The sequence below is a fragment of the Hippopotamus amphibius genome, chromosome X (genome assembly GCF_030028045.1).
Source record: "Hippopotamus amphibius kiboko isolate mHipAmp2 chromosome X, mHipAmp2.hap2, whole genome shotgun sequence".
NCBI lineage: Eukaryota > Metazoa > Chordata > Mammalia > Artiodactyla > Hippopotamidae > Hippopotamus > Hippopotamus amphibius.
The window spans coordinates 7,783,775-7,844,722 of NC_080203.1; the positions used below are offsets into that span (position 1 = coordinate 7,783,775).

At 38.3% G+C, this 60,948-nt stretch overlaps 1 protein-coding gene across 1 annotated transcript; it reads right to left on the minus strand.

The window, feature by feature from the left end:
• Nucleotides 1-25,920: 25,920 nt before the first annotated feature.
• Nucleotides 25,921-56,478, minus strand: FMR1NB (FMR1 neighbor). The gene is made up of 6 exons (XM_057717550.1): nt 56,277-56,478; nt 43,142-43,261; nt 39,840-39,980; nt 38,371-38,467; nt 27,458-27,606; nt 25,921-25,937 (listed from the first exon to the last, which is right to left on the minus strand). The coding sequence occupies exons 1-6, from the start codon at nt 56,476-56,478 to the stop codon at nt 25,921-25,923; spliced, it is 726 nt and encodes a 241-aa protein (XP_057573533.1).
• Nucleotides 56,479-60,948: the final 4,470 nt, after the last annotated feature.

Here is a 60,948-nt window from a genome sequence, read left to right on the forward strand (position 1 = left end):
CCCCATCAATCCCCTTCAACTCATCTCCTTGTTTCTCTTAAGCAAGCACAGCCTCACTTGAAGCCAGTTTTTGCATTGAACCACATTTCAAGAAGGAAAACCAAAAGAAAGAAGAGGTGCCAGGAGCTTAAGAGCCTAACTAACTTTGCCACTTTTTGACCATAAGTATAAGACTGGATGGATTTGAGTTTTCTGTAGAGTAACACAGGTTGTCAGGGAAGTGAGAAAGATGCTTGCTCTACTGCCTGGGAGTTTTGCTTTTCAGCTAAATAATCAGAGAAGAGGATACAGGAGCAGGATGAAGGATAGGGATGGACACTCCAAGGGGTTTGGCTCTGCGTGCTGTTTGTCTTTCATCCAGGGCTCTTGAAAGCGGTCCCCAAACCCATTTCAGGCACAAGTCACCAACACAGGACACCATATGAAAACTGACATTGGCCAGGAGAGAGCTAGCAGGCCTCTGACAGACTGCTCCAAATCCCTGCCTGAAAACATCTTCCTTGAAATGCAACTTTGTTAACAGACCGACTTTAGCAGGGAGGTTGTATTTGTTTGCTAGAGCTGCCATCAAAAAAGTACCACAAAACAGCTTTTTTTTTTTGGCACACGGGCTTAGTTGCTCCGTGGCATGTGGGATCTTCCTGGAGCAGGGATCGAACCCGTGTCCTCTGCATTGGCAGGCGGATTCTTAACCACTGCGCCACCTAGGAAGCCCCACAAAACAGCTTAAATGAGAAATTTATTGTCTCACAGGTCTGGAGGCTAGAAGTCTGAAAGTGAGGTGTCAGCAGGACACTTTCTCTTAGCTTCTAGTGTTGCTGGCAGTCCTTGTGTTCACTCCAACCTCTGCATCCATCTTCACATGGCCTTCTCCTTCTGTGGGTCCCTGTCTTCACATGGCCATCTTTTTATAGGGACATCAGTCATGGATTAGGGCTCACCATACACCAGTATGACCTCATCTTAACTAATTACATCTGCAGCAACCTTATTTCCAAGTAAAGTCACATACTGAGGTACTAAGGGTTAGGATTTCAACATCTTTTGGGGAAGACTCGATTCGACTCATAACAGAGGTGAATTAGGCCACATTTGGTACACAAAAATCCAAAATGCAGCCTTCTAAAAAGACCTGCATGTGCCACACCAGTGGTTCTCACCCAGGGGTGATTCTGATCCCCGCGAGACACTTGGCAGTGTCTGGAGACAGTTATGTTGTCCCATTTGGTGGAGCAAGAGGGAAGGTACTACTAGCATCTAATGGGGAAGGGCCAGGGATACTGCTCAATATCCTACCATGCACAGGACAGCCCCCCACAACAAGGAAGTCTCTGACCCATAGTACCCAAGTTGAGAGCCCTTGGACTACAGTATCAAAATTTCCTCTGCCTCCCACACTCTCCCTATCGGAACACCGTCCCTCTCTACCCAACCTGCTCCCCAAGACCTCTCTTTCCCTCCCTCTCTCTCTCTTTCAGAAGCCATTGCTGGTCCTTTGACTTCAAGTCCTGTTTACTCCCCTCCCCTCCAGACTTGCCAATTTGAGGCAGAGTCTTCAAATGGATGATTTCAAAGGTTTTTCCCTCTGCCATGCTGCTTGGCTCCTGCTTGCCTGCCGAGCCAACAGATGAAGTTGTGAGGGCTGCTGGCCTCCCTGCATCTAATCCTGAGCCTCGGCAGCAGCAGGGAAGGTGGCAAATGTTCAATAGCAGTTGTTGGCAAAGAAGCACAGCAGTGGCCAGACCCAATGATGCCACTGCATGTGCAAAAGCCGCTTTAGCAAATTTCTCCTACGTGGTCAGATTTGCAACCAGGACAAAGGCCTCTGCTGTGTGTGGGTTCTGGGGACAGGGAAACACAGGGCTCCTTTTTAATTCTTTGCTGGTTAATTAGTTTGGATGACTGGCTGAGATCTCTTTTTTAATTTCACCTCTGTTATTAATATTGGTAGATTAATCTGATCTGTGAAACGCAATGGGGGTGAATTTATGTAGCAGTAAAATATAAAGCAGAAAATTTCCACATAAGCGTGGTTTTATCTAAAGTAAAATGGCTTCTGCATTGATTAGGCTCTGGTCAGCAAACCATAATAAACTACTTGCCGGTTTGCCGGATTACATTAATTAATTAATGACTGGGTAATACTTGCAAACTATGAAGTGCTGATTAATACTAAATAATCTTATGATTAGGCACAAATGTGATTTTTGTTACCTCCTTATAGAGTTTTGCGGTTTCTATTCTTGTCTTTTAACATTATGATGTTTGTTAATAAAATAACTATGTATCAGAATTCAGTAATTCATCCTTTCAAATCCTAGCCAGTAACATCAAATAGTGACATAGCCTTGTATTTAATTAGCGAGGGAAATGACTTCTCAGAATTTAGCATTTGGGCCCTAGCTACCTGTTGTTTTGAATTGGTTTGGATGTGGGATTGAGGAGTTGGCAGAGATTCCCATTGCACTTCTATTTGCAGATCTGCTGTGCGATTGCGAGCAAGCAAGTGGCCTTAGAAAGGTAGTTAGGGCTATCAGCCAGTGCTCATTTCTGTTTCCAGGGTGAAATATCCTTCCACAGCACCCTCTTCTAGTTCCCTTTGCCCATAGCTCCCTCATGTGATTTGTCACTGTAACTGTCAAGAAACTAACAATGAAAAACATCTAGCTCTTTTAGCTTTAGAAATGCCATGCCTCCATTTTAAACTACTCATCTCATCAGATCTTTGACTGGATCCTCATCTCCATCAGAGAGCATGAAATATGATAGAATAGGGATTTGTTTAGGAAGCATCTGCATATTTTTTTCTTTTTTTGGTATATTTTCCTTTGCTTTGAACAAGCATGTCCCCTGTTTCTTAGGAGTCTGGCACTTGAGCAAGTGACTCTGAGCTGGACTAAAGAGAAGATGAATTCTGTATTTTTCAACTTTTATCTGAGTGTGAACTAGGGGTCAACACAGGGGCTGGTGACTTGAATTCCTTCATTCATCTTCTTAGTTCTATAACTTAATATTTTTCATTATCTTTATGAAATATTTCTATCACACAGAAAGTAACATCGCCCATGTACTCACTACCCAGATTTAACAGAAGTTAACATTTTGCCTTATATGCTTCTGAACTGTCTCCGTTTTTTAAGAAATAAGATGCTATGGCTCAAGTTCCAAACCCCTCCCATTTCTACCTTCCTTTTCCCTCCCCAGAGTAACAACTCTCCTGCAGTTGGTGTGTATATTTCCCATGAATGTCCTTATCCTGGTCTCTGTATTATGTACAGAGCAATACATAATATTGTTCTGAGTGATTTTTAATTTGCATGGCTAGCATCAAACTGACCACTTTTAGGTTTCTATCCTAGGAAAACTTTCCTGCATGTGCACAAGGATACATGTACATTAAAGTATATTCATTGTAGTACTGTTTGCAATAGCAGAAAAGAAAGTGAATACAACCTAATCATCCACCACTAGGGGAAGGGATAAATAAAACTGTGCTTTATTCATACAATGGAATACTATACTGCAGTTAAAATAAATGGATTAGATCTATATGTATCAACACAAATAAATCTCAAAAACAGTATTGAGTGAATAAAACAAGCTGCAAAAAGATAAGCGTACAGGATGCTACCATCTACTTATCCATTTCAATCATCTGTAACTCTAATTTTTCTGGTGTCTGTTTCTTCACATTTAAAACACAGATGACAAAATAGTATTTCATGGTTATTTTATTTAAATATCTTTTCCAGTTTGCAGAACACTTTCATATATGCAGTCTCATTAATAAAGGCAAAAGGGAACATAAAGTTATTAATGTTAAAAAGTGTTTCTTCAGCTTTTGGAGTCCTGAGAATCTTTAGTTAAGACTTGGTTAGCTTGAGAAAGCTACTTGGGTGAGCTGTATTCTTATCCACAGGACCACCCTGCCCAATATGTGAAACCCATTCATTAACAGAAGCCTCTGACCTTGGTTGAGCCTCCTAATCAGCCACCCCTTGAACCAAATAAGAAGATCAGGAAGTCAGCCCCAGGAAGGGCTTCTCATGGTGCTGCCTCTGCAGATATCTCACTCTATAAAATAGCCTGAATGTTTCAACAAGACTCCTCAGAGGAAAGCACAACATAAGTTGTTTGTGTAAACTTCCAAAATTCCTCTAGAATATAAAGCGATTCAGTTTTCATCACGTAGTAGGCCGTTAAGAAGATAGTCCTAATACACAGTTCTTCCTAACTCTCTTTTCTCATCACGGAGAAGCCAAATAATTTGAAGGCAGGAATTGTAACTCTATCTTTGCATCCTGCATGGCATGGTTTTTGTACTTGAAAGCTGCTCAACAAATGTTGAAGGCAGTACAGAGCAGCAGAATTCGTGCAATCTGAAGTCACACTAAACAGGCCTGCATCAAGTCACACATCTACCACTCATTCAATCATGGATCTGCCAACTGACCTGGGGCTCGTGTTACTTGATTATTTGTCAGATTCAGCAAATAAAAATCCAGGATACCTAGTTACATTTCGGGGGGGGCATATTTATATAAAAAATTATTCATTGTTTATCTGAAATTAACATTTAACTGGACATCCTGTATTTTATCTGGTGATCCTACTTGGAGCAAATTACTTCTCTGTGTTCCAGGCAGTTTTCCCTGGAGAAATGGCCCACAGGGAAGCAGTATTCCCTATTCAGAGTCACACCTTGGATGAGACCAGAGCCCTGGCTTCTCCAGGGGATGGGCTCAGAGCTACTTGACACTTAGTGCCCTAAAGTCTACTTAGAACAGCCTTTCCCACTGAAGAACAGTCCCTCCTAAAGTACTAATGGTGCCTTATTCGAGAAACCATACTACACATCGGTGGGAGAAGGGCAGCTGCACTTATTTTAGTGTTGAGTTGGGTATTTTATAGTGGATGGAAATTGTTCTTTTCCCCCTCACTTTGACCATGTATGGTCCTGTGTCACACATGAGACTGGAATGGTGAAATTATGAGATAACAAGTTAAAGAATGAGTAGAAATCACTTCAATTCTGTTGACATCACTCCAATGGCAACAAATTCCCATCAGTCAATCCTCACGGTTTTCTGAGACAAACTACCTTTTTAACTAGGAATTTGTTTAGATAAGACAGTGGACAAATGCAGGTTACTTCTCTTCCTTCTTATTTTTTTCCAATATATTTCCCTATCTAGACTCTGAGCATTATAGGAATACACAGAATGTACTATAGCCTCACCCTACAATGAAGGAAAATGAGGGGTATCTTGTCTTATGTCTGCTCTGAAACAGCTGATTATTCAATAATCAGAACAATAACCAGAAAGACTTTTGGTCTGCTTGCACCCTTGGGTGCGTATCTCAGCTTATACCAAAAATGCTACCTTCCCCTCCTAAACGTGCTATTACTGTCAATATTGCCATTCGTGCGTCTGGACATACATTTGGCCAAAATAGAGGAACTAAAGGGATAATAAGAGTAAAACAGAAAAGAGGTCTCAGTTCCACAAGTAATTTTCTGAGGTTCTCTTCAATGTCATGTAAGGTAGTGGAAGCTTTAGCATCAGATAAATGATTTGAATTTTGGCTCTAGCATTTACTAGCTCTGTCCCTTAGAAAGTTATTTAGTCTTTTTGTGCCTGTTTCCTTATCTGTAAAATAGGAGTAGTAACACATACCTCAAAGTGTTATCATAAGTATTAGAAAAATAAATATATGTAAAGCACTTAGTCCAATGTTAGGCAGAGAACAAGCACTCAATAAACAGCTATTATTACTGTGATGCTTTCAGAGAAGCATCACCTCTGACTCCAAGCGAATACAACCACAGGCAGGCTGAAGTTGGCCGTGAATAACACGTGTCTGGACAACCAGGGGAATGGCCAGCCTATCTGCTAGCTCAGAAGAGCCTTCTAGGAAGCGTGCTCACGTGCATGCACACGCACGTGCACACACTCTCGCACACCAAGCAAAATGATGGGATAGCAGTTCACATAACTCAGAATCAGGCACATACAGACTTAAAGAAAAGATTCTTCATAAGCAACTTATTATTTGTGAAAAATGTGATTCACAAATTCTCAGTTGAAGGCATCTGGCTCAGATGCCAGCGCCAATAACAAATGCCATTTTGGGAACAGAGCCAGCTATAGAATGTCTTCTGTAAACGGGAAAAATTATTTCCATTTTAGCCTGTGTCTGGAAAGAGTATCTCACTCAGAGTTACAAGCGGATGGCAATACCTCCATGTTTTGTGAATCTTAGGGCTTTCCCTAGCCCTTAGATCCAGCCGCTTAGCGTTTTTGGTTCATGATTATACTTGACAGCATCCTTTAACACTCAATATCCATTCCTATCCTCTTCCATGTACCTGCCTACATACCACAGGGATGGAAAAACTAAAAACTCTATTTCCCTGGTTCTCTTGCAGCTAGGATCCTGGATGTGAATTCCATTTTACCAATGAGATGCTCTTGCATAAGATTTGGAAGGCAGGAGTGAGGCAAAGTTCATTTTCCTGCTGATATTGTCATTGTTGGTCAAGTGTCACTGGTCAGCCCTGAACTCTGTGTGTCTGAGAGGTAGTGGAGGCAGCAGCAGCAGTGACAGGGGCTAGAGCAGCAGCTTCCTAGCCTCTGGGTCCCAGTTACAGAGCTGCCTCCTGATCTCCAATCTTCTAATCCTTCCAAGGATTTTATAAGCACTGAACCCTGACACAATTCCCTTGGTGCTTTAAAAACCTTTTCATCAAAATACTTAAACAGTAGTGAGGCATGAACTCTACCTCCTTGGGGTCTGGGAAATAGCCCCAAATGAGCCCTTGCATGTATTAAATGTCTAAGGCTCATTTTATTTCAAAAATTAATGCAAAATTTGAATTCTGTTTCACAATTCATCTGTTTTAATAGGAAAAAAGTTACTTATCTTCGAATAAAACATATGCTAGAAGAAAATGTGCTATGCTTATTTTGTACTATAGATCAGTGGTTCTCAAACTAGGATTTGCATCAGAAAATGCACAGAGCACCAATAATTACAGGTTCTCAAGCTCAGTGCCAGATCTTCAGAATAAGAATCTCTAAAGATACACGGTGGACCATGGAACCTGAACTTCTAAGAGCCTCCCCCCAGCTGATTCTGATGTGCAGCCAGATTTGAAAATCATTTGTTTGGATCATCAGGAAAATATGTATCTGAACTATATTACCTCAGTTTCCCCAAAGAGATTTTTTCAGTGATTGAGCTATGATCTGACATTTCGGCTGCACTTTTTTTTCTTACATCTTCCTGAGCATTTAATCTGTTGGGTTGTAGCATGTCATGTGGACTCTGGAAAACTCCACTGTATACTCATGGGAATTTTTCTTTTTCTGTTTGTACTACCTGGCTTTTTTTTCTTTTCAGATCTTTATTGGAGTATAATTGCTTTACAATGTTGTGTTAGTTTCCACTGTACAATAAAGTGAATCAGCTATATTTATACATATATCACCATATCCCCTCCCTCTTGAGGCTCCCTCCCACCCTCCCTATCCCACCCCTCTAGGTCATCACCAAGCATCAAGTTGATCTCCCTGTGCTATGCACTGACTGCACTTTTAAGAGGACGTGTGAAGAAAATAATCAGTCAGAAGTTTCTGTGTCTTTGGTAAACATATAATAAAAAACATTGTCCAATATGTTACTCAATGTTGCTTATATGACACCATACAATAAATTTCTTTTAATATTCTTCCTTCAGTATAAACACAAACAATAGAGCCAACCTAGTTACCTTTTTGCTTGGGAACCAGAAACCTCAGAGTTAAAGTCTGTGTTTTATTTAATAGAAAAGCCATTCCATATTCCTGGTACAGTTATCTCATTCCTTCTAAATGGTTATCTCATTTCTTCTAAACAATTTGTCTTTTTTAGCTTATACATTTATTTTTATTGTTCCACTTCAGGTCTTTTAATAGTGTAAACAGCTTCAAATGTAGAAAGGATATAATTTATAAGTTAACTAATTGGTTTTCTTTGGCTTTGGTCTATTCAAGATGAATGACAACTGATTATACTGAGCAACAATTATATTCAGCATTAGGAAAGTCTCAGAGGATTGTGCCAACATACGCTCCCTTTATATCATTACTTATTCAGATTACATTCTCATAAAAAATCCAGACAATAGAAAAATATATAAAGTAGAAAATATAAGTCCCCTTGCACTGCAATACTACTCTCTCCCTCACAACATAAATAAACCCCTTTAAGCAAATTAGCGAATGATCTCCTAGATCTTATTTTCTGGACATATAAAAGCAAATATGTATTTCAAACTGGGATCATACTTTACATATTGTTCTCAACTTGTTCTGCTTCTCTTACAATTCTCTTTGGATACCTTTCCATGTCAATATTTATGAATCTATGTCATAATTTTGAACAGCTACATATAGTCCACCATATAGATGTGTCATGATTTATTTCACCGGTTCTTTACCTAACATAAGCTCTTGTACCCAACAACATGGCACAAAACAGTGTTTCCACTGGGAATACAAGAAGAGAGAAGTTAAAAGTTCCTTTCTAAAGACATGACCATTTTGCTATTTTGTCTCTCACTTGCAGTCATATTGCTAACTACTAATAACTCATAGTCCCTCAATAAGGAATTCTCCAATACTAAGTAAGTTGAGAGAGCGAAAAATGGCAAAAACTCAGTAAATGATACTTTAAACCAGCTACACACTGCCAATGCATCTTAAATGAGCATTTTATTTTCCCTTGGTAGATTCTAACACATGATCCTTTTTTAAAAATCTGTACCATCCAGATAGCCAGATCAAGGTGCTTAGAAGGGATTTTCTTTTATAATCAGGTCAATATACAAGTTTTAGACACCTATCTTCCAGGTTGTTTGCAATTCCACAGAAAACAAAGCCTGCTCTTTGGCTTAGTGAATCAAAAAGAGAAGAGTGTTGTATGGTTTGGCTCTCACATTGCAAGCTGCTGACATTGAAGTTTGTAGAAACCTAGTCCTGATCCAAACCAGGAACTCTTGGAGGAAAACAAGAGGCACAGGTGACACTCACAAGAGACTAGAAGCTTTCTGTAATCACAAGAAGCTTGGCTTGTATTACCCTAAAAGATGAACTCTTTTGATATATGTTTGTAGAGAAAATTTTATATGGTTAGCATCTCCATTGACCAATAATCTATTTTTCTTTGGGGAGTAAAAAAATAAGCAGAGGCAAATGGCTGATTCTGTTTGGTAAAGAACTGCTTTCTGTGACCACAAATATTTTGCTAAATACTTTTTATCTTGGTATTTGGGTTTACAGAGTGGTGTAGAGAGGTGGGACACATAAGTGTTACATTTACACCTAGGTCTTCTGACTCCCATCCATACACACCCATTCATGCCTACATCAATCCATTTAAGAAATACCCATTGTCAGGATACTTCAGTAAACTCAAACACTTTCAGAGAACTTATTAAAGGAAAATGACTTAAGCTACCATCAACTCTGATGTGGTTAAGGCATTGACCTAGTGCCAACTTTCTTGAGCCCCTCAAGCTTGTCAGTTTTGGGACTTGTAACTGACTACTCTGAGACGTGGTGAAAGTTGTAGATATGCTCAGAAAAATGCTTATTTACACAACATTTTAGATATACTTCAGAAGTTTTATGGATCAAATTTAACAAAATAGTATTTATTTCAACAAAAGCAGTCCATAGAATGATACAGCCAAATGACATTTTGCGTTCATACTTTTGTATAACTTTTCATATAAATGTCTTTACAGAGCAAAAGCAATCCTTTGTTGGATCTCACATCCTGCTTTTCAGGTCAGAAAATAAGGTCACCTTATAAAAGGCTGCAAAGAAGCACATTCTAAGAGTGTTCCTCTACTGCCATCTTGTGGGTTTTTGCTGAAAAACAGTAAAAGGCTACAAGGGTTGTCAGGTTTTTTTCCCCTTCTAATTTTCAACACCCATATACCCCTCACCTATGTCCGCCAACTGTTAATATCTTGCTACACCCACTCCATCTCTTTACACACCCACATATCCATTTTCTCAAGTCATAGAAAAGTAGGCTATTTTCATCATGTCACTTTACCATGAAATATTTCAGTATACATTTCCCAAGGGTAAGATCTCCCTTTTTAACCACAATATCAGCACACCTAAAAAAATTCACCATAAATTCAATATCAAGCATCCAGCCCATACTAAAATTTCTTCTATTGCCCCTCAAATTTTCTTTATGGATTCCATTTTTCCAATCCAGGATCCAGTCAAGATTCACTCAGAGAAAAGGGAAGCCTGTTGGTGGGAATGTAGGTTGATACAACCACTATGGAAAACAGTATGGAGGTTCCTTAAAAAACCAAAAATAAAAACTACCATATGATCCAGCAATCCCATGACTGCGAATATACCCTGAGAAAACCATAATTCAAAAAGACACATCCATCACAATGTTCATTGCAGCACTATTTACAATAGCCAGGACATGGAAGCAACCTAAATGCCCATCGACAGATGAATGGATAAAGAAGATGTGGCACATATATACAATGGAATATTCCTCAGCCGTAAAAAGGAATGAAACTGAGTTACTTGTAGTGAGGTGGATGGACCTGGAGTCTGTCATACAGAGTGAAGTAAATCAGAAAGAGAAAAACAAATACCGTATGCTTGTGCATATATATGGAATCTAGAAAAACGGTACTGATGAACCCAGTGGCAGGGCAAGAATAAAGATGCAGACGCAGAGAACAGACTTGAGGACACTGGGCGGGGAGAGGGGAAGCTGGGACGAAGTGAGAGAGTAGCACTGACATATACACTACCAAATGTAAAATAGAGAGCTAGTGAGAAGCTGCTGCAGAGCACAGGGAGATCAGCTCGATGACTGGTTACGACCTAGAGGGGTGGGATAGCGAGGGTGGGAGGGAGGCTCCAGAGGGACGGGATATGGGGACATATGTACACATGTAGCTGATTTGCTTTGTTGTACAGCAGAAACTAACATTAAAGCAATTACACTCCAATAAAAAAAAAAAAAGATTCACTCAGAGCATTTGGCTGTTGTGTCTCCTGCAATCCCGAACAATCACCCTGACTCCCTCTATTCTTCATGACATCAAATCCTTTAAAGAATCCGGGTCAGTTGTCCTTTATCATGCTGTACATTGCAGAATTGTCTATTTCCTTGTAATGAGATTCAGGTCAAACATTTCCAGTAAGAACATCACATAAATGACATTGTGTACCTACCACTGGGCCATACTGAAAGCACACAATGTCAGGCCAAACCACTACTGGCATTGCCAAACTCGACCCCTTGGTTAATGTGGTGACCATCAGATTTTTCCGCTGTAAGAGCACATTTTTCCCTTTATTAAAAGCAATCTATGGAGTGATAATTTCCCACTTGTTCCCAATAACATTTTACCTAACCATATTTGCATCAACTGATCATCCTTACCCAAACCATTTATTACTCTGGGGGTTATAAAACAGCAGTTTTCTAATTATATTATTCTTTCTACATTTAGTAGCTGGCATTCTTCTGTAAAAATAAAAAAAACAGAGTTTTTCTTTTTTCTCCTTTCCTCTCCTTTTCTTTTCAATATCACCATAGATTATGAATTTTTCTTAACTCAATGTATTATAAACCATTACCATTATTATTATTTTTGCTGTTCAAATTATTCCAGACTTAGCCATTGGGTGTACCTTCAAGTTGGCTCCTGTGCCCTTATGACATGTTTCCATCATTCTTTGGTCATTTTCTTACTTTCTGGTATAGCAAGATAGCCAGGCTTATCTTGTACTTGTACTTTACTTGAAATCAGCCATTTCTTCAAGGAAATCTGATTCATCTTAGTGGAAAATGATGTATAGAAACAAAGATCTGAGTGCTAGATGTGCTCACTGCTATTGAAGAGTTAGACTTCCAACTATGATGGAGTAGCTTTGTAGCAGACCAATAATCTAACAAGAAAAACTACTAAATTCATGTTTTCAAAAATATCTTTTGTGAAGGAAAGGACTACTGAGGCAGCCAGGACTTGAGAGACGAGATCCAGAAAGAAGGGATGCTCATTAAGGTGAGCCTTACTTTCTGCACACTACTTGTTCCTCAGGGTATTTTTGGCATGGAGCATGAGACAAAGAAGCCAGCAGATTAGCTTTACGTCACCTCATGGGGTGGGGAGACTAAAAATGAAGTTTGGAGCTGCCAAGGCAGCTGAATGTTGACAGACCAAGATCCTAGAGAGCTAGGAGGACACAGAATACAATTCAACACTTGGAACCAGGTTTCTTTTAGAGGCATAAAGCTTAAGTTATAGAGAGAATGAGGCTAAGATGTCAGGTAGAAAGGGTAGTCCTCTCTGGAGGAAGATAACATGATCAGGAAGGAGCCTCTACAATTTTTCATACATAATGTTGAGCATTCAATCAAAAGTTACTGGCATACAAATACACAAGACAAGAGAAAAAGAGAGAGGATAGAAACAGAAACATAGGTGATATTGGAGTTACCACACAGATTTTGAAATAATTGTGATGAACAGGTTCAAGAAAATAGATGGCAACAGAGAGATTTTCAACATAATACCAGAAAATACAATCAAAAGTCAAATGTAAAGTCTGGAAGTCTGGAACCGAAAATGAAATGGTTAAAATTAAGAACTCAACATATGGGTTTAACAGCAGATTGGGCAAAACTGAAAACAGGATTAGTGCACTAAAAGATAGGTCAGTAGATAATAGCTAGAAAAAAGAATGGAGGGCAAAAAGAATGGGAATTCCTGAAAAGAATGTAAGAGACATATGAGATATGGTAGGAAAGTCTAACGCAAGCATAGTTGGCAGACCCAGAAAGAAAAAAGTAAGAGAATGGGTCAGGAGCAGCTTTAGAGGAAGTGGACAAATTCCTTGAGAAACACAACTCAATAAACCTGACAGAAGAAGGAAGAGTCCTATACCCATGAAAGACATAAAACCTGTTATTAAAAACCTCCCAACAAAGCAAAACTCTAGGCCTAAATGGCTTCACTGATAAATTCTTTCAAACACCTGAAGAAGAAATAACATTGATCTTACACAAATACTTCCAGAGATCAGGAAAAAAAAGAGAATACTTGCTATCTTATTTTATGAAGCCAGCATAACCAAAACTTGAAAAGAACATTCTAAGAAATTAAAATCACATAACATAGTAAAAGGGGCAGGAAGAAACTCTGGAAGGTGATGGATATATCCATGGTATTGATGGTGGTGATGGTTTCCAGGTACATATTTATCCCCACATTCATCAAGTTGTATACATTAAATATGTACAGCTTTTTACACGTCAATTATAACTCAATAAAATGGTTTTAAAAACGAAATAAAAACTGTGTATGTAAATGAAACGTGTGTGTGTAAATTGAATCCAGTGATATTTAAGAATGATAATACATCTCAACCAAGTGGAGTTTATGAGAAAATCAGTTAGTGAAATCTACCATATTAGTAAGAAGAAAAGGTAGAAAATTATATGATCACTTCAGCAGATGCAGAAAAGGCATTTGATAAGACTGAACTCCTACTTGTATTTTTTTAAAAAATTCTCAGCAAACTTGGAAGAAAAGGGAACTTCCCTAATCTGAATAAACAGTAACTACCAAAAATATCACACTGTTAAATTATCTTTAAAATTTCCCCTGAGATCAGGAATAAGACAAGGATGTGCCACCAACACTTCCATTTAACACTGTACTGGAGGTCCTAGCCAGTGTAATAAAGCAAGAAAAAGACATAAAAGGTATAAGGATTAGAAATGAAGAAATTAAAACTATCATTTGCAGATGACATGACTGCATATACAAGAAATCAAAAAGAATCTACAAACAATGTGAATTAATAAGTGTATTTAACAATGTTGATATAAGATCAAAATATAAAAGTCAATTTAATTTTTATAGATCAGGACAAATAAGTAGAAAATAGATATTTTAAAAATTTACATTACCAACTAAAAGCCATAAAATACCTAGAAATAAATTGAACAAAAGATGTGTAGGATCTTTAAACTGAAAACTAGAAAACATTGTTGAGAGAAATTAAAGAAAACCTAAGTATGCAAATATAGGAATATACTAGATCACAGGTTTCAGCCTCAATATTGTTAATATGTCAATTGATTTATGGAGTCAATGAAATCCCAATAAAAACTGCAGCAGTTTTGTGATGAAAACTGAGAAGCTGATATAGAAATTTATATGGAAATGCAAAAGGCCAAGAATAGCCAAAGCAACCTGAAAGAACAAAGCTGGAGAACCTACACAATCAGATATCAAGACCTACTGTATAGTTATAAGAAAGACTGTGTGGTATTAGGGGAAGGATAAATTGATCAATGGAACAAAACAAAAAGTATAGGAACAAACCACCATTATAGGATCACCTGATTTTTACATCCTTAGGATATATCCTTCTGAGATTTTTCAGAGTAAAATTTACTTGAATTAAGTCTTTCCTCTGTGATTATGTTATCACTCTAAATCATTTGTTTTTGTATATATTCAACTTAAGGTTTGTTTTTCTTAAATCCCTTTCGACTTTACCTTTTGGATATGTAAAAGTATTTACATGGTTCAAAAGTCAAAACAATATTAAAAGAGTGGAAATAAAACAGCACATTCCTTAATAACCATAGGATCAAAGAAGAACTCACAAACAAAAGTATAAAATACTTTGAGATGAATGAAAATGTAAACACAACAAAACTCACAGGATGTAGCTAAAACCCAATGTTTAGATGGAAATGTATAGTTGTGAAGACCTATATTAAAAGAAAAAAGGTTTCAAATCAATAACTTAATCTTCCACCTTAAGAAAAAAGAAAAGGAAGAGCAAACTAAACCCAAAGCAGTCAAATGGAAGGAAATAATATAGATTAGAGCAGACATGAATAAAATAGAAAGTTGAAAAATAGAGATCAATGACACCATAAGTTGATTCTTTGAACAGATCAACAAAATTGACAAATTTTTAACTACACTGACAAGCAAAAAAGAGAGGACTCAAATGATTAAAATAAGAAATGAAAGACAGAACATTACTACCAATCTTACAGAAATAAAAAAAGGATACAGAAATAAAAAGAATACTATAAACAATTACATGCCAATAACTTAGACAACGTAGATGAAAGGGATAAATTCCAAAAGAGGTACAAATTAGCAAAACTCAAGAAGAAATAGAAAAATCTAAATAGACCTTTCAAAAATAGACATTTGATCAATAATTTAAAAACTATTCCTAAAGAAAAGCCCAGGTCCAGATGGCTTCGCTGGGTTTTACAATCTCTTTCAAGCAATATAAGAAGAGGGAACACTTTCCAACTCATTCTGAGACCATTATTACTCTGTTACCAAAATCAGACATAGACATTACAATAAAGAAAACTAAACCAATATCCATTATGAATATAGACACAAAAATCTTCAACAAAATACCAAATCCAGCAACATATAAAAAGGATTATATACCATCACCAAGTGGGACTTACCTCAAGAATGCAAGGTTGGTTCAGCATATGAAAATCAATGTAATACACCTACCAGTCAAGGAAAAAACCACATGATCATTTCAAGAAACACAAAAAAGGCATTTGACAAAATCTAGCACCCTGTCAACAACAACAAACTAGGAATGAAAGGAATCTTCCTCAACCTGATAAAGGGTATCTAGGAAAACTACACAGCCAATGTCATACTTGATGAAAGACTGGATATTTAGCCTAAAGATCAGGAACATATGTTTTCATATCTCTCACATATATACCTAGTATATACCTGGAATTGCTGGGTCATATGGTGCTATTATGTTTAACATGTTGAAGGACAGTCAAACTAGCTATGTATTAAGGTTCCAATTTCTCCAAATCCTCACCAACATTTGCTTTTTTTTTTCTTTTTGACAGTAGCCATTCTAATGGTTGTGAAGCAATATTACATCCTGGATTTTTTTTTTCAATTTCATTTTTATTGGCTGCATTGTGTCTTCATTGCTGTGCACGGGCTTTCTCTAGTTGTGGTGAATGGGGGCTACTCTTCGTTGCAGTGTGCAGGCTTCTCATTGTGGTGGCTTCTCTTGTGAAGCATGGGCTCTAGGCGTGTGGGTTTCAGTAGTTGTTGCACACAGACTCTAGAGCACAGGCTCAGTAGTTGTGGCACACAGGCTTAGCTGCTCCACGGCATGTGGGATCTTCCTGGACCAGGGCTCGAACCCATGTCCCCTGCATTGGCCAGTGGGTTCTTAACCACTGCACCAGCAGGGAAGTCCCTACATGCTGGTTTTGATTTGCATTACCCTAATGGTTGTTGAGGTTGACCACCTTCTTATGTGTTTAGTTCAATTCTATATCCATTTGACACATTACATCTTAATTCAACATAATTTGCATTAATTGTGCATTTGTCAATAAAATTCAAATGGGGAAAATGATCTTTTTTTCCAAGTATTAAATATGTTACCTTAAAAAATACTTTTCTTGATCTCACTACTTCCCCACCTACCAACTACTTCTTGATTTCTCTGTTCTTCTTTGAAGCAAAACCTCTCAAAAGAGCTGCCTATATCTGCTGTCTCTAATTCCTCTACAGTGTACTTAGTCTTTTTAGACTCATTCCAAGTAGGCCTTCACTCCTTCCACTCCATCACACCGATCTCATCAAGGTCTACAATGACCTCAATACAAATAAGCCTTCAAGTCTAAGCTCTCATCTTACTGACCTATCAGCAGAATTTGACCATGGATCACACTTGTTGCTTTCCTCCCTTGACTTCCAGAACACCAAACACTGTGGGTTTCCCTCCAACCTCACTTGACACTCCCAGTCTTCTTTGCTGGTTTTCCTCTTTTTCCCTACATCAGTTTTGGCATGGCCCAGGGATTGGTCTTTGGTCCTCTTCTTTATCTTATTCATTCTATCCATGGTTTTAAATACAATTCCCAAATTTTTATCTTTAGCCCTGAATTCCTGACATATACCCAGCAACCTACTCGACATCTCCACTTGAATATCTAATAATCATCTCAAATTCAACATGGCTAATTCCTGACTGTCCCCTCTAATTTACTCCTCCTACAGCCGTCCATATATCAGTACTGATAGCAACTCCATCCTTCCAGTTTTTCCTGGATTACTGTCTTTCTCTTACACCTCATATCCAATCTGTCAGGAAATCCTATCAACATTTCCTTCAAAGTATCCCCAGAACCAGACCTTTTTAACACCACTCTTCACCTTGCTTCCACATTGGTTTGAGCTACCTACATTGCTGCAACAGGCTAGTAACTGGTGTCCCTGCTTCTCCTCTTGCCACCTTACGGTCTGTTTCCAGCACAGCAGCCAGAGAGATTGTATGAAAATGGAAGCCAGATCCCTTCCCTCCTCTGCTCAAAACCCTGCACCAGCTCCCATGTCACACAGAACGAGAGCCCAAGTCCTCACCATGGCCTACTAGGCCCTAACCGTCTTCTGGCCCCGACCTCCACTCTCACCTCCTCGCCTTATACCCTTCCCCTTGCTCTCTGAATCAGTCACACAGGCTTCCTTGCTGTTTCACAAACATGCCAGGCACATTCCTGCCTTGGGGTCTTTGCTCTGGCTGTCCCCTCTACCAGAATGCACTTCCCTTAGATATTAGCTCAGCCAACTCCTTTACATCCTTCAAATCTTTCCTCAAATCTTCTCTGCTCAATGAATTCTACCCTGACTATTCAATAGCGCAACCTGTGCCTCCCTTCAATGCCACTCTGAACTCCTCTCCTTCTGCTCTTTTACTTTTTTTCCACAGTATTTATGACATTCTAACATACCACATAATTTATTTATTATGCCTATTGTTTCTTCTCTGTTTCACCCCTCTCCTCACCAGAATGTAAGCTTCTTGTAAGCTTCTTGATGGCAGGGCTCTTTATTGTGTCCTATAATGTATCCCAAGCACCCAGAACAGTGCCTGGAATATAGGAGGTGCTCAATAAATATGTACTGAGCAAATGAACAAATCTGCTCTAGTTCTTCCAGAAAGTCACTGCCACTGCTACTCTTGTCCATGAGAAAATTCTATGGAATTTTCCATGCAGTCCTCATTGCACTTAATGCTGTGTTCCAAGAAGAAATAAAAATGCTCTTCTCTCCATAGGACTCCAGCCTAGTCTATGGGGCCAGTCAGAGGAACAGGCACTCACTTCACCCATTCATCACCAAGATTCTGCCTCCAGGGGTCAGACGTAAACCAAAGTCCCCCAGGAACTAGACACAAACCAAACTAGGCCCCATGCCCTAGGTAATAAACCTATGAAAATGGATGACCAGATATGTCAGAATCTTAGTTTTTACTCAGATATAAACTTCTGCTGCATATAAAATGAGGTGATTGGAGAGAATTTTTGGTCTTTTCTACTTCTCAATGTTCTTAATATATTTAAACTTAGCTTAAACAGTCAAGGTCAATTTTCCAATGTGCTAATTATTTTAACGCTCAAGTATGATCCTCTACCAAAAAAAAAAAAAAAACTGTAAGTCAAATTGCCTAAAAACTATTCTCTGAGCTATTTTATCATGAACATGCATCCCATGTCTATCTATACTAGGTGAAGGACTTGACATTCTGACTGGTTCAATTCATTAGGCAATTTTTTCACCCTCCAGTGAATCAACTGGTCATTTGACTGAACTGTCTAAATGAAACAGTTGTAGAATGTTTTAAAAGGCCATTTCTCTAACTGCAGCAAGACACTGTGGCCTATATAAAAGTGAAAATGAATAAGGCTCTTAAGGTTACATTTAGCTTTCTATTGTCTAATGCATAATTTGTCAAGGCACACAGGTGTCAGTCAGCCCAAACCTTTTCTCCCAGCCTTGGTACTCAACTAAGACAGAGTAGACAGGATATTTGGGAGTTATGTTGGCTCTTCCTGGAAGATGCTAGTCCATATGACCTATTTTTTGTTGCTGCTGTTTCTCTATTTAAAGAAAAAAAAAACTTTTATTTTGAAATCATTATGAATTCCTGGGGAGTTGCAAAGAGAACAGAGGGGGTCCTTACATATCCTTCACCCAGTTTTCCCCAATGGTTACATCTCACATAGCTACAGTACAATACCTGAAACTAACATAATACATAAATCAACTATATTTAAATAAAAACGAACCCAGAAAATTGACATTGGTACAATGTGTGTGTATAGTGCAGTGTCATTTTATTACACATGTAGGTTCATTGTTCCCATAACTGCAATTCAGATATGGAACTATTCCATCAACACAAAGATCTCCCTAGTGCTATTCCTTTACAGTTACACTCACCCTCCTCCTCTCTACATAACCCATTTTTAACTATTTAATGAATATACTTCCTCAGGCAGGATTCCCCTATTTTGACACACTTATACCTAAAAGTTCCAAGAACGGACCTCCATCATTTTCATGACCAAGAAATCCCTGACAATTCATCATAGCTCTGTTTTGGGCCTGGGCTCACAGATATCAGTTTGCTTAATTAACATAAAAAATCTGAGATATATCAGAGCCTTTCTAGGGACATTTAACATGCAAATATATTTTAGTTAACTTATTCTATTCTTGCCCTGGTTAAAGCATGGATTTTTAAAAATCCCCTTAGTAAGTGACTTTAAAATGCCTGCTCCAATGACCTAGTTACATGTTCAATAAGACAAAGTAATATGGACCCAGGGCTCTGAGGAATAACATTTGATCACTTTCTCCCTCCAATATGAGAGGAGTCACACAATGTGAAAGAAGAGAAAGAGCTATGGGTTGTAAGTGTATAAAATACAAACCATGTCACTACAACAGAAGCATTCCCCCTGTGTTACCTCTCCCAATCTTTACCATTTTTCTTCTCCTACCCTAACATTCTTCCCTCTTTCCAGCTGCTCATCCTATAAGATTTCTTTTCCCTCTATCCACAGTAATCTCCTCTGAAAGAGACTGAAGTCAAGTCTATCTGCAGTTCTGCTAGCTATCTCAAAAATTTTCAGATATGAATACATGACATTTTTACAATATAAATAGTATCCAACTATACATAGAGTTGTGTAGTCTGCTTTTTTCACTCTACACATGAACATTTTCTCAATGTCGTTAAACATTTCATTATTCCTAAAGGCTTAATAAGGAAAATTCTGGCAAAAGTACAAATTGAGCTGATATGGATCCATACCTTATGCTAGATATCTAGAAATGCTAGATAAACTGTAATAGCCAAACAAATTTAAATACAAAGCCTAGCTTGAAAGGAAAGTAAATTTCCAGGGGTCATGAGGGAAGAAAGAAATCAGAGCCAGAACTACGGTGACTGTCTCAGGTTTAGCATGGAAAGTCCCGCATCCAGGGAAATCCCTCAGTCCTGGGCAACCTGGACAGTGGCCATCCTTTCCCAGAGCAATAAGTAAGAGGAAGCTGGGACTTCCCTGGTGGCTCAGTGGTTAAGAATCTGCCTGCCAATGCAGGGGACACAGGTTCGATCCCTGGGCCGGGAAGATCCCACATGCCACAGAGCAACTAAGCCCGTGCGCCACAATTACTGAAGCCCACGTGCCTAGAGCCCATGCTTTGCAACAAGAGAAGCCAGCACAGTGAGAAGCCCACGCACCACAACCAAGAGTAGCCCCCGCTCGCCACAACTAGAGAAAGCCTGCACGCAGCAACGAAGACCCAATGCAGGATATTAATTAACTAAAAAAGAGGATGCTGACATACTAAGGATTTGTAGGCATATGGGGCCTGATTAGGGCTCTAAGGGCTAGATTCAGCACTCTTAAGACTGTCTTATTAGTCCAAATTATTCGTAGATTTTCTTGGATTGTCTATGTAAATGATAATATTTGTATGCAAATAACAGTGGTTGCCTTTTAGTCATTATAAGTCATTTGTTTTTATTATATGATTCTTTGGCTAGACCCTCTAGTATTATGTTAAATAGCAGCTGTGGTATCAAGCATGATTGCCTTGTTCTTGACCTCAAAGGGAATACTTCTAAACTTTCTCCGTTAAGTATGTTTATTTTAGTTTACTTTTATAAGGTTAGGGTAGTTCCTTTCTATTCCTAGTTGCTAAGATTTTTTAAAATCATAAATGGGTGTTAATATTTATCAATTTTCTTCTTTACCTTTTCAGAAAATCATATTTTTCTCCTTCAACCCATTAATGTAATTCTATTCCTCTGCATTCCAGCACTGAAACATCCTTGCACTCCTGGAACAAAGCCTACTTAATACATTGTTGGATTCAGTACACACATATACACTCGTGGGATTTTTGTATCCATGTCCTTAAGTTAAATTGGCCTCTAATATATATTCTTTTCTTGTACTATCTTCTTCTGGCTGTGTTATCTACAACACACTAGCTTCATAAAAGTGATGAACAGCTTTTTCTGTTACTCTACTTTCTGAAACAATTTGTTTATAAGATTGGAGGTATCTGTTCTTGAAATTTTAGTAATATTCACCTAAAAAATTGGGGTATGACCTGGGGGGACAATGAAGGAAAAGTTAACAATGCAACTAGCCTAACCACTCTGGCACCTGTAGGCTCATGGCCATCTCCCACATTTCCCTTCATATACTGACTCTGCCCAAAGGCCTTTGATAGATTTTTAGTTGTTAAGTTTGAGACTTGAGTTCCATTAACTTCCCTATCACTTCTTTGGCACTGACAGTGGTGAAGGTGGGAGAAGGATCCATAGAGGATAACTTGGTTTGCCATATGTCACAACTATTCCCCAAGATGTGCATGGGTGGGCAACCTGTGCAGTCACACGGGTCCCAGCTTCTAGAACAGCCTTGTGCTTGGTTTAATGTTCTGTTACCTTGAAATTCTTAATAATTTTGAACATGGAGCCCTGCACTTTCATTTTGCACTAGGCATCACACATTCTACAGCCAGTCCTGCTATTCCTGGATACCTTTCCATTTGAGTTTAACCTTCCTCTGCTCTGTCTTCTACCCTAAAGTTATAATCCATGTACAGCTACATTTTCTTAGCAAGTCTCTGAGATCTGGGGCAGGCAGCAGCTAACTTGGATGGTCCACATATTTCAGCTTGGTCTAAGGCTCTAAATACAGGCTGGCAATTCCATAGTAGCTATGTTTCCTAGTCTTCCTAAGGGAAAGTTGTGCACCATTTAGACCATATATAGACAAGAAATAGTCACAAAATGCCATAATGAATAAAATGTGCCTTTATTACACTAAAGAGAAGCCCTTATTTTATGGAGAGTTTCCACTGTCTGTGATGGTGACATTCGAGAGAGATCTTGTACTCATTTTCCAAGTGACTTAACATCTATATAGATTCTTTTTTAAAAATTTATTTATATTTTGGCTGCACTGCACAGCATGTGAGATCTTAGTTCTGCAACCAGGGATCGAACCTGTGCCCCCTGCAGCAGAAGTGTGGAGTCTTAACTGCTGCACCACCAGGGAAGTTCCTCTATCCAGATCCTTTACCAACGTATGGTTGGCCAGGGATTCAGGTGTAAGACCTTTGACCTTTTGGTGAGTTTTGGTTTAAAATCTCAATGCCCATGGAGTTTGGAAGAATGCCTATCGCTTCTGGTTTTAAAGCAGTCACCCTAATCAGTTTAAGTTCAGGCTCTGCATCAGAGGTACTTCTTGATTAACTAGCATCTTTTCATTTGGAACAGATATGGTAATGGCTTGAAGGAAATGACTCTGTGACTGTTAAGGTTTGCATATTAGTGACACACTTATGATCTACCCATCTATCTCTTGCAGGGCTTGATCATCTCTGTCAAACACGACTTAGTAGTGCATTAGGCACTGGTGTTGGAGACAGCACTCTGAACAACCTCATTTCCTTCCCACTCTTGTGAGGGTCCCTTTGGCTTTTAATCTTTAATAATAACAACCCTCAATTGCTTCAACTTTTCATCTCTGGTCCAGCAGTTATCTTTAATTGTTCGGCTGCCACTCTATGCTCACATTCTTTCCCCTCACACGCAGGGTACACATCTGTCAGTGTACCCTGCAACTCAGCTTCTAATCTGTTAAACAGAGAACAGTTGCAGATGTTCCTCTCTATTGCTTTCAGAGTACTATTTGCTTCAGACTATGCATATCTTCTACATAGATTGCCGTAGCTTTAGCTAAAATCTCAATCTTACATTCTAAAGTATTTGTTTCCTTATGAAGTTGTCTTATTACTTATTTCTACCCAGAGAATTTTTTTGGTTTTTCTTTTTCACTTCATTTTCCCTGAATGCAGTTCTTAAAATTTAGAGAAGCAGTATTAGATTCTTGGGGAATAGCTTTAAAATCAACCACTTGTTTTACTGAACTCTGGTGATCATTTGTTGTATGGTTTGACTTTTCTAAGATTTCAGTTCACTTTGGAAGTACCTGCTCATCACAGCAAAAATGATGAACACCACAAAAACATCTTTGTCTCTAATCCAATCATCCAATAGGTATTTTATTTGTTGACCACTGACTATGTGCCAGACACTGTCCTAGGCACTTGGGATGTATCACTGAACAAAACACATAAAAATCCCTGCCCTCAGAGAGCTTATATTCTGGCAGGGGAAGGCAAATAATAAACAATAAGCATAATAAATGACTAAATTATATAGTATATTCACAAGTGGTAAATGCTATGGAAAACAACAGAGCAGGGCAAGGTGGCGATCAGGAGGGCAGGTTGAAACTTCCCTACATTCCCAGCCTTTATACTCAATGTTCCATCTACTCTCCTATCTCGAAAAAAATTATTCTCCCCATTCTGTAATACCAATCACTGTACCATTATTTCTCTGATTCCTTTCACAGTTAAATTTCTTCGACAAGCTGTCTACACTCTCTGCTTTTACTTTCTCACTTCCCAGTTACTCTGCAACTCAAAGTTATCTAGTTTCTGCTCCTACCTCTTTACTGAAACTGCTATTGCCAAAGTCACCAATGACTTCCATGTTACCAAATCCTGTGGAAATGAATCCTAATTTTGATAGTCTTGAGCATTCCTTCCTCCTTGAAACATGCCATCCCCTTGGATTTCATTATATTGTTCTCTCCTGCTTCTCCTCTTACTTCTCAGTCTCCACTGACAGCTACACTACTTCTGACCATCCTTTAAATGCTTGTGATGCTTGTGTTCCTCTGGATTCTATTCCAGTCTCTTCTTTTTTTTTTCTTATTCTCTCTGGTTGGAATCAATCATTCATGGTCATTTCAATTATCATCTCTATATTGATGACTCTAAACTTTTATATCCAGCCAGACATTTCTCCTGAGCTCCAGAACCATGTATCTAACTGCCTACTAGTCATATCTACCTGGATGGCCCATAGGCACTTAAAACAGCCCATCCCAAAATGACTCATCTTCCCCTGCCAAACTTGCCCTTCTTCTCATCGTTCCAGCTCAGCACCACTATCTTCCCAGTTGGCCCATCATCTAGAAACCTGAAATTCATACTCTCCTTTCAGCACCCTAATTTCTTCCCCCCCACCACATTGATCACCAAGTCCTACTGATGTTGCATGCTAAACAGCTCTGAAATCTATCTACTTCTATCCACAACTGCCACTACCCTAGCCCAGGATACCATATTTTCTCATCCACATTAATACAACAGTCTATAACTGGTTCCCTTGACCCCAATGTTGCTCACTCCCAATTCTCCACACAATAGTCAGAGTAACCTCTAAGGATTAGATCTAACCATACCATTCCTTTGCTTGAAACCCTTCATTGGTTCCCTTCTGTCCACAGGATAAAACCCAACCCTTTGATATGGGTTATAAGTTCCGTTTTAACATCTAAGTCAAAGTTACTGCCATCCTAAACTATTTGCAGTGCTCCAAATACTCCATGCATTTGGGCCTTCATACCTGAAACACTCCTTCCACCACACAGTGAATGCATGGCGAATGCTTGTTTATCCCTCTTACCTTTCATTTTATGTCTCTTCCTGAAGTCTGGGCTAGTGCCCCTGCCATCTGCTCCCAAAGAACTTGGTACTCCTCCTATCACAGCCCTGTCATTACTTCTTTACCTGACTTCTTCCCCAGCTGGATGGTGAGCTCCATGAAGGAAAGTCTACCTTGCTTATGACTATATCCCCAGTACATAGCCTAGCAGGGGCTAAATCAATGTTTGTTGAATGAAAGGGCAACAAGCTCAGGTAAACTTGAGCCCTACACACTTCAAAGAGGAAAGTAAATCATAAAAAAAGATATAAATTTTTATAAAAGCAATTTTATGTCTGTCACAGAACACAGCTGTTTTCTTCAAAAAGTAAAGGCAATATAAGATAATAACAGTTCAGCTCTGAATAGTGGATTTTGGTTGATTTTTTCCTTTCTCCTACATAACCTTTTTACCAAATTCTCTATAATGAGTGTGTCTTACTTTTATGGTGGAAAAAATGTTATAAATTATAAACAATAAAGAACCTTAATACAAAATACTTTTACCTCTTTTCCTTAAAACAATGAGTGCCATAAGCAGTGAAATATGATCACTGGGTTTTTTCTGCCACTTTGCTTGAAGGTGTGTAACAACATGAAATCTCTGCCTTATTTAACACCAACAGTGGTATATAAATGTTGATAACATAATCCAAGTTGCAAAAATCACATCACTACTTAGGACCTGAAATGTAAGCAGTGCTTTTCATGTTTTTTTTTAATTCTGTAGAAGCTATTTTTAATAAGAATTCGGATTCTGGTTTGATGCACAAAAACTGAACTATAACTTTATTTTATATTTGAAAATAAACAACAAAAACAAGAACTAATTTTTATCCTTCTAAAATGCTCCATCAGGTTTAGATGACTGGGACAGTTTCCTCCCTCTGAAAGATTTGTGTTCTTCTCAATGGGAAAATAACGCTACAGGAGAAAAGTAAAGTAGAGTTAAACAACTTCAAAACTAGTATATATACATCAAACTTTTTAAAAAGAACTGACTGCAACAAGGTTCTCAAACTATATATTGAATGCTATGATAAACTTAGCTATTTTCAGTTTGCCAATGTATCATCTTATTACCATGAGCCATACAGACAAAATACACTATAGCAAATAGCATTACAAGGACAATTTCTGAATAACAAAGTTAACTTTCATGCCTCAGAGAATGGCCCACAGAAATCAAGTTTTGTTAGTCTAGTTATAATGTCATATGTGTGTGCATACATGCATGTGTGTGCATATATCAATATATGTGCATGCATGTACTGCATTAAAGTTATACAAAGTAATATATAGGTATATGTAATAATATATATGTGTTATGATTATATATACTTATGTATTACCTTATATAAATAATACATCAATTGCATACACATATAATACCTTGTATAAGGATTTTCTTTTGTTTCTTCTGAGATAAGTCACTTTTCCTATTCATCTAGTCCAAATCTCTACTTTGCAGCTTTGTGAACTGAGCCCAGGAAAGTTAAGGGACTTGCCCAAACTCCCACTGTAAATAACAGGAGAACTGGGACTAAAGCCAGAGTCTCCTGATGCTCAGTTTAATGGTCTGTTATTCCACTCCTCTCCTTCTCTGGCTAGAAATTAACACCTTAAATTTGAGTAATGCACTTCAATTTTTAAAGCATTTTCACATATGTTATACTGCTTAAGCTACACACACACACACACACACACACACACACACATCTCAGCTGATAGTATCAAGGAACTAAAGGTTAAGTTACTTGCCCATGGAAATGCTACTACCTAATGGCCTGAGTCTCTTGACTCCCAATCCAGTACTCTATTCCTTGAAGTATACTTCTTTTCTCACAAATCATTTTACTCTTACTTGGCCCTTCGCAATTACTTTGGGAGGAGGACACCCAGGCCAACGCTAGGGGATCTCGGTAAACTTGCGCAAGTGAAGTGAAGCCCAGGTAGTCCCTGGTGTGTGATTCTGGGATCCCCTCTCCGTACCTCTTCTAATACTGCATTGTGTATGTTTGGGGAGCAGGTAGCTGAAACTACAGCTAGGATCCAGGATTTGATCTCAGATTTGTCAGGCTCCTGAGGCTATGCTCCTTCCCCCAGATATGCCATGCGGTCAACACACATGGAAGACCATGGCCATTATTATTTAGTAAGGGTGTCTATCATGGAGCTTCAGAGTCAGGGCAGGCAGATTCCATTTCTTTGTTTCCCTGAAAGGTTGAACTATGTATATACCAAATAATATGGCACCCAAACAATCTAGCACATTTCTTGTCCACCTTCCCCCCATCCAAATATCCTTAGTGATAATATTGTTTCAGAAGCTGATACTCCTGTGGTCCACACATTAGTGGGATAAAAAAAAATAAGCATCAATAGAACCAAAATGATGAAAACAAGAATCTAATATTAAATACTTTATATCCTGCTGTCATTACCTCTGGTTTCCTGCTCCTTTTCATCATCTAATACTGCCTCATCCACTGCTGTCTCTAACATTTCAGTATTTCTCTTTACTCTCTTTCTTTGTTTCTTCTTAGCCTTTAAAAATCTGTTGACTTTCCTTCGTAAAGTATTGGCCCATCTGCTGTAATATTAATAGTTCAAATTGAAACTTTATTTCTCAACAGTTATGGAACAATAACAATGGTGGGTTATAAGGAAAGGCTATTTGCTCACATAACTCTTTATACATTCTCACCTGATTAATTCACCAAATTTAATAACTCTTATAGAAAGTATTATACTTGGCTCACTCATATTTATCACCGTAACCATAATTTTTATTTTGTATAGCGTCTTTTGATCACTGGATCCTCTGCAACAGGAATGCCGTCCTACTTCCCTCTGCTGACATCAATGTCACCCACCCTTCAAGACCCAGCTTACATATTATTTGTCTAGATAGCCTTCTCTTTCAGCCTATAGGGATCCCTTTCTCCTATGAACTTCAAAACTAAATAGTAATAGTTCACATTACATGATCATCTACAATTTTACGACTGTGCACTTACACTCACTATTGCTATCATTGGGTATTCAATCCTGTACTTCCTTGCATTTGTGTAGACAATGGATGGAGGTGGGCACTTGAGAGCCTCTCATAGGCCAAGAACTTGGCCAGGTGCTTTACATATTTTATCTTATTTAATCCTCACAACAACCCTATAAGGTGCAAATGATCAAACTGAGGCTTAAAGAGGTAAAATAACTCACCCAAGGTCATACATAGCTAGTAAATGGAGATGCTACTAGTATTTGAACCTAGGTCTGTCTGACTCAAATACAGACTCTTTCTATTAGACAACACTGCAGCATTAGCGAATAATGGCTAATAATGACAAGTATAACAGACTTCCTGCATGCCAAGGCCTGTATATAAGCACTTCATGTGCATGGTCTTATTTAGTTGATGAGGCAGGTACTATTTCTATCATTTCCATTTTTCATACATGGAAATTGAGGTGCTGAGAAGGAAAGTAATTTGCCTGAGGTCACCAGACTACTCAGTACTAGAGGCAGGATTCAAATCCAGAACCGCCTAAATCTAAAGCACAATCTCAGCCACTATGCTAACCTGTCTATTTTTCCCCTCGGAGTTTGGAAATAACTTCAGGCTAGAGCTTTACCTTGTAACTTCATATACCCCACAGAGCCTGATAACCCAGTGAGGACTCAGGCAATGTTAGTTGATATTTATTTTTACAGAGCTTTCACTTTCTAAAGACCTAAAAACAATCCAAGGGAAAGAAATAGGAATGCTCAAAGCAGAGGTAATGATGGAAACCCAAAAGAGAAAGAAAGATTTGCATATAAGATTATGAAGAGGTAATGACAGACACATATTCCTATCCTCAGCTCAATGCAAGGTAGCATACAGAAGAGGATACCTGGCCCCTGATAGTGCTACTTAGCTATACAGGGCAATAGGTTCTGTGCATGTGGGGCTCAAAGATAGATTATCCTGCCTTTGACATGATGACTTTGAAGGTAATACTCACTTTTCTCCCCTAAAACTACATCACTGGGTTGTCACTGAGCTCCACTAGCTAAGAAAGAGATGGAGCAAATAAACACCTTTTTCTCAATTAACCATAAAAAGTCTCCAGGCGTAAATGAAACAGTGGGTGAAGGCCAAAAATAACATTTATAAGACTTACCTATGGCCTCTTTACATTGCAGAGATGTTAACTGCAGTTTCAAAAAAAAAAAAATAACTGAAACAACTACATAGTTCTCAGTCCCTTGGGGCTACATGTATTTCAGAATGCAGACTATTTTGGATTTTAGAAAGGTAATATGACATGATATACTGCATATTACATGACATTCTCACAGGGTCTGAGGGGCAGCATCTCATGATCAAACAGTAATATTTCTATAACAAAATATATGAATATTCACTCTAAGAATTAAATAATGACTAGCAAGTATCTCAGGTCAGGTTTTGCTACCAAATGAGTTAGGAAAAAAGCTTTAGTTTTGTAGAACTTTTTGAATTTCAGAATTTTAAATAAGAAATTGGGGACTTACACTTTTTTCTAATGCTGTGACTTCAATATATCTTAATTCACATAATTAAAATGACTGTTTTCTTTACCCACAGACTTTATTTTAAATTTAATGGTGTATATTCCCCTTTAATTAACAAAGAAAAATGCAACACAGCCTTATTATTTTAAAACTCACTGCACTGGTTTAGGTTGCAGAGGACGTGGTATTAGGTTCAGCCTTCTAACATTCATTACTGAGATCCGAAGTAACATTTTCTACCCAGTATCTATTGAGAATGTCCAAGAGGGAAAGTAGGAGTGAGATTATCTGTTCAGTGTCCTAGAGGTGATTTTCTTCTTTTCATATAAAATGTCATATATTGTGGACAGCATACTCACACTTGAAATACACAGATCAACTTATCCAATACTCACTCACTCACTGACACATTTGCTCGTTTATGAAATAAACACTATTATAGTGAGACATAAAGATGAGTAAGACATGGGACCTGCCTTCAAAGGAGCTTAAAATTTAGAAGGGAAGGCAGATATATAGGCTGATAATTATATTACATTGAGATAACCTGAGCAGAGGTAACCAGAGCTTGGTAGGAGACAAACAGGAAGAAGCCTGACCCAATCTGGGCAGTAGGTTTGGGGTAAGCTTCCTAGAGGAGGTGACATCTAATCTGAGGCCTGCATTCCGAGTGGAGTGAGCTAGATAAAGAAGAGTGGAGATGGGGAGATATTTAAGAGCATTTCAATCAGTGGGTACGTACACTGTGTGAAAAGTTGAGAGTGGCAAGACAGTATGTTGTTCGTAAACATCAAGTAGAGTAGTGTGGCTGGAAACACTAAGTAGGCCCACTGGGAATTTCTAGTGATACATATCTATACAGTTGTGAGACTTTTTTTTCCTCTAGGAATTCCCAGAAGCCTAGATCCAGGAGCAGAGAAGCAGTATGGATTCAATTTCAATGAAACAAAGGAGCTGGAAAGACTCTATTAACGTAACAGGCAATAGGATCCAGGTCTGGATAAAGAAATCAGATGATATTAAAAAGACAGAAGACCAGGGGAGAAAAAAGAGAGTTAAAAAGTCTGGATGTCTCAATGAAAACAGGGTAAAGAAGAGTAAAGAAAGGAAAAACCTAGAGAACAAGGCACCCAGGGTCAAAGAATAGGATTTTGAAGTTTAACATTTCAGAGACTCATAGGTCCAATTTTTGATGAATGACAAGGTTCAGGATATGGGCACAAAAATGCATGGCCAATGCAGAGTGCAGGCGAGAGTCCTCAGAATTGAGTACATCAGGGAACTCTAAGGCTTAGATGGTTTATAACACGGACTTAGATTGCTCATAACACGGACAGTGAGGCTATCCAGGAAGATGATCAGATGGAGAAGAACACAACACCTAGCAAGTGCCTAGACCAAGCAGGAGCTCAATAAAGATATGCAGAGAGAAGGAATAAACGGTTGAACTGGAGAGTCTAGTGCAGTTCAACATGGGCTGTGTACCAGATTCATTTGGGGTGCTTTAAAAATACAAATTTCAGGATCAAACCTCACACTTACAAAATTGGAATCTCTTGGGTAAAGCCTGGCAATCTGTATTATTAAATATTCCTAAGGTTACTTCCATAGAAGCCAACTACAGACCATAGTCTGAGAAACACTGTTCTAGTGGGTTGATTTTTCCATGTTTCTTAATAAACTATAGTTCATTAATATAAATATAAATTGTTTAAGATAGTTTAAGTATATAACATCAATTTTATAGCTAGGAAAGTTTGTAAGTTTAACTTATCATTTGCAACAGCACAAAGACAGTCATAAAATCCACAGGAATGACTAACTAGATTATTCCAATCATTATTTACTGAGTTGCATACCACATGATCTAGAGATCAGTGGTTCTCAAACCTGAGTGTACGTAAGAATCACTTGTTGGGCTTGTTAAAACACAAATTGCTAGACTTTAAACCCAGAGTTTCTGACTCAGTAGGTCTGGGGTGAGGCCTGAGAACATGTGTTTCTTATATGCTCCAAAGGGATGATGATGATACCTGTGCAGAAACCCCATTTTGGTACCCCCAGTTCTAGACTCAAAGAAGTACGAAGCTTGGACCCATGTCCTCACAGAAGTTACAATTTAGCCAGAGAAAGAAAACTAACAACAGGAAACAAAGGATAATTACATGTTAGATTATGTGGATAAGAATACCAGCCCAGAAAGAGGTTTTAAGACAAGAGAAAACACTGGGATCTGGAGCAGTTGCAGAACACTTCACGGAAGAGTTGGGGCAGCTGCAATTTGAATGTAAGAAAGAATTCAAACAAATGAAGAAGATGGAGAAGAACAACCCCAAGATCTAGTAGCAACACTGGCAAAAGAAGAGAGGCGAGAATAAAGCCTGGGGTATGCCAAGAAAAGTAAAGATAGCTCCCTGGCTGGAGCAAAAGATACATGGAGTATTATAAGAAATATCACTGGAGTTATGGAATGAGTCCAATATAGATGAAAGCCAAAGCCCTTTGAGTGGACCTGAAGCAACAAGATGCTGCTGTTTTTATCTAATTTTCTTCCTATTTCCTACAGTAAAAAGAGCAAGAAATCAGAAGACAGATTGGAATCCTTGCTCTATCACTATGTAATCTTGAGCAAGAAGCCAAACCTCCCCGTACCTCTCTGTCTTGAAGGTGCAAGACAAACCTCTCTGTCTCGAAGGTGCAAGACAAACCTCTCTGTCTCGAAGGTCACACAAGACAATGTATATGAAAACTTCACATAAACTGGAAAAGGCCAAACATGCTAATTGTTTTTATCTGTATGTTCTTTATGGAGTGTGACTTTCTATCTTGAATACCTGTATATACCCTTTATTGGACTAAGTGTCTCATGAAAGCACATAGCATGATCTGATTCACCTTTTTGCCCTTCACAGCACCTAACAGAAGGCCTGGAATCCAGATATCCTTGAATGCATTAGAAGTTCTTGAATGATATAATGAAATGAAATAATGCTATTTTAGGAAGATAAGCCTGGCAGGATATAACAGGATGGATTAGAAGGAGAGTAGATCAGGAGTTCATGTACATGTCCAAATTAGCTTGGCAAGCATCCTTATTCACTCCCTCCTTCCTAATGGCACATTCCTATTGAAGTGCCAGGAAACTTCTCCAGGACCTAATGCCTAGCCATCTTCCAGACCCCACTTGCAGCCCCATCCCAATTATTGTCTCTCTTGTATAGATTCTTTGGATTGGACATATCTCAATGCTCTCCGCAGTTCCCAATTCCGCCTTTGCATAACACAGTCTATAGCCTTGTATTACAGTCTGTATGTTTGTGTCCCTAAAATTCATGCTGAAGCCCTAGCTCCCAGTATGGATGCATTTGAAGATGGTACCTATAGGAAGTAATCAAGGTTAAATGAGGTCATAAGGGTGGGGCTTTGATCAGTAAAATTAATGTCATTATAAAAACTAATTAAAAAAATTTTAGTAAAAACCAGAAGCTTGTTCTTTCTTCCTCTTTCTTCTCTCACATGGAAAAGTCATGTGAGCACACAGAGAGAAGGTGGCCATCTGCAAGCCAGGAGAGCCCTTATCAGAAACCAAATCATCTGGTATCTTGATCATAGACTTCTAGCCTGCAGAACTGTGTGAAAATAAATGTCTACTGTTTAAGCCAACTGAACCATGGTATTTTGTTATGGCAGCCCTGGACTAATGGACTAATACATTTTGCTCTCCTTTTGCTCCTCTCCTGAAACCACTTACTCAGGACAGCAGTTGACAACATAAAAGGCCTGGACTAAGCTGTGACTATAAGATATGAGAAGAGGTAAATCCCATACTCATCCCAAAGGAAACAAAAAAAAATGACAGGGAGACTAAAAGAATAGAATTACATATTAATGATAAAGGAAAGTAAATATTCACAGATGATTCCAAGGTTTCTAGCCTGGGAGACTAAAGAAATCACCGACATAAATGAACAGGTGTCAAGGGGAGATGATTTGGGAGAAAAAGAAGTTCAGTTTTGCACATGTTACATACAGTGCATTTTGCACTAATAGAATACCTAATTCATGAGGGCAGTTGGAAATATAAAACAGGTAGAGGTGAGGATTTCAGGATGTATATTTGAGTCATTTATCAAGAGGAGCCCAGAACATTATGTTCAGAAAGGAGTTCAGAAATTATCTAACTCAAGTCTCTAATTTTATGAGAAAATCAATACCAAAAGAAGTTAAGCTCACTATAAAACTGGTGGTAAAGGCAGAACTAGAACACAGATCTTTTAAAATATTCTTTCTACTACATACTTCCAATATTCTCTGACAGATGAGGATAAGGCTTTGGGAGACAACCACAGCTGGGAAAACAAAGAAAAGCAAACTGAGATGGATCAGAATGGTAAGGAGAACAATGAAATCCAAGGAAGGAAAGTTTCAAAAAGGGAGCAGTCAACAGTGTACTATGTGACAAAAAGGTAAAGTTGGACGGACACTGAGAAAAGGCCCCTGCATTTTGCAATGAGGTTATTAAGTTACTTGGCAACAAACTCTTCTTTTTAATAGTACCTAATATCCCAGAATCTGCTAAAATGCCGCCCTTAGAGTCCTTGCAACAGGAACACCTCAGACATATAATCTGCATATAATGAGGTTCTCTTATTACTTCAATAACTAAATTACCTTGAATAGGGTCCAAGAAGAACTGGCTTTACGTGAATTTCAAATCTATAGTGACTCCTGTTAGAGAAGGGTTCCAGTTTGCTCACATTCTATCAGATCATATTTTATCAAAGTTCTTAGAGCCCAGCCATACTTTTAAAATTTATAGACTTTATTTCCTTTCTTTGAATTCATATGTATATAATCCTTGGAACTTCAAACCTTTCAGCAGTTGGCTAATTACTGCATAAACCTTTTCAAAATAACATTACTAATTATATTGTACAGTATAATGAGACATACAAACATGGAGATTTGAAAATGTAAATGCCTATTTTTAAAATTCAATGGGTGATGATTTTAGGCAATTTTTGACACATTTATTCCCAATTCTTTACCTCCCATTCTATGAAAGTAAGTGGTATTAATACTATCTACATAATGAAAACCACATTATAATACAGAGAATGACTCAGCAGGATTTGTCTAAATGTAGAAATTTTCAGTAACAGCCATCTGGCAAGCAGCAACATTGAAAGCGTATGGGGCATGTGCTATTTACATCATCTGTGTATCAGATGATCTACAATCTTTAAAAAAAAAACATAGCTTTTTTATTAGTTGAAAGAAAACATAGTCTTGTTATTTTCAGACTGAGTTCTGAATTTTTCTTAATTCGAAGTTACAAATTCAATCTCACAGGAAGAAAAAGAACATGAAAATACACTTCATCTGATTTTAACAGGCATGGCATTAAAATGTTTGAATCTTCTACCTTACTAAAGCTATGTATACACTCAAGTATCAAATCACTATATAATACACATGTTGAACAGGCATATACATACAGACTAAACTTTATATAAAAAAGATAAAGATCAGAAGCTGAATTCTGCACTTGCAACTACTGTTATTGGCACTCTATGACTGTAACAGGAATAATTCAGCCACCCCCCCTTCTCCTCTTGCCCTAGAGCCCCCTCCCCTGCTTCCTTTTGTCCCAATCCACCTGATATTTTTGTTCCTTCATCTCTATGTAAGTATTAAGCCTACCAGTGACACTTAAACCTAATGAGGCTTCTGATCCCTATTAATGAGAATAAAAATAGATCTTACATAACCTTGAGGACATAATGAATTTCAAAATGCATCTTATATGCGAGTTTAATAAGACTATTAGTAGCAAATTCTTAGAAAGCTTTTCACTAATGCTCTCTGTTCCCTTTTATATATGTGAACCAGTTCAAGCTGGCTTGAGTTCTCTGTTTACCTGGTTCATATCACACCTGAATTCAAGTCAAGTAGAAGTAAACTACAGATTCAGTTATAGATTATTAAAGGGGCAAAAAGTTCAGCCACTCCCGCTTAGAAATGACAAACATTTAAGGGGTCTATAGTAAGGAGACTCCATCTGGATGTAATGAATTCTGTGGGAGGGCCCCCTCCCCACCTAACCCAAATCTTGTCCTCCTTCCAAAAACTCAGCTCAAATAGCACCTGCACCATGGAGCTCACCCTGCCCTCTCCCACTCAACCTGATCCCCAATGCCTCAGAACTTTTATAAGTTACTGCCACCACTCATTTTAGTCCTTAATTACATTCTATCTCATATTGTTCTTAATATGTCATGCTTGGGATTTATTTTAAGCTTGGGATTTAAGATTTAAGCTCCTTAAAACTAGAGCCTATCTCTTAGACATTTCTGTATCCCCTACAATACTTAGCACAAGCAAACAGTGACTGAATATGGTCAATTGTAGAAAGCATGAATTAGGCCTTAAAGAATGAAATACATCTGTCTCTGGAAAGTCATTATCCTCTTTACATAAACTGCTTTCATTTCTCCCCTCTATTCATATTACTTCTCATTTTTCATCCCTCCAACTCTTGCTGGTTGTTAGCTCCTTAGGTTATCTGTAAATAAAAGCACTGTCCAAACTACAGGAGTTGAGGAATGTCACAACATCATTTGTTTTGGCTTATGACTGAAGGCCAAAACAGAAGAGCTACAACAACTTTTTCCTAAAGGAATGTATATTTAATGTATAGGAAAGGACCCAGCAGAAGGAGGAACTTCAGAGTATCTTCCAATGCCTCAAAGGTTCTTCCAACAAAGAGGCCCAGATCATGTTACTGTAGATACGCGTTTAGCCCCTCTGATTTAGACAAACAACTGTGGTTGGCTTCTTTTTTTTTCTTTTTCTAAACCACTACACATTGATTTTACTGCTGCATCTATTTCCCTTTTATGGGATCACTTATTTTACCTACTGTAATAGTTTATCAGGCACTTTATTCTTTGAGATGGAGAATAGAAAGTGAGTTAAGGGGATAGCTCTAAAGAGACACCTTGCCCCCCAAAAGGAGGGATTATCAGGCTTTGGCCTCCATTTAAACTCCTTGTTTGGTATCAAGGATAGGATCTTTGTTCTATCACAATTATTCCCCTTGCCTCTAAAATCAGCTTACCAGGAAAAGCTGACAGTGCCCCATCTACCCTCAACCATCCATTGTTCCTGGATATTCAGCTAAGCAGCAAGCTGAAATTGACACCTGCTCTGGGCTTGCAACAAACTGCTCAGGATCACTCTTACTCAAAATAGTAAAATAAATAAGGGAGTAAATAAATAATCACAGTAAACCAAAATTTATGGTATTATATATATACACTATTCACATTGTTCAAGTTTCTCAAGCAGTTTGTATTATGTAAAAAAAAGAAAATATATTCTTATCAAGGGATAATCCTCTGGAACTCATTTTAGAGAAAAATCTAGTGTACCTTAACCTCCCCGTAAAACTCCTTGGCAGAGGCACAATAGAGGGGCCATAATGAAATTATTATACCAGGCCTATTATAACAGACACTCCAAACTGCTGGCATAATCCTAGCCACGTATTTCTAGAAAATAATATTTCATTTTTATTCATCAGTTATCTTTTATATGAAATCAAGCTTTGGAGGGAAGACAGAAAGGTCAAAATTTCCACTCCTATTCCCATTCACCTGTGAAAAGAAAGAAGCCTAGGAATAGAGATAACTCACTCATTATAGGAAAGTAAGTGGAAACTTAGAATTGACAGTCATATGCAAACTGGAAAAGTTGAAAGGCTGTGACCCACCAATGTCTTCAAAATGGTCTGAGAAAGTGATGTAAGCGATGAGAAAGTTTAAATCACTACAGAACTACCTTCCAGGCTAGCCAACTCCATCCACTGTGTTTCTTTACTTGTTCAACTATTCATTTATTCAACAAAAATATATTAAGCATCCACTATATGTGAGGCACTTTGCTATGAACTGAAAATACAATGATGAGTATGACAAATTCATCAGACTCAAGGAAAAGGTACAGAAAAGAAAAAAAAAAGACAATGATCTTTATAGAAAATAAGGTAGCATGCATAGTCTAAATCTTCCAGTGAATTCTACATAATTTCTTGGTAACTCAAATATCACCTTCCTATTAACGTGAATAAAAACAACATCAAAGAAGCTTAATATTCAACAGGCACCTTTTCTTTACCAGAAAGTTTCACAGGGTATTTGCTCTCAGGGTTGGGCTAGTGCCAACCCTGCACTTGCACCAACCTGAGTGTGAGTGCCTCACTTACCCCACCCTAGTCCTGGCCCTGCTCCCTACCTCCACACCCACTCTGTCCCCGTAACTGGGGATCTATTTTAAAAAAAGTTACAAGCATCATGCCAGCAGCCAGTCCACTGGGATTTTGTATAAGATGTTAATAAGAAATCTGATAAAAATTGGCATGAAGGCAGATCAAGGTTTTAAGGCCCAATGGTAGATGACCATCTACTAGATGGAGACTAACACTTCTGGGAATCCTTCTGATTTGCAGTTAATGAACACTGCCACTCCACATATCCTCAGCTCACTGATTTACTTTTCCTTCCAATTGGGATTTTGTTTGATGAGGGAATATACAGACTATGCAAGAAGATGTCTTAAATTTATGGAAAAATAAAATAACATGCATTGAAGAAATGTTATGGTAACTCAACTTTTAGGTTTTTCCCAAGCTATCTTCTTTTAAACAAAAGCGACCCAAAGATAATGCCTGTGCTTTTGGAGCTATGAATAAATTTGTCTACACAGAAATATTCAAGTATACTCAGCAATCAGCAAATAAAAGTTTACATCTGCCTACCTCCTCCGGCAAAGAGTGCAGCAATAAGTGGGCAGACATGCCAGGATGATCACGATGATCACACCAAGGCCAAGCACCCGGAACATCTGCGCAGGCTCTGGTGGTGTAATTACATCCTGTTACTCTTATGACTTCAGCAAGAGAAGCAAATCTGAGCTCTTTCATAAAGTCTTTATAAAAACAACTAAAGTTAATAAAGTAAAATAAGGAGGTATTCTTATATGACAGGTAGATATCATTGGTACTCTATAAACTGCAGGAGTTTATGGAATGTTCTTGAAATACAACTAAAGGTTACACTTTAAGTATGCTCCTCCCAATGGAAGCCTTAAGAAAATGATTCTACTGTTTTTGTTAACAGATTATTACAATTCAGACTATATTTATTTCTTCCTATGACCTAAGCATGTTTTTTCCTTGGCCATATGTTATACATCTTGTACTCAGGGAGTGAATGCATCTATGAATACTTAACTTGACAAAGGAATGGTTTCTTAAATGTTTACTTCTAAACTATAAAACATCATATTAAATGAGAAATCAAGAATCTGTAGGTGAATAAGTACATTTTATTCTTATATTCATTTGGAAATGCGTTCTAATATGATTGGGGAATTGTAAGTCACGGTTCAATTTTTCCCTCTACAAGAACCAAATGTCTCTTCATACATAATATAAAGACTAAACTGATGAATGAATATAAACACCATGTGACAGTGTTAAAATTGTAATACCATATTCATCATCAGGTTTCAGTTTCCATTATTAATACTAGATGTTCAACAAAGAGCTGTAAATTGAATAGGGACTATATTAACCTAAGACACTGTTTTGCATGCATCCTTTTTGTACCATTTGTTAGTGTTTAATCATATCAAATATGTCCATCAAGGGACCAACTGGTAATATGTCCCTACTATCCAAATAAGGGAGCAAAAACAGATGGTCTAGTGCTCAAAACATTGTAAAGAAAAAAAAAATCTTGGGAAGAACCTAATTCAAAAGCAAAAGAACAAAGAGAGAAAGTGATAAACAGCCTTAACAAGAAAACACTCAAGTTACTGTTACATACTGAGATGTTGAAGAAAAGATAAATGAAAAGAATTCTACTCGGGAAGAGAAGGTGGCAAGAGAAAGTAAGCTAAGGCATGCCTAACTGGTATCTTGTCCCAGGCATCGAGGGTTACATCTCATAAAGCCTGGAATCTATGGGACAAGACAGTGACTAAAGCAAAAGAAAAGATGAAACTAATTCCAAACTGCCATAGCCACAACTAAGGACTAGGCAGAAACGGCTCATGAATAGAGGCCTGACCACCTCAGAACTTTCTATAGATGGTATTGCTCTAGGGCTGGGAGCCTGCTCTAAGTGTTAAGCTGAAAGATGCAAATTTAAACTTATACCATTGTGACTTATTTATTCAATTTTTAAAAACAGGAATATAATAAATGTAAAAGGATTAACTTACTATCTTTTATCGGGGTAAAACAGCTAAAGTGACTGATCTTGAATGACGAATAACAGCATTTGTATCCCAAACATTCACTCCTGTTAAGATCTTGCAGCTGATAGCAAGGCTTTACCACCTGATTCTCCCTTGGAATGCATGCTTTTGGAAACAAAATGCAAGAAAGAGAATTCAGCATGGTTAATAAGCACTTTCCCTAATTAAATAATTACTGCAAGACAAAAGAAAACCATTTATGCTTGTACATTTAAAGAAAAGATTGAATGACATATACAAATAGTAATGAATGCTGAAAAATAAGAGTTAAACTAAGTTACCACAAAGTTACTTCACATCATATTTTCAATTCTAGATGAACTGCAGAAAAATATAAATTGTTAACAGATCATTGGTAAGGTAGTTTTTTTTTTTTTTGGTAAGGTAGTTTTAAAATGACTATAAACATAAGCTGAGTATACAAATATAACAAATATATATATGTATACAAATATAACACAGAAGGGGCTAAATAACTAGAACAGGCCAAATGCCCTTAAAACTAACACCTTGTTAAAAGAATACCACAGATACCTTCTCACTCAATTTTACTAAGCTACACAAATGCACTGAATCCATCAGTGAGACTGAATGTAAAGTAAAAATTCACAGTTTACTGCTATAGAGTAAGGTAAGTAATACTATTGGCATTGACCTACTTTCTGTGAACACTCAATCATACTGGCACTCCAATATGTTTTAAGATTCTTCCTTTTGGCCTTAAATTACAACTCTATAATTTCGAATAGGCAATGATTTATGGCATGAATACCAAGATGCATGCAACTGCAATAAATTCATACGTATCTGAATCTGTAAGATTCACAAGCCTAAATAGCTGATTTTTTAAACATCCTGCTTTATATGAGAAACAAATGACAACCAAAAAGGCAGATATCAGATTTTTATTCGAAAAGAAAACCTCTACAATATGGCTTAAGGCCAGCATAGATTCAGTTCAATCTCCAATACTATCAACAACTATGGACTTAGAAAAGTAATAAATATTTTACGATCACGCTAAAGCAATTCAACATCAGCAAAGAACAATATAAATGGTTATAAGTATATTATTACCTCTTGGTATATTTTATTATATTCCTCTTCTTAAACACTGGCAATTCCTGAAGCTCAGATAAAAATAATAACAGCTACCATTCATCAGTCACCCATTTGGGTCAGGTATCTTACTTTACACACATTATTTCTAATCTTCACAACAAACTCTCAAAATTAGTTTTACAACTTCCATTTTTAAAACGAAGAAATAAAGGATCAAAGTAACTTGTGCAAGGTCACAAATTTAATGCATTACCAGTTGGCCTGGATATTCATTTTACAGCTTAGCCTACTTTGTTGTTATACTCTAAGCAATCTGTTCTTCAATTCTTCCAGGCCCAGAGTGACCCTCCTCCCTAGGATGGACTGCATCTGGAATACCATGTTCAGTCCTGGACATCGCACACTCAGGAAAGGGTGACAATTGTTAGGCCCTGGTCAGAAATCAGATGGACTTCCTGTATGCTGAGTTCCTCACTACTGGTACTATTCAAAGACCGCTTTCCAGGAATGAAAATCATACAAGAAGAAATTTTCAATCACAGAAGAGACTAGACTAGATGATCTCTTAGATCTCTTCCAGTGTTGGGCTTCTGTTATTTTATAACTAAATTGCATCTAATGAACTTTATGCCAGATCCCAAAATTAGCTTTCAAACTCAAATTACTAATTTTGAAGAATAAAAGGGGCAGAACAATTTTTATCAGGTTTAAGCATATGACTTTGGTCCAAAGGGAGAAGGATGGTGTGACCTCTCAAGCGTCTCTGCCAGTCTGTCTCAAGGTTATCATTTTAATCTGCAAGAGATGAATCTATTACTAACAACAGCCTAATGACGAGATGACAGTCTTCTCATTAGTGCTTAAGTAGGAAGAATATTCACTTTTAATTATATAGGGGAGGAAATAAATTGGTTAAAAGTATTTCACATTTTATGAATTTGTAGTTATTCTTTTTCAAGAATACAGTACATATATTTTATAAATATTTAATCACTGTTGAAAGATTTGAATCAACCTAGTTAAGATATTTCTCTTAAAATGGAACAATGTTGGGCAAAAACTTCATCTCATAAATTGATTTTGACTCAACTTACCGCACCAGGTTGGAGGAGTATTTCAGAAATGCAGATATCTTATTTAGACCATGTTTAAAGGTGGCTTCAGTGTTTGTGTAATGTACTTATTATACGTAGCTATGGGACAGTTTACATCTGCTATCTTCTTAAGCTCTAAAGCTTAAATCATCATTTGTTGTTTATGACCAACTCCAGCACTCACTGTTCTTTTAGCTTCACAACATACCACCTTATCAGACTTTTCTTTCTCCAATCAATTTGACCATGGTAGTATTTTTAAATAAATTCCTTAAGGAGTTCATTTATTTTGCCATTTTCATTGGTAATAGGTGTCATAACGCTTGTTTTGAACTTGAAACCTCTATAGAGAAACATGAAGAAATTTATGCAAAATCACAGAAGAATTCAGTGGTAGAGTGTGGAATTAAACAATGGATACAATTTAGTGTGTATATATGTACATCAAATTTTGTCAGAATAAATTCTGCATGATTTTAAATAAAAGCTTCATCTTTGTAATTCACATATGTCAATTTATTTGAATCTTCTCCTTGAAAGGGCACTGCGTGCTATACAAAATGAAATGTGTTTATTTGTGGTTAATCTCAGGGGCCATCATGTGCTTGATAAACACATTATATACAGAATCACAAAAAGACAAAGATGTTGTGACTTGAAACCTGAACTTTTTATCATTAAAACAGATGGGAAAACATCTGGTATATTCCATAACATTAGAGCTACACAGTACCCTGATTAATGCCACAGAAGACACTGATTTCACAATACTAGATCAGTGACTAAATTTCAAGCAATGCCATTAAGGTAAATTTTGAAAGGTTTAGAGATTTGTAAAGGAAAAGAATTCTATAAAGAGTAACAAACATTTATGGAATGCCTTAAAATACTGTCAGTTCATTTTTGCGATTCTTTCTGGTAAATATTTTCATTTTAAAGATGAAGACATTGAGGTTCAGAGGTTATCTTGCCTAAGGCAAAGGACAGAGTCAGGATCAAAACTCAGGTTTGTCTCACTCCAATGCCAATACACCATACTGCCTCCTAAACATTTACCTACTGTTTTCAAAACAAGGACATTGGGAAGAATAAAATAAAACAGGAACTTACTTGTTGGAAAGAAATATCTTATCAGAGCTCCCCAGGCAGAAGTTTTTTCCTGATGTTGTCCATTAGCGTTTTCATTGCTCCACTGAATATATTCAGTTGGAGACACAGAATTCGAGAACCCTTAAGAAAAGTGAAATTATTAATCCCAGCATATAAAATATTTATCACCTTCTTTGACCCTTTAAAAGTAATCACCTTTGCTTAAATTAAATATGGGAAGTCTAAGAGCTAACAGATATTGTATTTAAAATTCACAACAGCTTAGGTACAATTAATAATCAATGTTTTTGCTGTGAAATTGAAAAACTGAGCATTAAGTTTAAATAAATTACTTATGAAATAAATTTTAAAATGCTTAAGCTATAGACGGACACATCCCATTGTTGCACTGTAAACTAATTTACAATAGTGAACTTGCCTCTAACAATCTTGACAATCAGAGGCCCAATCAATTAACTTGGAAACAGTATGTATTCCAACTAAATCAGACCCCATTACAGAAACTCTTCGCAAATACGTTGGCTTCTTTATTTACTGATAAAAATCAAGATTAGACACTGTAAACCTTCCTTGTCCTTCCTCACTACTTGAAAACAAGTTTTAGTTTTATTTGCATGATTCTCTCCTATATAAGAGGAGAGAATATCCATCCTCATTCCCATAACACGCATTTGTCCATATCATTAGATATTTTCCAACACTATCTTTAATAACTTCACAGTATTCCATTACATGGCTCTATTATAAATGAGTTAATAACTTCCCCCATACAAAGACATTTAGGTTCTTTACAATTTACCGATATTATGAAGAACACTGCCTAAAAGAACACTCATAGATACAGAGAACAGACTGGTGGCTACCAAAAGCATGGGGTGGGGGGGCATGCGGTGGGGGTGGGGTGGGAGAAATGGGTGAAGTGGGTCAAAAGGTACAAACTTCCACTTATCAAGTAAACAAGTCCTGGGATAATATACTGCACATTTGAAAGCTGCTAAGAGAGTAAATCCTTTTTTAAAATGTTTATTTATTTATTTATTTATTTTATTTATTTGACTGTGTGCAAGTTCTTAGGGCATGCGGGATCTAGTTCCCTGACCAGGGATCAAACCTGGGCCCCCTGCATTGGGAGCGTGGGGTCTTAACCACTGGGCAGCCAGGGAAGTCCCAAGAGAGTAAGTAAATCTTAAAAAGTTCACATCACAAGAAAAAAAAAAATTGTAACTGTGTATGGTGACAGATGTTAACTAGACTTATTGTGGTGATTTCACAATATATACAAATATCAAATCATTGTGTTATATACATGAAACTAATATAATGTTAGATGCCAATTATATACCTGAATTAAAAATAAGAAAAAGAAAAAAATAAAGAATTCTGCAGTGCAATGATTATCACTGGAACTATATATTTGCAGATATTCATGAAAAATTCCTTAGGATAAATTCTTAAGGAATGGCTCTTGACCTTGGCCACACTACCCTCCAGTAAGGCTGCCCCAAGGTATACATCTATCAGCAGTGCAGGCAAATGTCCATATTCTTGGACCCTCACTTTTTGTTGTTTGTTTGATGGCCAAAATAATGGTATCCCTTGTTTTAATTTGCACCCTTAGTCATCAGTGAGCTGATCTCTTTCATGTATTTGTTGTGTAGTCGAGAACTTAACCCTTAGCCACATATGTTGTAAATACTTTTCAAGGTAGTCAGCTACGTTCATATTTTTTATGATGTTCTGGGAAATTCAAAAGTTTAAAATGTTTTATGTAATCAAATGTATCAATTCCTTTACTATTTCTGCCTCTCAGGCCATGTTTTAAAAGGCATTGTGAACCTTTTAAAGAATGTCACCTGCCATTATAGTAAACAAAGGATGTTGCCAGCCACATCCACCAAGCCATAAGCCACTGCAATCGCCACAGACGGTACGCCTTGAGGGGATTCAGGATGGAGAAAAGCAGGATACTGGCCCTAGATAGTTAAGATGCACATCAAGGGAATAATTTCAATAAGCCCAGACTCTTGCATCTTCCCATACAGAGAAAAGCACTAAATTCATTAATTTGAGATGTCTGATTTTTCTTTAATTAGCAGTAATCTTTTGATGTTTGACTACCTGGGTGTTTTTTTTGTTTTGTTTTTATCAAAAACTCCTATAGATCCTGGCTGCTCCCTTACCTCTTTGGAACAGTCCCTCAGAGCTATCTGAGAGGCTGTTTCCTGGGCTTCAGTCCTAGAAAGTCTGCCAAATAAAACATAATTCTCAAATTTTAGGTTGTGCATATTTTCAGTCAATAGCATTCTACACTCTAATATTTCCTTCTAACACTTTTATAGTTTCACTTTAAATTTAAATCTTTAACCCATCTCAAAAATATTTTGGAGTATGTTATGAAGTAGGGATACATTTTTTTCCAGTTTTCCTAATACCGTTTATTAAATCCATACTTTCCTACTTATGACATCACCATCATATTCTAAGTCCTTAGTCATAAATTTGTTTCTTGGCTTTCTATTCTGTTCCACTAATCTATCTGTTCAAGCACCAATACCACTGTTATAATTTATTATATTGTCATATGTTTTAATAACTGATCTGGCAATCTTTGTATTAGTCCTCATTATCAAAATTTTATTCTCAACTCTGAAGAATTTTTTAGATGAAACTCAGAATCATTCTGTCAAATCAAAAAATCCTAATAATATTTTTATAGTAATTATGCTTATTTAACATTCATTCAAATAACATTTATTGTGTGACTCGTATTAGGCATGAATTTACTTAAATGTAGACTCATTTGGAGAGAACTGATAACAGTACAAAATTATCTCAGCCAAGAATCTCACTCATTCGAGTCTTTTTTTACCTCCCTGAGTAAGGTTTATAGTTGTATTCATATAGGTCCTGTATCATTCTTATTATACTTATTTCCATATGTCAAATATATTTTGTTATGTTATGAATATTATTATGTTGTCATAAGAATACTCACTTATCATTTTTAATCTCCTTTATATCAATGATAATATTCTTTCTTTAATGAGACCAACTTCCACTACATACACTTGAATGTATATTCTCAGCCTGTACAGTACTTTATTATAACATGAACTTTATCATATGAATATGAACTTTATTATATGTTAAATCAAGCTAACATATTATTCAAATGGTCAATATCTTTATTTTTTCTGTCAGACTAAAATATGCATATCATAGTCTCCCACTATGATTATAGATTTGTCCATTTCTACTTGAATTTCTAAAACCAGCTGTTTTATATATTTCAACAGCATGCATATTCACTCATTACAGTTTTGTCTTCACTGTGTATTACATATCTTGACAATATTAAAAAATAACCCATTCTTGTCCTGTTTGTTTTCTCCTAACCCACACTTGTTCAATAAATATGTATGTCTACTATATTCAAGGCTTTGAGGATACATCAGTGAACCAATCAGATAAGATCCCTACCCTCATGGAGCTTACAATATAGTGGAGAAAACAAACAAAAAGTAAACTAACAAATTAAATAATTATAAGTTGTAATGCGTGCAATGAGGAAAGTGGATACCAATACAATATAAGGTAGGGGATCTACTTTAAATAGGGGCTGGCCTCTCTGAGATCATATTTCAGCTTTAAAAAAAAGAGATTAGAAGAAACTGGCCATACAAAGGGCTTGGAAGAGTGCTTACAGCACAGGGAACAAGAAGAGAGATTAATTTGCCAGACATACTTTGCCAGATTAGAGGGCTCACTGCCCTACATCATACAGGAAAGGAGCTACAGCTGGAAGCAGCCTTGACAGGACTTGTGTACTTCCATTTGTTCACTCAGTGCCCACCCTTGCACAATTGACTGTTCTTGTCAACACACCATCTGAAGTAAGCATTGGCTGGCAGTAGAACACAGCGACCTGAGTCTCCATACTAGATCATCTTCTACAGGCGGTGTGCTCTCTGGAGTCCCTCCAGGATGCAGACTGACCTCCAACTCAGAGTACCCTAGCCTCCAGATCCTGGCAGACAGGCTTGGCTTTAACTGAAGTGAAACACAGGTTGCTGAAACTTGTCTCAGTAATGTCTGGCCTGGCCTTGTTTCTATCTTTCAGAAATCCCTCCAAATTTCTGGCATATCAATATAGATAGCACCCAGGACTTGCCTGGTGGTCCAGTGGTTTAGACTTCACACTCCCAATGCAGGGGTCCCGGGTTTGATCCCTGTTCAGGGAACTAAATCCCGCATGCCGCAACTAAGAGCCCACATGCTGCCACTAAAAGATCTCACATGTCGCAACTAAAAAGATCCTGCATGCTGCAACGAAGACCTCACAGGTGGCAACGAAGATCCCGTGTGCCGCAACTAAGAAGTGGCCCAGCCAAATGAATAAATAAATAAATAAATATTTTTAAGAAATTTTTTTAAATTAACAAAAACAGGATCAAACTACACACTTATTAAATTTTTTTTAATAAAGATAGCACCCTCTTGGTTCTCTGGGTTTTCAACTATCACAGATCTTTTGGTCACTTCAATGGATACAAAAGGAGGAGGCAACTGAACATTTACTCAGATAAGCACCATCAGCAGCAGCCTGAACCAAAAGCCTCCAGCATGTTTAACCTGCTCTCTACCACTGGTTTCTTCCCTACTCTGAAAGACAATTATTTATAAATTAACTTGAGCACTATTTCCCAAAGTGTGGTATGAGTACCATCATTACAAGAGTTGACTCTAGGCGAAACACAGCTGAATATTTATGGATGTAATTAATCTTCACTACTTAGGTGTTCATTATGCAAGTGGACCAAAAATATACATGACTAGTATATCAAAACTACCATGACACCAAACAAGGTTGACATCACTCACCATATGGCAAACCTTTATAAAATCCCCTTTGACATCCCTGTTCTTTCATTCCTGGAAGCACCTGTCCTTTCCTCTCTCCAAAATCTCCCTTCAGCCAGTGCCCAGGTCTTTTCAGAGCTTCCTCTTCACTTTATTAGGCTCCAGCCTCTTTCCCCTCCCCCACTGTTTTTCATATGCAGAATAATTTCATTCCCTATGCTTCTAATTTGCATCTGTACACTCATTAAGCTCAGCAAATAAAAGATTAGGAGCCAGCGTCCCTAAATGGCAGCAAGAAATGGTAAAGAACCAATTATGTTTCCCTGTCACAAAGAATTTTTATTTTTTAATTTCCCTGTTACCAAAAAAAAAGACTGAAAATCTAACTACGTTTCAAAGAACAAAAAAAAAAGACTCAAAGCTGTGGGCTTTATGGACATGTGAGCTGTGCAATCTACAGAATGTGGCTCTTAGAAAGATCCCACACTTGGTTTAATGTTCTGCTACTGTCTTGAAATTCATAATACATTTTGAACAAGGGACCCCCACATTTTCATTTTGCTAATCATGTTGCCAGCCCTGCACTCCAGTGAGGTCTCTCAGATGAGGAACTAGATTAAAGGGTAAAGAGACAGAATACAAACAGCAGCTAACAGTATCACCTTGAGGAAGATTCTGCTAGGACTTTAGTTAAGCTGAGGGTCTACTTATGCTGCAGTCTTTTCTGGGCATTGGCCTCAAACAGACCTGAATTTGCATCCTGGCTCTGCCACATACTAGCTGGTGAACTTGGGCAAATCAATAAACTTCTCTTTGCCTCAGTTTACTCATCTGCAAAATGGGAATAATATTTATTTTGAAGAATTGTAACTATTAAATGAAGTCATACATGAAGTGCTTAGTACAATGTAAAATGAGTAAATATTCTATCATATGTCTTTCACTTTTTTAATTGTTTCTGATTTTTAATTTAACAATATTACTTTGTTTTCAGGATATTTGTTTTCATAAATAATTCTCTTAATTGCAAATATGACCAGTTTTCCATTTATAACAGTGCTACAGTTTCCTTTTAAAATAAATATATCAATAAAAAAGTGAGGCAATTTAAAGAAAAATATGAATAACTGGTAGCACTAAGATAACAAAGAATTATGAAGGTGTTATACAAACGACTGAGGCAGGAGAAAAACCTGTCTAGTGAGATATCCTCAATTTTTAGACAAGATAACTGAAGCTTAAAGAAGTAAAAAAAAACTCACCAAAAGTCACACAGCAAGTCAGTGGCAGAATCATGGCAACTCAGGCTGCTCCAACTACACCACAGACACAAAAAGCAAGACCAAACTTGGTGTTTAGTGTTGTACAAGGCAGTCAATCAGACCTTCTATCTAGGTGCACTGCTTCATTCACTCCCCAAGGATAACAGATAAATGAAGTATTAATATAATAATACAGAAACTAGTCACGTGGTTTTTTCCATGGAGCTAAAAAAGCATTCTGAAAATATCACCTATTATTAATCAATCTTTATTTCTCTCTCTTTTTAACCTCCCCAAATAGGATGTGCAATAAGGACTGACCCAACAGGTTACAGAGAATTGGAGGAAAAGCTGGGATCAAACTCTCAGTCCCAATCTACAGTCTCTTCATGCTGTATGCCACCAGTCTATATGCCTTACACATAAAAATAACCTGAAAAACAAGTCTAAATGACAGTACATCCTGGAGCTATCCCAGAGTTACTTCAGATCCCTCAACCTCAATTCTCCTTTGGTGGGATTAAACCTAAGAGAATTCAGAAGGGTCTACCTAGGAAGAAGGGAAATTTTAGCTCTGGGACCAGGTGCCCTGCTTTCACTGCAATACTCCAGGGACATGACCAAATTATTTTACCCCTCAGTGTGTATGAGTTTGCTAGGGTCATTGTAAGAAAGCACCATAAAGTGCGTGGCTTAAAACAACAGAAATGTATTGTCTCAACGATTCTGGAGGCCAGAAGTCCAAAATCAAGATGGCAATAAGGTTGGTTCCTTCTGACAACTGTGAAGGAAAGCCTCTCTCCTTGACCTGTAGATGGCTGTCTTCTCCCTGTGTCTATTTGTATAGTCTTTCTACTATCAATGTCTATTTCTGTGTCCAAATTTCCCCTTTTTATAAGGACACCATTTATATTGGATTAGGGCCCACCTCACTTTAATTTGATTACCTCTATAAAGACCTTATCTCCAAATAAGGTCACATTCTGAAGTACTCGGGTTTAAAAGTCCAACAGTTTTTCTTGGGGGGGGGGACACAATTCAACCCATAACACAATGAATTTAGTTACATTAAGTTAAATCATTTTAAATGCAAAATGATATTCAATCCATCCAGCCACTTATTACCTCCTGAGAATCTGGGAAATCTGACAACATAATGAATGAATCACGGATTATTTTAGGAGAAAACATGTTAAACCTATATTGGAAAAAGTCCTCATGGAAATAAAGAAATCACACTGAATAACAGTATTCTCTTTTTGTAAGAGTTCTACTCAGAATTAGAAAATGAATTCACGGACTAAGAAAATAAAGTGTACAATTTGTAGTTTTTTTTTTTTTAATTACTTTTTCAGGGAATGGAAAAGCTCTCAGTTTGTAAGGTTCTCAGTTTTATCTGTAACTAACATTTACAAATATATTAAAAATAATTCAGAAATACTTTGTATTTTATATGAATAGTAGGAAAAATAAATATGAATAATTCAAAGTAATATGATTTGTAAATGATCATTTAAAAAGCATCTCAAAATATTTTTCAAAAAGCAGAAATCATATTTTTCTAACTTATTTAAAACAGTTGATAAAAGAGTGCATAACATACTTTGTTTAACATTGAATTTCATCCCCAAGCAGCTGTGACATAGTATACAGTGGTCTCTGTTCCTTTTACTTACAATGCCTCTGCCCAATTTTTGCCTCCTTTGACTGTGGGAGGACCTTGGTTGAGGAGATGGAAGGCCTCTGGGGAGGGCAGGGAGAGAGAAGTCACTGAGATTAGAGGTGGGAGTGATGGAAGTTCTTTGGGCTTGAAGCTGGAGCTTGAGGGAGGGAGGAAAGAAGGGAGGGAGGAATACTGTGGGAAAGCCAAGTCCTTTATGGAGAGGAGTGGAATACCATTGTGAGGGGAGTTGGGAAGGAAGGCAGGCCAAGGGAGATAAGGTAGAGAAGGCCCTTTTTTGAGAAGGCTATCTTGGAGCTAAGGAGAGAAGGCTGTGGGAAAAGGAAAAGTATTTGAGTTGGGGGCAAGAAAGATTTGGAGGAGGAGGAGGGAAAGACTTTGAGTGAGGAAAGTGAGGCAGCAAGAACAGAGTAGAAGGAGGTAAAGGAGACTTTTGAGGAAGGAGAGAATACCTTTGGGTGGCAAGGGAAGAGAAACCTGTGAGTGGGGAGAATGGGGGGTCTTTGGAGGGCTAAAACAGGCATCTGAGAGGGAGGTGAGCAAAGGTCTCAAGGAAGGTAAATAAGAAGGGAAGGGAAGGATTTTGACTGAGGAAGAGAAGGCCTTTGTGAAGGTAGGTTAGAGAGGACAATGTGACATAAGAGAATGAAGGCATTTTAAAAGGGAGGTGAGGGAGTGAAGACCTTGCATGAGGGCTTTGTGAAATAATGAAGAAAGGCTTTTGAGTGAGGGGAGAGAAGGCCTGTGAGATAAGCAAAATCATTGTGGGGAGGTGAAAAATGAAAGGACCTTGACCGAAGGTTAAGAAGAACTTCTGGAGTAGTGATGAGGAAGGGAAAGCATTTGTGAGAGTAAGAGAGGAAAGGGATTTGTGAAGTGAGGTGACAGAGGGAAGGTCTTTGTGAGTGTAAGTAAAGGAGGAAAGTTCTTTGAGAAAGTAGGTGAGGGAGTTTAGTACTATGTGAGGAGAGGGAAGTTCCTACTTTGTGAAAGGACTGGAGGGAAGAAGTGAAGAAAGGAAGTCATTTGTGAGGGTAGAGGAGGCAAGGAAGGCAACCAAGAAAGAAGGAAAGGTATCTGTGAGAGGAAGTGAGTAAGGAAAGGTCTTTGAGAAGGGAGGTGATGGAGAAAGGAATTTGAGAGGTGAGGTAAGCAGGGTTAGTAAGGTTATGTTATAGGTGCAAGAGCTTTAAGAGAGGAGCTGGTGGAGGTTAGCACTTTGAGTGGTGAGGTGAGGGAGATCAGTATTATGTGATGGAAGATAACAAAAAGGCCTTTGGAGAAATGAGGGACAGAAGTTATTCATGAGGGAAAGAAGGGCATCTGTGCAAGTTGGTGAGGGGATTTAGTAGTTTGTGAAAGGAGGCTAGGGAAGGAAGACCTTTCAAGACCTAATATAAGCAAAGAGATTGAAACACTAATCAAAACCTCCCTAAAAAGAAAAGTCCTGGAGCATATGGCTTCATTGGTGATTTCTACCAAATATTTAAAGAATTAATACCAATCTTTCTCAAATTCTTCCAAAAGATAGAAGAGAACACTTCTTAAATCATTCGATGATGCCAGTATTAATCTGATACCAAAGCCAGACAAAGATACCACCAGAAAAGAAAACTATAAACCAATATCACATATGAATACAGGTACAAAATACTGGCAAACCAAATGCAACAGCATATTGAAGAGTATACAAAATGACCAGGTGGGGTTTATCCCAGGAATCCAAGGATTGTTCAACATAAGAAAATCAATGGAACACACCACATTAATAGAATGAAGGAGAAAACTCACATGATCACCTCATTTGATGCAGAGAAGTATTTGGCAAAATCTGACACCTTTCCTGATAAAATCACTCAGCAAACTATGAATAGAAGGGGTTTTTCTCAATATGATAAGGAACATTTATGAAAAATCAACAGCTAACATCATAATCAATAGTGAAAGACTGAAAGCTTTCCCTTGAAGATCAGGAGCAAGATAAGGATACCCACTTTTAGCACTGCTATTCAACATTGTATTAGAAGTTCTAGCCACAGAAATTAGAACATAAAATGAAATAAATGGCATCCAAAATGTAAAGGAAAAAATACAACTATCTCTATTCACAGATAAAATAATTTTATATGCAGAATATTTTTTAAGTTCACAACAAAACCTACTAGAGCTAATACAATTCAGCAAAGTTGTCGAGTACAAGATCAACACGCAAAAATCAGTTGTGATTCTATGCACCAGCAATAAATAATCCAAAAAAGAAACTAAGAAAACAATTCCATTTACAATAGCATCCAAAAGAATAAAATATCTAGGAATAAATTTACCCAAGGAGGTTAAAGACTTGTACAGTGAATACTACAAAACACTGCTGAAATAAATTAAAGAAAATATAAATAAATGGAAAGACATGCCATGTTCATGGATTGAAAGACTTAATATTATTAAGACAATAATACTGCCAAACGTGATCTACATATTCAATACAATCTCTATAAAAACTCCAGTGGCCTTTTTACATAAATGGAAAAGCTAGTCCTCAAATTTATATGGAATTGCAAGAGGACTTGAATGCTCAAAACAGTATGAGTAAGGAACAAAACTGGAGGAATCACATGTCCCAATTTCTCAACTTGCCATAAAGCTATAGTAATCAAAAGAGTATGGTACTGGGCTTCCCTGGTGGCACAGCAGTTGGGAATCACCTGCCAATGAAGGGGACATGGATTCAATCCCTGGTCTGGGAAGATCCCACAAGCCGCAGAGCAACTAAGCCCATGCACCGCAACTACTGAAGCCCAAGGGCCTAAAGCCCATGCTCGGAAACAAGAGAAGCCACCACAATGAGAAACTGGCACACCGCAACAAAGAGCAGCACCCGCTCTCCACAACTAGAGAACACCTGTGTGCAGCAATGAAGACCCAACGGAGCCAAAAATAAAATAAATAAAAAATAAAATAAATTTAAAAAAAATTTTAGGTACTTCCTAGGTGGCGCAGTGGTTAAGAATCCACCTGCCAATGCAGGGGACACGGGTTCCATCCCTGCTCTGAGAAGATTCCACATGCCACAGAGCAACTAAGCCCGTGTGCCACAACTATTGAGCCCATGTGCCACAACTACTGGAGCCCGTGTGCCCAGAGCCTGTGCTCCACAACAAGAGAAGCCACCAAAATGAGGAGCCTGTGCACTACAATGAAGAGTAGCCCCTGCTCGCTGCAACTAGAGAAAGCCCATGTACAGCAACAAAGACCCAACACAGCCAATAAATAAAGATAAATAAATTTATTAAAAATTTTGATAAATAAATGTACTCTTAAAAAAAAAGAGTATGGTACTGGCATAAGGATAGACACATAGACCAACAGAATAGAACTTAAAGTCCATCAATAAACCCACAGGTCTATGGTCAACTAATTTTCAACAAGGGTGCCAAGACTATTCAATGGGGAATGAACAGTCTCTTCAAAAAATGGTACTGAAATAACTGGATATTCACATGCAAAAGAATGACATTAGACCCCTAACATACACAAAAATTAATACAAAGTGGGTCAACAACCTAAAAATAAGGACTAAAACCATAAAACCCTTAAAAGAAAACATAGGCATAAATCTTCATGACTCTGGATTTGGCAATGAATTCTTAGATATGACACAAAAAGCACAAGTGACAAAATTTTAAAAAAAAACATATAAATTGGACTTCCTCAAAATTGAAAACTTTCGTGCATCAAAAAAACATTATCAAGAAAGTGAAAAGAAAACCTACAGAATGAGAGAAAATATTTGCAAATCACATACGCAGAATATATGAATAACTTACAACTCAATAACAAAACCACAAACAATCCAGTTTAAAATGGTCAAATGATTTGAATAGGTATTTCTGAAAAGAATATATACAAATATCCAAAAGCACATGAAAAGGTTCTTAACATCATTAGTCATTACGAATATACAAATGAAAAGCGCCATAAGGTACCACTTCACTGGCACTGGAATGGTGATACTCAAAAAGAAGGGGGCGGGGCTTCCCGGGTGACGCAGTGGTTAAGAATCCGCCTGCCAATGCAGGGGACATGGGTTCGATCCCTGGTATGGGATGCTTCCACATGCTGCGGAGCAACTAAGCCTGTGCACCACAACTACTAAGCCTGCACTCTAGAGCCTGCGAGCCACAACTATTGAGCCCACGTGCCACAACTACTGAAGCCTGTGTGCCTAGAGCCCATGCGCCACAGCAAGAGAAGCCACCACAATGAGAAGCCTGCGCACCGCAACGAAGAGTAGCCCCCGCTTGCCACAACTAGAGAAAGCCCACGCACAGCAACAGACCCAACACAGCCAATAAATAAATAAATAAATAAATAAATATTTTTTTTAAAAAGAGGGGGTTGCTAACAAATACTGCTGAAACGGGGACCCTCATACACCGTCGGTGGGAATATAAATTGGCTCGACAACTTTGTAAAAGTTTGGCACTTCCTCAAACAGTTCAACATGGAATTCACATAGGACCCAGCAATTCCACTCCTAGATATATGCCCAAGAGAACTGAAAACATACAGACACAAAAACCTATATATGAATATTCATAACAATATTATTCATAATAGCCAATAACTGGAAACAACCCACATGCCCATTAACTTGATAAACGGATAAACAAAATGCCTTATATTCATATCACAGAATAGTACTCGGCCATAGAAAGGAATGAAGTACCAACGCATAAGCTACGACGTGTCCACATCTAGAAACCATGATGCCAAGTCGAAAAAGCCAAACACAAGGAAGGACAAATACTACACGTCCCCTTTTATAGGAAATGTCCAGAACGAATCCAGAGAGACACAGGTAGACTGGGGGGGCGGGGGCTGGGAAATGAGGAGTAATCGCATTCTTCGCGGGTGTGGGTTTGAACCCGGGGTGAGGAACACATTTTGGAACGAGATAGAGGTGGTGGCTGCTCAACACTTAAATATCTAAATGCCACCCAACTGTTCACGACCAAATAGTTAACTTTACGTTCAGAGAACTTCACCCCATTTTTTTTTAAGCCGGGGGTGGGGGGGGGGGGTGAGGCGGGAAGGTTTCCTGAGGACAAGTGGGGAGGGAAGGGCTTTCTGGGCGGAGGCGAGGGAGGGAGGGAAGGTGCTTCTGAAGAGAAATGAGGAGAGAAGCCGTTTGTCGTCTGACGGGAGGGCACACGCGGAGGGAGGGACCGATGGCCTTCGCGCCACCGCGCAGAGGCCGCGCCCTTCGGCGCCCTCCCCTCACCCTCCCGGCCCCCTGAGGGGCCCTCGTCCGCGTCCCCCGGGCGGCACTCACCGGCATTCACGTAATAGCACAGCATTAGCAGGGCCCAGAAGCAGAGCAAGACCACCGCGAAGCGTTTGCAGGCCCACACCTTCACCACAGAGTGGAGGTTGTCGGCCTGCAGGCCGCGCAGAGAAGCCTGCCAGCTGGGCTGGGGCGTGGCCGCCCTGAAGACCAGGTGCCCGGACGTGCTGCGCCCAGGGTGCCACCCCATCGCCGGGTTCTCCGCACTGTACTCCGCCCGAAAACTGATCAGCCTGGAGCGTACCCCGCGCAATACCCGAGTATTCGGTCGGGTCCTCTCTGGCATCCACCTCGCCTCAGAAGGCATTCCTCAGAGCGCTCGCCACACAGACCCACAACCTCTCCAAAAGCCGCCAAATACCCAGAAGCCCCCAGGGCAGTGACGCTTACATAAAACCGCCGGCGGCACGTGCGGTCCTCGTGGGGTGCCCAGGCCCCGCCCCTTCGTAACGGCCAGGTCTCGTGGCTTGTGCGCATGCGCAGCTCAAGGCCCGGCCCTCTTAGGGCTTGTCGAACGTTTTCCGGGACTCGTGGCTTGTGCGCATGCGCCGCTCAAGGCCCGGCCCTCTTAGGGCTTATGGAAAGTTTTCCGATGATTGAGTGGGGTTCCAAGGCCTGCGCAGGTAGTAGGACTACTCGTCACCCAGCAACACAAAGGCCTCACTGGAATTCGTACTCCAGCCTTGGCTGCTAATTCCGCCTCAAAGTCAGTCCTCTGACACCACTGTAGCCTCTGCGGTCACCACAGTTAGTCACTGCAGCACCATCCGATAGAAATGGCTTTTTAAATGTAAATTTTCATTATTTGAAATTAAACGGAATTAAGAAATCGCTTCTTCCTCAGTCCCGGTAGCCCCATATCAAGTGTTCAGCAGCCACACATGGCTCAAGCAACCATATCGGACAGGGCGAAAAAGGAGCATCTCCATCGCTGCAGAAAGTTGTGATGGGCAGCACTGGATGTGAAGAGCGACGATCGTGAATATGGTAGATATTCAATAAGTTGCTACAATGTGGTAGGAGCTTTTACGTGGAACAAGATGGTATTTGCCTTCAGAGACCTTAAGGTTGAGTTACGAATAAATGCGACAATAGGACAATATGAGAACAAAGTGTGCGAGGAACACAAAAAAAGTGACCCAGAACACTTTGATTTGATTCCCATCATTTGTCACCAACGAATTGGGTGACCCTAAGTGCCCTCCTGCTGTGCCTTAGTGCTGCACGTGCGTGTAAAATGAGAGTGTGCATTGTGTCAGAGTCCCCTTTTGACTCTAAAATCTGACCCTTGGGCAAAATCCCATTAACTCACTTGGTGTGGGCACATCTGCAAAAACACCTTGTAGGTGATGCTGGAGCACCTCTGTTCAGCTACCTCCTTCTAGTTTTCAAGGGATGTGGAAATGACCCCCTTCAATTGCATTTCCATCTTTTTTCTTACTATATTTTACTCGGGCTTTCCAAATGGTTTTCTACTAATCATATTCTATTGTTCATATTGTTCTTTCCAATGTTAATAAGCATTCCATAGGGGAAAGGAGGAAGGAAGTTTTCCTATGTAAATAATTATTGAAATTTAGCCCACTCCACCCCACCCCCATATCTAGGAGCAATTCACAATGCTCTTTAGTTTATTAAAGAAACTGACAGGAAAAGAAGCTGCTTCCCTTTCCTTTTATATTTTTTAATCTTCGTTTCTTTTCTTTTTTTTCTTTTTTTTTTTTTGGCCTCAGCTTTTCCAAAACTAATTTGACCAGAGGACACCTGTATTAACAGCTTTTGAAATTATTGCCTTCAACTGTGAGGAACAGGAAAAGTATCTGAGATTTTACTGTACTTCTGAGTAACAAGGCAGCCTGCCACAGTTTCGTAAGTGCTGGCAGAAGATGCAAGACTTCTGGGTCAGAGACAAAGGACAAAAGCTCCCCTAGACATGCAGACACTCAAGAGACCCATGAACAATTGCCTCCCAACAGCAACCTTGTTCATGTCAGAGAACCTGTGGAAAATGATCGCAGGACCAGGCACCACGCAGCCGCCCTGAGGGCTCAGGGATTAAGCTAGAGCACACGGGGTAGGAACTCAACTCTCTACCACCTCACGGGTTGTGCTCTCTGAGCCTTAGTTTTCCCTTCTGCAAATTATGTGCTGTGAACATCCTGGTTGTGAAGATTCTTTCCAGCTCGGCTTGCTGTGACTCGTACTTGACTGTAGCATTTGCGGTTGCTGTCACCAGGCAAGGCATGGCAGTTCTGCAATAATGCAATGCTCGTGAGCAATCCACATTATGCTGCTAGAAATACACATTACTAACAAAAACTCGGGGACAAAATCTCTAAGATTAAGCTTGAGTACTTCCTGGTTTACAAAACACTACTTCAAGATGGAGGGGGAGGTACAAAAAGCCATGTGAAGTATCCACTTTGTAGATTATCAGATGTAGATTTAAATCCTGCACTGGCTTTCCTCTTTCATCCTATATTTTCAAGGGAACTAAATTTGATACTAGTCAATCTAGACCTAATTAGGGAGGAAAATCTGTTGCATGGGCATGAATACAAGAACTGCTTTGCAAGATGGTACATACCACTGCTCAGAATGTAACTACCATTCTTATGGAAAATCGAAAATTGACACTTTTTAGAATATCACTACAGGCAGCCATGAAAAGATGTTCAACCTCAGGTAATCAGGGGAATGCAAATTAATCAACAATGAGATAATTTATGCTCATCGGATTGGCAAACAGTAATAAATATTCACAAGAATGTACAGAAATGGGAACTCCAGCATTGCTGGTGGAGGTGCAAATGGGTACAACCACTTAAGACAGCAATTTGACAACAGCTTGAAAGGTTAACTATTCACATATTCTGTGACCCAGAAATTCTACTTTTAGGTATCTATCCTGTCACCTATGTATACAAAAAGACACGTACAAGGACATTCATTGTTATAATGAAAACAACATAAAGGATGTCTCAGTAGGGAAACAGAAACAAATTGTTGTTCATTCCTATAATGTATTAATATGTAGTACTTAATGATGATCAGAATTAATCACCTTAACCGACATAGTAATTCTTTTTTTTTTTTTTTTGGTGGATCTGCCTAGTGGCATAAGGTGGCAGTTTCAGCTTCTAATTCAGTGGAACCATTGTTGTGTTCCCTGAAAGAGATATTTCTCTCTTGAATAATAAGCTTCTAAAATAGCAGAAATCAGAGAATGAGAAGCAAAGTGCAAACGTGTACAAGCGTGTCGTTAGGCATCATTCTCACCATCACCCCCTTGGTCCATAGCCCCATGTATTCTGATTCTGGGAGAAACAGTGCCTTATGTTGATTACTGGTCCTACAAGACAGCACTGCAAACTTACAGGGTGTTTCTCCTAGGTGGTGTCATAACTAGGTTTTTAATAGGTGATTTCATTGTTCTAGTAAGCCAACTTCTTTTTTTCCAGCTTTTCTGTGGTATAATTGACAAATAAAATTGTAAGATATTTAAAGTGTACACATGGTGATTTGATATACACATACATTGTGAAAAGATTCCCACCATCTAGTTAATTACAACATCTATCACCTCACATCTCTCTCTCTCTCTTTCTCTCTCTCTTTTTGGTGAGAACATTTAAGTTCTACTCTTAGCAAATTTCAATTATACAATACAGTGTTATCAACTATAGTCACCATGTTATAAGTTAGATCCTCAGACCTTATTTATCTTACAACTGAAAATTTGTATCCTTTTACCAACCTTTCCCTGTTTCCCCTACCCACCAGCCCCCAGCAACCACATTTTTACTCTCTGTTTCTGTTTCTGAGTTTCACTTTTTTTTTGTAAGATTCCACATATAGATGGTACCACACAGTATTTGTCTTATTTCACTTAGTATAATGCCCTCAAGTTCCATCCGTGTTGTCACAAGTGGCAGATTTCCTTTTTTCTTATGGCAGAATAATATTCCAGTGTGTGTGTGTGTGTGTGTGTGGTGTGTTTCACATCATCTTTGTCCATATTTCTTCAGGAGACGTTTCCTGACCCTCAGACCAGTTTAGATCCCCTTCTTATACTTTCCTATGCTGTTAGGTTATAACGTCATTAATCCTCTGGTGCTTGAATGGGAAAAATAGAACTCAGAGTTAATTCAGAGAAAGATCTGCTCCATGTTTACTGCCTCCTCCACTCACAGGACAGGATGGACTGAAGTAGCTGTACATCTTTCTGGTGGGTTTTCTTTGTTTACATTGAGTTGAATTTCATCTGTTAAGCAAACATGCTTCCAAACCTCTCATCCAACATTTTTTAATATTTATTTTTTGTATTGGGGTATAGTTGCTGTACAATGTTGTGCTAGCTCCTGCTGCACAGCTCTCATCCAATTTTACCACCCCATCAACAAGGCGGGAGAGTGGAAAGTCTGTTGTCCCCTATCTGGAATTGGCATGGGACACCAAAGTGTCTAGAAAAGTCCGCAATCCTTCAGGGTTTCTGAGGGCGGCTAAAGAGAATAAAATGCCAGTCTCGGTGGTTTAAAACTGCACAGGTTTATTGCTTGCTCACGCTACCTGCTCATTGTCCTCACTGAGACCTGGCCTGACAGAGGTGTCACTGCCTTGTGATGTCGCCATCTCCACTTGAGCTTCCAAATTGCCGTGC

What these genes read in the sequence shown, in the direction of transcription:
- FMR1NB (XM_057717550.1), bottom strand. Translation starts at nt 56,478, where the DNA reads ATGGGGTGGCACCCTGGGCGCAGCACGTCCGGGCACCTGGTCTTCAGG. An exon ending in GTGCTATTACGTGAATGCCG is followed by an intron (nt 43,262 to 56,276) that starts GTGAGTGCCGCC and finishes ACTTTTCTTAAG; the next exon opens with GGTTCTCGAATTCTGTGTCT. An exon ending in TGCACTCTTTGCCGGAGGAG is followed by an intron (nt 27,607 to 38,370) that starts GTAGGCAGATGT and finishes TTAATATTACAG; the next exon opens with CAGATGGGCCAATACTTTAC.